Source organism: Halichoerus grypus, chromosome 2 (genome assembly GCF_964656455.1).
Source record: "Halichoerus grypus chromosome 2, mHalGry1.hap1.1, whole genome shotgun sequence".
Taxonomy (NCBI): domain Eukaryota; kingdom Metazoa; phylum Chordata; class Mammalia; order Carnivora; family Phocidae; genus Halichoerus; species Halichoerus grypus.
Window position 1 is genome coordinate 189,299,320 of NC_135713.1, and position 62,094 is coordinate 189,361,413.

The 62,094-nt window shown below is 49.4% G+C and overlaps 3 protein-coding genes across 12 annotated transcripts; 2 read left to right on the plus strand and 1 right to left on the minus strand.

The window, feature by feature from the left end:
• The first annotated feature begins 314 nt into the window (after positions 1–314).
• Positions 315–22,591, plus strand: ODAD4 (outer dynein arm docking complex subunit 4). Of its 5 annotated transcripts, XM_036069149.2 has the most exons (12): positions 315–524; positions 2,544–2,675; positions 2,912–3,062; positions 3,738–3,799; positions 4,101–4,266; positions 5,595–5,819; positions 5,982–6,189; positions 13,172–13,258; positions 14,493–14,689; positions 17,738–17,838; positions 20,404–20,488; positions 21,859–22,591. In XM_036069149.2, exons 1-12 carry the CDS (start codon positions 411–413, stop codon positions 22,419–22,421), a joined length of 2,091 nt encoding a protein of 696 aa, XP_035925042.2. In that variant the 5' UTR covers positions 315–410; the 3' UTR covers positions 22,422–22,591. The 5 variants fall into 5 exon arrangements, with proteins under 5 accessions (XP_035925042.2, XP_077921859.1, XP_077921860.1 ...); XM_078065733.1 differs by having other exon boundaries at positions 5,595–6,189; XM_078065734.1 differs by lacking the exon at positions 2,544–2,675 and having other exon boundaries at positions 5,595–6,189.
• Positions 22,592–23,858: 1,267 nt separating this feature from the next.
• Positions 23,859–30,920, plus strand: CNP (2',3'-cyclic nucleotide 3' phosphodiesterase). Of its 2 annotated transcripts, none has more exons than XM_036069156.2 (4): positions 23,859–24,011; positions 25,199–25,868; positions 28,018–28,157; positions 29,502–30,920. In XM_036069156.2, exons 1-4 carry the CDS (start codon positions 24,009–24,011, stop codon positions 29,949–29,951), a joined length of 1,263 nt encoding a protein of 420 aa, XP_035925049.2. In that variant the 5' UTR covers positions 23,859–24,008; the 3' UTR covers positions 29,952–30,920. The 2 variants fall into 2 exon arrangements, with proteins under 2 accessions (XP_035925049.2, XP_077921863.1); XM_078065737.1 differs by lacking the exon at positions 23,859–24,011 and adding an exon at positions 24,269–24,403.
• On the minus strand, positions 30,331–59,711 carry DNAJC7 (DnaJ heat shock protein family (Hsp40) member C7). 5 transcript variants are annotated; one of them, XM_036069151.2, is made up of 15 exons: positions 59,526–59,645; positions 55,272–55,430; positions 48,169–48,257; positions 47,096–47,220; positions 46,599–46,712; positions 45,849–45,923; positions 41,721–41,839; positions 40,846–40,999; positions 40,141–40,305; positions 39,192–39,283; positions 36,106–36,179; positions 35,340–35,486; positions 34,961–35,113; positions 32,969–33,031; positions 30,331–32,535 (listed from the first exon to the last, which is right to left on the minus strand). In XM_036069151.2, exons 2-15 carry the CDS (start codon positions 55,298–55,300, stop codon positions 32,498–32,500), a joined length of 1,437 nt encoding a protein of 478 aa, XP_035925044.1. In that variant the 5' UTR covers positions 55,301–55,430; positions 59,526–59,645; the 3' UTR covers positions 30,331–32,497. The 5 variants fall into 5 exon arrangements, with proteins under 5 accessions (XP_035925044.1, XP_035925043.1, XP_035925047.1 ...); XM_036069150.2 differs by lacking the exon at positions 55,272–55,430 and having other exon boundaries at positions 59,526–59,708; XM_036069154.2 differs by lacking the exons at positions 55,272–55,430; positions 59,526–59,645 and adding an exon at positions 51,251–51,375.
• Positions 59,712–62,094: the final 2,383 nt, after the last annotated feature.

Here is a 62,094-nt window from a genome sequence, read left to right on the forward strand (position 1 = left end):
GAATGTGGCGGTACACGGTGCACATATCCTTGCCACGTATGCCTTATTCCTATTGGGAATTCTGCCCTCAATCCTCTTCCAACGTTACTGGCTGTAAATTCTGGACACGGGGCACGGCTCTCGGGAGAGAACCGACGGAGCGCGCAACAGCACACACGGCCCAGCGCAGCCTCTCGGCAGGCACCGGCCACGCGCCGATCACGCCCCCGCCCACGCGCCGCTGGGCCGGCGCATGCGCACGCTGGGGGCGGATGTACCGCGGACTCCCGCCCCGAGGGAGCGAGGGGAGGGGCCGGAAGCAACTCTACGCTTCCCGGTTGCTAAGAGACGGGGCTTCCACAAGCCAGACCGAGGTTCTCCGGCTTCTTTTCCTCCCTTTTTCTGCTTCAGCGTCACCGAATCCGGCTACCATGTCGGACCCAGAAGCTGAGAGCTTGCGAAGCACCTTTCCCTCTTACATGGCGGAGGGCGAGCGGCTGTATCTGTGCGGAGAGTTCTCTAAAGCCGCCCATAGCTTCAGCAACGTGAGTTGGGCTCTGAACCTACCAGTCACCCATCACCACTTCTGATTGCTGGTAACACTGAGGTCCCCGTGGTGCCTGGAGGACCCTTTTGTTTCTATTATTCATTTGTTCCTGATTGACGCACTGCTGTCAACTTCTGTCACTGCCTCGCCATTTTCTACCATTTCCCACTTGCCTTCTGCCTGTTAGTAACCGTTCTCTACATTAACAGTGACTTCTTTTTTTACTGAAATGTCGTGTGATTGACTGGCCTCTTCCCACAGAGCAGCCTTAATTTCCCCTCATTGGCTGGGAAATGGGCTTGGAGGCTGCATGCACAAGTGGTGAAATCTCAGGCACACAGTTGCTCACAGAAGATGGCCAGTAAATAACATTATTATATATAATCTTAGTACCAATTGCTCAACCCCACCCTATGGGGATTGGGTGCTGTTTTAGGATATTAGGCACACTGCTGCTAAGTGCAGTACAGCCCTATGAGGGAGGTTCTGTTATTACTCCATTTTATAGATGAGGAAACTGATATAGAAGTTGAGTACATGGCGGAGATCACTGAACTGGCAAGAGAAGGTTTTCAAACCCAGGCACTCAGATTCCAGTGCTGAGGTGCTAACCACCATACTTACTCCCTCACAAGTAAGCTAGTAGAGGTTCTTTTTTTAAAAAGATTTATTTATTTATTTATTTTAGAGAAAGAGAGAGAGAGAGAGTGCACACAGGGGCTGGGGGTGGAGGAGGGGCAGAGGGAGAGACAGTCCCAAGCAGATTCCAGCCTGAGTGTGGAGCCCCACTTGGGGCTCCATCTCAAGACCCTGAGATCACGATCTGAGCTGAAATCAAGAGTCGGTCGCTCAACCAACTACACCAACCCAGGTGCCCCCAGCTGTTAGATGTTCTTACCACAATTTCTTTTACAACGTATAGCCCACTTCTTTTTTTTTTTTTTTTAAGATTTTTTTATTTATTGGACACAGAGAGAGAGACAGTGAGAGAGGGAACACAAGCAGGGGGAGTGGGAGAGGGAGAAGCAGGCTCTCCTCTGAGCAGGGAGCCCGATGCGGGGCTCGATCCCAGGACCCTGGGATCATGACCTCAGCCGAAGGCAGACACTTAAAGACTGAGCCACCCAGGCACCCCTCTTTTCCTATTTTAAAGAGTTATTTATTTACTTATTTTGAGGGAGAGAGAGAGAGTGCACACATGCATGTGGGCGGGAGAGGGGCAGAGGGAGAGGGAGAAGCAGAAGGAGGGAAGCAGACTCCCGCTAAGTGCAGAGCTCTACCTGGGGCTTCATCTCTCAACCCCGAGATCATAACCTGAGCTGAAATCAAGAGGCAGACGCCTAACTGACTGAGCCACCCCGGTGCCCCTCCAATGATGATTTCAAACAGAAGAGAGGACACGGGGAGCAGGAGAAATGTTCCATTCCCACTCTATTGCCCAAATCACAGTTTCAGTTTTGCTAGCATTTTCATCTTGATCTCCTGAAATAGTGATTTGTTCATTTGTTCTCAGTAAGCTATGTAAAAAGAGAGAGCTAGGGGAATGGATGACTCAAGTTGCAGATGTCCTAAAACCTATTTCATTAGCCTTCAGAATGCTTAGCCTCTGAAATGTATTTTGAGTGTTTGTTATACAGCCGTTTGAGGTTTGTGGTTGAATTTGGTATGCACTAAAAATCTTAAGCTTCTATTGCCTGAGAAGACTGGAGGAATCCCAGACATTTGGGGGAAATTCAGTATATTATATCCACAGAGTGGTATATTCACACATTTCCACCAATGGCTTTCACAATAGCTAGTGATTTGACCTTGTTCGAGATGAGCTACATGCAGCCTATTAGTGGACTGAGCAAAGATCGATGTTGTGCTGCTTTTGGTTTGAAAAGATCCAGAGACCTGTTTGCTGGCCTGAGGAGTCCCCTTGAAATGCTGGCAGGACGGTTTGGGATGCTCTTTCTGGTCAGGCTTCTACCTTGTGCTGCCTGGTGCCTGTCAACCTGGGTGGTTCCTTTCTTAGGCTCTTCACCTTCAGAATGGAGATAAGAACTGCCTGGTTGCTCGATCCAAGTGCTTCCTGAAGATGGGAGAGCTGGAGAAGTCCCTGAAGGATGCTGAGGCTTCACTCCAGGGTGACCTGACTTTCTGCAAGGTGACTCAATCTGGCTTTCACCACTGCCATTGCCTGTCGCAGCCTCTGATGAGAAGAAGCTGAAGAAGCAGCCAGACTGCCTAGGGTTTGATGCCTTTTTCTCTCCCTAGGTCACTTACCTAGCTACCTGCCCCTGTGTCCCAACCTTGATCCTCAACCCGGGACCCTCTGCTCCACCACACCTAAGTCCTGTAAGGCCTTGTCTGCCACCTCAATTTGACTTCCTCTCATTTCAGGGGATTTTACAAAAGGCTGAGACCCTGTACACCATGGGAGACTTTGAGTTTGCCCTGGTGTTCTATCATCGAGGCTACAAGCTGCGGCCTGACCGAGAATTCAAAGTTGGAATTCAGAAAGCTCAGGAAGCCATCAACAACTCAGTGGGAAGTGAGTGACCATCAGACCTATGCCCTTATCCTGGGAGGCTCTTGGAATCTTTGGGCTTGGAGGTGCAATGAGTGAGCAGCTACCACCAGGCCTGCAGGGAGTCTCATGCTTGGATTTGGTTGCTGCTGATTTTGTTGAAGATTAGGAACTAATCTGTCTACCCAGAGGACCAGCCCCTGATCCACTGTGCTCAGCTCTGCAACTTCTGGTTCTCCTCTAAGCCAGATGCAAAAGCTATTCACATTAGGCCTGTCTTTGGCCTGGTTTAATAGGATAGAATGAGGTCCTGAGCCTAGCCTTCCCTAGTTCCTGGCTTCCTCTCTTACTATGAATGCACCAAGGACTGGCCTTACCCATTGGCTTAGTGGCAGGGGGATAAGGGAGGAGAGCAAGAGTTTGCCACTGTGGGTGGCAGAGTGATGGAGAGCTCTCCTAGTGCTCAGGGACTGCCTTTGGAAATCTGGCTGCCATGGCCTTGGGATATCAGGGGCTGCCTACCTATAGGAGAGTGTTATTCCAAATATCCTGTACCATCAACCTGCTGGACTGGCTCAGAGACAGCTTTGCCACAACCTCTACCACCCTCTGCCAAAGGCAGAGATTTCTCCATAAAAATATGTGATAGGTCATGCTTGAGGGCCTGGCACACCTGAGCCCCAGGCTCTTTCCTTGCAGGTCCTTCTTCAATTAAGCTAGAGAACAAAGGGGACCTCTCCTTCTTAAGCAAGCAAGCTGAGGTAAGGGCCTTGGTTCTGATATCACATCCCTCCCAAGGAAGTGCCCACATATGCCTGAGGTCTCGGTGGCCCTCTAACCTGGGGACAGTAAGCTCCTGCCCATCATGGGCAGCCGTGGGATTCTGCCCCAGCTCCAGAGGGGTCTTGGGAATCTAGCTGTTCCCAGACCAGACACACTCCATGGTTCTAGACCCACAGAAAGGTCTTGGAGGAGATGTCTGGGATCACAGACTCTGGGACCATGTCTGGGTACTCTGTGCTCCTTGTTGAAGCTCTATTGGGTATTGCTCCATCTTCCCAGAGTATGAAAGCCCAGCAGAAGCCTCATCCTGTGAGACAACTCTTACATCACCCCAAGAGGGAGTCCAAGCGGAAGGGCTCACTCAAGAGTGAGAAGATTGTCCGCCAGCTCCTGGGCGAGCTCTACGTGGATAAGGAGTATCTGGAGAAGCTCCTATTGGATGAAGGTTTCAGATACTTTGTTTGCAACAGGGAACTTGGGGCAAAGGAAATCTGGAACAGGTGCTTAATACATGAGCTGGAGACAGAGCCTGTCATGTAACATTAGCCTATGGACAGGATTTCCTAGTATTCTCATTTACAGATGAGAAAACTCAAGTGCAGAAAGATTAAGTAACTCACCAAAGGTTACACTTCAGTAAACAGTGACATGGCTCTTGGGTTTGAATCTAGGATGTCCAATTTCAGAACCAGTGCCCTTAGCCCTATGGCACCCCTGGGAGGGAACCCTAGAGATTGAGGTTCCTTTATCACCTAGGTCCCTGGAGGGGCATCCCCTGAGCCTTCAATTTGTAGAAAGGGCAAAGGAATCCAGCTGGGACATGCTAGAAGGGGAATCCTATGATACTAGTACTAGAATGTTCTGAAATCTCACCTGGTCTAATCCCTCCTTTTATAGATAAGGAAAGAGAGACTTTGAATGGGCAGCAACTTGTCCAAGATGACAAGCAAGTTCGTGGTGAAGTCGACCCCAGAGGCCGGCCTACTAACCTCCAGGCTAACGCTCTACCTACTATACTGTGCTGGCAGTGGCAAGAAGTAGGGCAGAGCCTTGAAATGAAATGGGAGGGTGGGAGTATTGCCATTAGCTGATAAGCCTAAGCAGGATTCATCCTTGAATCAAATGCCTTTTCTCCAGAACTGCCTTCCTGAGGTTATCTGCAGGACTCCCTGCAGGTCTGTGTCTCAGGAGCATCTTCCCTGCTGGCACTTCTCTGTCTGGGGCCTGAACACTTCCCTCCAGAGGAGCTTCTGTGGAGGAAGGGGTAGCCTGAAAATTACCCCACAAGGCCTTGCAGTTTTGCTACCAGCTCTAACCTGTGGTCAGGCAGGCGGGCAGAGCTTGGGCACACTCTTCCAGCTCCCTGCTGGCCCTGGCCCACTTGGCACCTGAGGAATCCCTTGGCACTGGCAACTGGGGCCAGGCTGTGCATTCACACTCAGTCTTCTCAGCGGACACAACCTGAAATCAGGGGGCCCGAGGGTTGCGGTCCTTTCAGGCAGCTATCTGCCAGCGGCCCCCTCGGCTAGTTCCTTGTATCCTTGCCATAAAAGGCCTGTGCATGAACTTCTACACCATGGCAGCACCTGAAAGAGGGGCTCCGGCCTCACCTGGGTCCACATAGAGCCACCCTGCTACCTATGTGCTCTTGCTTTTCCCAGCTCAAAGCAGAGCTCCCCACAGGGGACCCCACAGCAGGAATCCCCAGCCAAGAGGAGGTGGCTCCCTTAGACGCCGGTTCTAGTCGGTTTCTCCTCACACCATTCTTCCCAGACCTGATCAAAGGCACCATTAAGCATGGCCTGACCGTGGAGGACCTCATCATGACAGGCATCAACTACCTGGACACCCGCAGTAACTTCTGGAGGCAGCAGAAGCCCATCTATGCCAGGGAGCGGGACCGGAAGCTGATGCAAGAGAAATGGCTACGGGACCGCAAGCGCCGTCCCTCACAGACAGCCCATTATATCCTCAAGAGCCTCGAGGACATCGACATGTGTGGGTGGTGTTCTCCGAAGGGCGAGGCCTTGGCCAGGTGGTGGGAGAGCACCAGAGGGGCCCGAGGTTTCGGGCCTGTGGATCATATCTGGGGGGAGGCGGGTTCTCCCATCAGCCTGAGGAGACTGCTCCCACCTCCCTGTCCCCCGTTTCCCTTCCTAGTGCTGAGCAGTGGCAGTGCTGATGGCAGCCTTCAGAAAGCTGAGAAAGTGCTGAAGAAAGTGCTGGAATGGAACAAAGAGGAGGTGCCCAACAAGGACGAGCTGGTTGGAAACTTGTACAGCTGCATAGGGAATGCCCAGATTGAGCTGGGGCAGATGGTCGCAGCCCTGCAGAGCCACAGAAAGGACTTGGAGATCGCCAAGGAATAGTGAGTGCCCAGGGAAGGCTGAGCGGCTGGGGCCTGTGGGCCTATGGATGAGCGGGGCGGGGGCTGCACACCAGCCTTTTTCCGGGGCTGCTGGTGGGTGAGCTCCCAGGACCGAGGCTAAGAGGCAGACCTAGACTGTCAGCTTTTTTGCCCCAAAGAGGAAGGCAGTGGCCCAAAACGCCAAAAAGCTCCCAGACGTTGGATTCTGAGGGGATAGGTCTATACTTAAATCATCTCAACAAGCACAGGTCAACCCCAGACCCACCAGCGGCTGCTAGCCTCGGAGAGCAGATACAAGGGTCCTCTCCCTGCAGATGTAAAACAAAAAGTGACATAGCTAAGAATGGTAATTGTGGGAAGTGTCACGAAGGACATGTACAGGACACAGCGCTATGAGAAGTATACTCCAGGAGGATTTCACTGGGCATTGGGGAACACAGTCTGTGGGAGGGCCCTTAAGCAGGCAGGAGGAAGCTCAAAGCCAGAGAGCACAGAGTATTGCCAGGGGAAGAGTGGCCAAGGGGAAGCCAGACCAAATGGCAGCGGTCAGATCAAGCCCGGCCTCGGATACTATGCTGCTGACCGAGAACATGGGCTCCGGAGTCGGACTGACCTGGCCTTCGGAATTGTACCCCGCAGCTGCTGGACTTTGGGCAAGGCACTTCACCTCTCCCAGCCAGGTCTCTTCCGTCCGGTGTGCATAACAGTAGCCCCTTCCTGAGAGGGCAGAAGGGAGAGGACAGGCCGAAGTCCAGGCAAAGATCTCAGGACAGTGCCGGGTTATCCATAATAATATGAATACCGACTATCCGCTCTTCCCCAGACTCGAAGGTCCCTCTGAAAGGTACCATCACTTTCTGGGCCTCCTGCTTCTAACCTTTGGAGTCCTCCACGACTTTCTCCTGCTCACTTTCCACTTGCCCCACAATCCGAACCTCTCCTTACCTCCCATCATCCTATTTCCACTCACAGGTCAGGTCTTGGCTCTCCCTGCCTCCAGCTGTTCCCACGCACCACCTCCTGAGACCTGCGTTTTATCCAGCAGTTCTTTCCCGGCTGACACACAGGCCTTGGCCCCTCGTTGCCTGCAGGTTAAAATCACATGCCTTCACCTGGCACCTTCACCTTCAAGGCCTCCTCTGAATGCACTTCCACACAGCCCTCCCATGTCACTCCTCCATTTGGGTCAAACTGTATTTCTTTTTCTTTTTTAAGATTTTTTTTTTTTTTATGGGATGCCTGGGTGGCTCAGTCATTAAGTGTCTGCCTTTGGCTCAGGTCATGATCCCAGGGTCCTGGGATCGAGCCCCGCATCGGGCTCCCTGCTCAGCGGGAAGCCTGCTTCTCGCTCTGACCCTCCCCCTGCTTGCATTACCTCTTTTGCTGTCTCTCTCTCAAATAAAAAAATAAATGATCTTTTAAAAAAATAAGATTTTATTTATTTAAGAGAGAGAGAGAAAGCATGAGTTTGGGGGAGGAGAAGGGAAAGGAAAGGGAGGGGGAAAGAATCTCAAGCAGACTCCACACTGAGTGCAGAGCCTGATGTGGGGCTCAGTCTCACGACCCCAAGATCATGACCTAAGCTGAAATCAAGAGTCAGACGCTTAACAGACTGAGCCACCCAGGCGCCCTCAAACCGTGTTTCTTAACCCCCACCCCACTGCCCTGCTCCTGCCCTCTCCTCACTCACCTGAGCCCCACGTGCTATTCATTCCCAGTTCATTTCTCACTGGCCTTTGCCATGCTGAGCAGAAGTATCTCGTATTGGCCGTTCTGGAACTAGAAAACAAGCAAAAGCTTTGGAGACAAAGCTGACTTTGATTCCTGGCTTTGATACTCAGAAGCTGTGTGGATTTTATTAAGTTGCCTGTCTTCTCAGTTTGCTCATCTCTAATGAAGGTATATTAATACTGATTCATAGAGATTATGAGGATTAAATAAGATATGTATGCACAGTACCATGGATCCAACCATCTCCCGTGCCCTAAAGACTCACTTATAATCTTAACTTCTCAGCAGACCTCCCTCATGAGCCCCAGGCCTGCATATCCAACTGATTCCAAGGCATTTCCATTTGGATGTCCCACAGGAACCCCAAATTTAACATGTCCTAAGTGGAATCCCTTATCTTCCTCCCAAACCTCTTGCTCCAGGGTTCCCTATCTGTGAGGATGGCACTATTATTGGCCACTCAGTCCCCAAGAAGGAGCCTGGGCAGCTTCCCAGACCCCTCCCCCCCTGCTCACGCCCAGCCAGCCTACATGTTGTCTGGGCCTCCTCCTTCCTGTCTCCATGGTGCTTTTCTGTTTCCCTCCCACGGCTCAGTCCAGACCCTTCTCACTTCTGCCTAATTCCTCTGACCTGGGTTTCCTGCCGCCCAGCTGGCCCTCCTGTGCAGAAAAGTCCAGTGGTAGGACTGGGATAAAGTTCCAGCTCCCAGTTCTGTTCAGCTCAGGCTGCCCTTCCTGACCTGGCCCCAGTGGACCCAATTCTGTCCAGGCCGTTGGGCATCCTGTGCCCCCGCCAACACCTTGTGGCTCTGCTCCTGCAGGCCCTAAACAGGACTCCCTTCTCTTTCTTCATCAACTCCCCCCTTCCCGTCCTTCACAATTGTAAATATGTCTCTCTTCAGGAAAGTTCCAAGTGTCCCCCGGGTGATTTAGAAATCCCCGCCCCTTGGTGCTCCCTCTCTACACTCTATGTGGATCCTGGCTCCCCTGTTAGACTTCGGATTTTGGAAGGGACTATCTTTTTTTTTTTTTTTTTAAAGATTTTATTTATTTATTTGAGAGAGAGAGAATGAGAGAGAGCACATGAGAGGGGGGAGGGTCAGAGGGAGAAGCAGACTCCCCGCCGAGCAGGGAGCCTGATGCGGGACTCGATCCAGGGACTCCAGGATCATGACCTGAGCCGAAGGCAGTCGCTTAACCAACTGAGCCACCCAGGCGCCCAGGAAGGGACTATCTTATATCACTTTCTCTTCCCAGCACCTTCCGCGTAGTGGGCATATGATAAATGCATGCCAAGTGGCTAAATAAACAGAGGTGTTCCTTAGACAATGTCCCTTTTTACCACCCACAAACGGGCCTCAGGTCTTGTTTGTTCAGGTACTCCCTCATCCTAATCAGCCATGCCCCCCATCAGCCTCCCACCTCCAAAGCCTGCTAGCCCTCAAGGCACAGATCAAACCCCAGCTTGTCTCAGCGGCGTCTCCAGTGGCCCCTGCCCTCATTTTTTCCTCCAGATACTCTAGATGATTTGATTGCATGCTTTCTCATTGCTATTGTTACTTCTTATTACATAGTATTATGAATAAATTAACATATTACAACTTATTCATTCATTCATCACACTATAAGAGAGCGCCCACTCTAGAAGGGGAGGTCCATCAGACATGCTGTCAGAGCAGTGGGTGCACAGTATGGCCGTAGGTCCAAGGAGAGAGGCAGGGGGGAGCACTGCTGGGAGCTGAGGGGGTTTCAGAAATGACAGGTCAGCCAAGTGGACGAGGGGGAGGGAGAAGGGCACCCTAGGCAGAGAGAAGTGGCAGGGATGGGAGATGCAGGGCAAGCGGCAAGACCTGTGGGGAGTGGCAGTCTGGGTCCCATGCTGGGGAGGACTGAGGACAGAGGAGGAGTCTGGTTTTACACAAGTACTAGTGTTAGTGTTGTACTTGGTCTGGAACTCTGGGACACCGAGAGCAGAACTTGGAAGTCTCCCCCGACCCCCACCTCCCAGCACCACACTCCGCTCATTTACCTGGGGCCATGTTGACATGTGTCCTTCTGGCCCCTTTTCAATGTATTTACCTACATATTTATATACATATGCACATACCTAGGATTCTTTTTTTTTAATTTTTTTATTGTTATGTTAATCCCCATACATTACATCATTAGTTTTAGATGTAGTGTTCCATGATTCATTGTTTGTGCATAACACCCAGTGCTCCATGCAGAACGTGCCCTCCTCAATACCCATCACCAGGCTAACCCATCCTCCCACCCCCCTCCCCTGTAGAACCCTCAGTTTGTTTTTCAGAGTCCATCGTCTCTCATGGTTCCTCTACCCCTCCGATTTCCCCCCCTTCATTCTTCCTCTCCCGCTATCTTCTTCTTTTTTTTTTCTTAACATATATTGCATTATTTGTTTCAGAGGTACAGATCTGAGATTCAACAGTCTTGCACAATTCACAGCGCTTACCAGAGCACATACTCTCCCCAGTGTCTATCACCCAGTCACCCCATCCCTCCCACCCCACCCCCCACTCCAGCAACCCTCAGTTTGTTTCCTGAGATTAAGAATTCCTCATATCAGTGAGGTCATATGATACATGTCTTTCTCTGTTTGACTTATTTCGCTCAGCATAATACCCTCCAGTTCCATCCACGTCGTTGCAAATGGCAAGATCTCATTCCTTTTGATGGCTGCATAATATTCCATTCATACCTAGGATTCTTAAAAGCAATTTACTTTTATGATTTTTAAGAAGCATATGTCTTGGAAAGGGTCTCACTCTTTAAATGACTCCAGAGAAAAAGAATTTCAGCGTGCATAGTAATTTCTTTAGCTACATCCCTGTGGGACACTCAGGCTGTTCCCCTTTTACCATCAAGCACAGCAACATTTGCGTGCGTGTTTCTGTGGGAAGAGGACTGGCTTGATGAGATGTGCATGTTTGAAAGGCAGGTTCAGCCACGGTGGGGGGAGAATGAGTCCAAGGAGCAAAGTTTCATGGGACATAGTAGCCCTCTGGATGGCAGGGTCTTGAGGGATGAGGAGGAGGGAGAGAGTGGGAGGAGATGCTGGGGGGGGGGTGGAGCATTGGGGGACAGTTTTCTTCTTTTATTTTTTGGGGAAGAATTTTTTAACAGATCAGTGTTCATGTGGTGGTAATGGTAAAGGACCGACATAAGTGAGCAAATTGTCGTTTTCTTTATGAAAATATCTTAATCTCATGGGCGCGTGGGTGGCTCAGTTGGTTAAGCATCTGTCTTTGGCTCAGGTCATGATCTCAGGGTCCTGGGATTGAGCCCCGCATCAGGCTCCCTGCTCAGCAGGGAGTCTGCTTCTCCCTCTCCCTCTGCCACCCCCCCTGCTCGTGCTCTCTCCTCTCTCTCTCTCTCTCTCAAATAAATAAATAAAATCTTTAAAAGAAAAAAAGAAAATACCTTAATCTCTTTTCTGTTGTTACAGAAATACTGTAAACAATTTAAACAATATGGATAAATGGGTAGTTTCCCTCATGCTCTTGTTTCCCTTGGATAATCATTGTTAATAGCTAGACCTACATCCTCTCTACTTCTAAAAGTGCCCATTTTGGGGGGTGCCTGCCTGGCTCAGTCAGTGGAGCACGCAACTCTTGATCTTAGGGTTGTGAGTTCGAGCCCCACATTGGGGGTAGAGATTGCTTGAAAATAAATTCTATAAAGAAATGCCCCCTTTTTATTCCTTCACTTCTTTTTTGGTGAGTTAAAACAAAACAAGTTCATTTTTTTAAAAAGAGTTTATTTATTCATTTGAGAGAGAGAGAGAGCGAGCAAGAGGGGGTAGGAAGAGGGAGAAGAGAGAGACAGAGAATCCCAGGCAGACTCCGCACTGAGCGCGGAGCTTGATGCGGGGCTCAGTCTCACAACCCTGAGATCATGACCTGAGCCGAAACGAAGAGTCAGACGCTTAACTGCCTGCGCCACCCAGAGGCCCCACATTCATTCTCTTGTAGTTCTGAAGGTTAGACGTCTGAAGGCATTCTCACTGGGCCAGAACCAAGGTGTCGGCAAGGCCGTCTTCCCTCCACAGGCTCCGGGGAGAATCTGTTTCCAGCCTTTTCCACCTTCTAGACTCGTACTCGGTGCACTGCGCGCCTCCTGTGTGGCCCCTTCCTCCATTGTCAGGCCAGGAACACAGCATCGTGCCTCGGGGCTGCATATTTATTTTTAGCACAAACGGGGCAACAGTCATAGTATACACTCCTGGAATCTGACTTTTTAACTTCATGTGTCAGGGACTTTTTTTATACACAAAAATTGTCAGTGCCGGGGCCCCGGTGTAGGTTGTTTCTAATGATTATTATTCTTGTCACATTATCTTCTCCAGATAAATTCCTAGAAGGGGAATTGCTGCATCAAAGGGACATGTGTGTAAACTCTTGAGTGATTGCTCTCTGGAAAGGTTCCCATGGCGTTCATTCATGCCACAGGGCATGAGAGGACCTACGTACCACAGCCATGCCTCCTGGGCATCATCCCTCCAACCGGACTGGACGCCCAGTCCCTGAGCCATGATGCTGTGTTCCTGGCCTGACAATGGGCCTCTGTCTGCTTCTCTTCAATTACCACAGTGCTGAGAATGGCCAATTTCTTTTCCTTTCTTCCTTTCTCTCTTTCTTTGTTTTTTAAAGTAGGCTCCACACCTGACATGGAGCCCAACATGGGGTTTGAACTCATGACCCTGAGATCAAGACCTGAGCTGAGGGACGCCTGGGTGGCTCAGTTGGTTAAGCGTCTGACTCTTGGTTTTGGCTCAGGTCATGATCTCATGTGTTACGGGATTGAGCCCCGTGTCTGGCTCCTCGCTCAGCGGGGAGTCTGCTTGAAAGGTTCTCTGCCTCTGTCCCTCCCCGCCCCAAGTAAATAAATAAATAAATAAATTTATTTATTTGAGAGAGAAAGAGAGAGCACAAGCAGGGGCGCAGGGAGGGGCAGAGGGAGAGGGAGAAGCAGACTCCCCTCTGAGCAGGAAGCTCGATGCGGGGCTTGATCCTAGGAACCTGGGATCATGACCTGAGCAGAAGGTCAGGCTTCTGCTTAACCAACTGAGCCACCCAGGCACCCCAATAAATAAATCTTAAAAAAAAAAAAAAAAAAAACACAAAAAGACCTGAGCTGAGATCAAGACTTGCACGCTTAACCAACTGAGCCACCCAGGTGCCCCTAGGATGGCCAATTTCTAGTGAACAACAAATCCTGCTTCTTCCCCACAGTGACCTTCCTGATGCTAAGTCAAGAGCCCTTGACAACATTGGCAGGGTTTTTGCCAGAGTTGGGAAATTCCAGCAAGCCATTGACACGTGAGTAACCCCAGACTGCCCCTTCCCCACCCTAGGGCCAGGACTTCCCACCCTCACACCAGACTCCCAGCCTGGGGCCCGGATGACAGGCAAAGAGGCATCAGAAGACCTGAGTTTGGCTCAGGTCTTGGCTCTGCCAAGTGACCACGGGCTAGCCACTTTGTCAACTCTGAGGCTCATCTGTTAAGTGGATTGACTAGAACCAGCATCTGCTCACAAGTTCCCAGTGACAGGAATCTCCTGGAGCACAGGTACATGAATTACTGGGGTCTCTGCCCTGAAATTCTGATTCTACAGGTCTGGGTTGGAGCCCAGGAACCTGGGGGTTTTTTGTTGTTGTTTTTTTTGTTTTAAGATTTTATTTATTTATTTGAGAGAGAGGAGCTTGAGCACAAGTGGAGGGAGGAGTAGAGGGAGAGGGAGAAGCAGACTTCCCGCTGAGCAGGGAGCGCAACAACACAGGACTCCATCCCAGGAGTCTGGATCCAATTAGACTCATTTGCTGGGACCCTTCTGCTCCACATCTCTTGGTTTCCTGAATGACCCCTGGTGTCTATGTGCCAAAAGACATACGAGTTTGAGAGTTCACCCACCTGTTTGTATCTTTTTATAAGAAAATGTTTTGTAGGGGCACCTGGGTGGCTCAGGTCATGGTCCCAGCGTTCTGGGATCAAGCCTCCCATCGGGTTCCCTACTCAGTGGGGAGTCTGCTTCTCCCTCTGCCCATCCCTGTGCTCATGCTTTCTCTCTCTCTCTCTCTCTCAAATAAATAAAAAAAAGTCTTTAAAAAAGAATGTTTTGTAGTAAATTTGTGCTTATTGTTAAAATATTAATTTGGGAAATGCAGAACAGTAGCAGGAAAATTGTCTTTTCTCCCGAAGATGATGACTAGGTCTAATCCTAATCTTCCTTTATTGATATCTCGGTTTTTTTTTTTTATTATTCTAATCTTTTCTGTGTGGATTTTGTCTTCTATATACTTAATGATACTCTTCAATGTTATTTTTATGTTATTTGAAATGCAAGTTTACAAACATGATTTTCAATTGTCGTATCAGTTCTATCTGTAAATGTACCAAAATAGCTTTGACCGTTTTAAAATGTCTTCACGCTTACTGGTTACACCCCTGAGTCCGACAGAACTGGTAGTTGGAGAATGAGTTCTGCTCGGCCTCCTATGGCTGAGTATAGGGTTTGAGTGGAAAGAACTGACCTTGGTTCTTCACATTCCCAGGTGGGAGGAGAAGATCCCTCTGGCAAAAACCACCCTGGAGAAGACCTGGTTGTTCCACGAGATCGGCCGCTGCTACTTGGAGCTGGACCAGGCCTGGCAGGCCCAGCATTACGGTGAGAAGTCCCAGCAGTGTGCTGAGGAAGAAGGGGACATCGAGTGGCAGCTGAATGCCAGCGTTCTGGTGGCTCAGGCACAAGGTATGGGCACGGAGAGAGGACCACCCGAGCTGCCAGGCCGGGGCTGGGGACCTTTGGCATCCCAGTGTGTCCCTGGCCAGATGAATGTGGACTCTGAGAGTGGAGGACAAAGCCCTCCATTTTGACCTGCGTGTGGTAAGTGCCTTCTTTAAGCTAAGCTCAGTGAGAGCGTGGGGCACCCCCGAAGCTCCCACTGAGGAGCTCAGCTGCAGATCAGCCCAGCATCATGTCATCATCAAAACAGCGCCACTTCCTCTGGCCTTGGTACCCTTTGAGTGTGCATTCTTGCACTTAATCACCATGTGAGCCACTAACGAATGCATTGTCCTCCTTTCACAGATGGGGAAACTGAGGCACTGCATGGTTCAGCTGACTGCCCCAGGTCCCACGAGAGACGTTTTCAGAGTGATGGAGATGTTCTTTTTTTTTTTTTTTTTAAGATTTTATTTATTTATTTGACAGAGAGAGAGCATAAGCGGGGAGAGCGGGTGAGGGAGAAGCAGGCTCCCTGCAGAGCAGGGAGTCCAATGTGGGGTTCAATCTCAGGAGCCTGGGATGATGACCTGAGCCGGAGGCAGATGCTTAACCAATTGAGCCACCCAGGTGCTTGATGGAGATGTTCTAAAACTGTGTTGTGGAGATCATTGTACAATTCCATAAAGTTACTGAAAGTCATTGAACTGTATACCCACAAATGGTGCATTTTATAATATCTAAATTACACCTCAATAAAGTTGTAAAAAATAACCCAGCAAGGGGCATGGGTGAGCAAGAATAGATGAAAGAGGGTTGGTGGTATTTTGATAATTGTTGAAGCTGGGTGATAGGGGTGAGTCATAGGGGCTCACTGTACTCCATCTACATTTGTATATATTTGAAATATTTCATAATACAAAGTTAGAAAGGAAATGGCTGGAGGTCACAGGTTAGTAAGCAATGAGGCTGGGACTAAGCCTTGTCCCCTGCCCCCTGGGGGTGCAGTGGACCCCCAGTGAGGGAGGCGATGTGGCAGGGGCTGTGGTCAAGGGCATCATCATTTTTTTAAAATATTTTATTTATTTATTTGACACAGAGAGAGAGAGAGAGTACAAGCAGGGAGAGTAGCAGAGGGAGAGGGAGAAGCAGGCTCTCCACTGGAGGAAGGAGCCCGACATGGGACTCAATCCCAGGGCCCTGGGATCATGACCTGAGCTGAAGGCAGACGCTCAACGGACTGAGCCACCCAGTGCCCCAAGGGCATCATCATTCATTATTCTTCACACAAGTACTTTCTGGGCACCTTCGAGGCACCGAGCGGGGTATACAGCAGGGATAACCATTGATAGCCATGTCCTGCTTTCATGTCTGAGGAAGTCACTTTGAAGCAGAAACCTTAAGGATGAGAGGGCACCAACTATTCTGAAAGCTGAGGACAGGACTTTCCAGCCAAAGGAACAGCATGTAGAAGGTGGGGAGGAATTTAGCGGATTTAAGAAGCTGAGGGAGACCAGTGTCAGCTGGGCCCCTGGGGGCCCAGGAAGTCTGGATGGGGGAAGGTGATGAGGGGCCAGATCCGCAGGGCCTCATGGGCTTCATTACAAATCAGAGATTCTTCCTTAAAAGCACAGGTAGAGACAACTACTGGAAGCTTTAAACTGGGGGAAGGCGTGAGTACTGGAGCTTTTCCTAGAACTCTTTCCTGTTCTCAGGAGGGCATAGTATAAGCTGAAGGGAAAATGCGATGTACCCCTCAAGGGTCGATGTCCTCAGTCTACTCCTTTTTTTTTTAAAGATTTATTTATTGGGGCGCCTGGGTGGTGCAGTCAGTTAAGCGTCCGACTCTTGGTTTCAGCTCAGGTCCTGATCTCAAGGGCGTGAGGCGGAGCCCCATGTCCAGCTCTGCACTCAGCATGAAATCTGCTAAAGTTTCTCTCTCCCTCTCCCTCTGCCCCTTCCTGCTGTGCGTGCACACTCGCTATAAAATCAATCAATCAATCAATCTTTAAAAAAGAGAGACATTTATTTATTTATTTTAGAGGGGGCGGGGAGAAACTTAGCAGATTCCATGCTGAGTGCGGAGCCAGACACAGGGCTCGATGTCACGCCCCTGAGGTCAGGAGCTGAGCTGAAACCAAGAGTCAGACGCTTAACCGACTGCACCATCCAGGCGCCCCTCCTCAGTCAACTCTTGAGGACTTACTTGGCCCCGAGGGCCCCTGGAGAGCCAGCCAGTCATGGCTGCTCTCAGTTTCCCCACTCTGGGATGGAAAAATCAAATGCAGCCGCCTGGAGCCACTGGGTTCTAGAGACCGCACAGCCTCGCAGGCAGAGCTTGGGCTCTGGGCCCTCCTGGCTCAGAAACCTTGGGCGGTCAGTCAGTCAGGCAACAGTGAGATCCCAGGTGCAGCACTAACCAGCTGGGTGAGTGAGCTCAGACAGCAGCCGCTTCCTCTTGGGGTTCAGACTGTTCCCGTGTGGGGGCTGGACTCCAGCTGCTGGCCCGTGAGTCACAGCCAACCCTTTGATATCTCTGTTGGTCTTCACAACATGTTAGGGCAATTTGAATGAACAATTTTAAAATATGGGTTTCCAGGGGCGCCTGGGTGGCTCAGTCGGTTAAGAATCCGACTCTTTTTCTTAGCTCAGGCTTGAGCTCAGGGTTGTGAGTTGAAGCCCTGATACTGGGCTCCACACATGTGGGGCCTACTTAAAAAAAAAAAAAAAATGTATATATATGGATTTCCACTTCTGGAACAATCGTACGTTGGGGCAAGATGGAATTGTCCCCCTGCCCTGGAGACACAGGATGTGTGCACAGGCCCTACCCCAGACCCTTCTTTCCTCTCTGACCTCTCTGAATGGCCTGCTATCCAAGACTCAGGTTCCTAGGTGCTGGTCCTTAGTGGTGAGCTGGCCCAGGAATGCGATGGAAAGCGTGGTGATGGGCAGCTCAGTGACGCTGCCTGAGGCCTGGGGCTTCTAACTGACCCTGGGAGGGGCCGGGCAGCCACGTTGTCCAACACGCAGTGTCACGACCTACCTGTGCTATGCCCCCTTTCTGCTCTCCAGTCAAGCTGAGAGACTTCGAATCGGCCGTGAGCAACTTTGAGAAGGCCCTGGAGAGAGCGAAGCTGGTGCACAACAACGAGGCGCAGCAGGCCATCATGAGCGTGAGCTGCCCACCCCCTGGGCCCCGGCTGCGGGGAGGGCGTGGGTGGGTCCTCAGCCTCTCAGCCAGCCAGAGCCCGGGGATTTATTACCCACCCAATGCAGGCCGCATTCTAGGCGGGGTAGTGGCTTTCAAACGCGCGCTGATGCTCTCAGTTTATACAGCAATCCGATACACCTATTTTTATTTGAAATAAACAATAGGAACGAAAGTTTAACAAAGCATATTTACCTTTACTATGTATGCTATTTCCTATTACATTCTCCTTTTTCCTTTTGCTAAAGTTTCCATTTCCTTTTCTTTTGTTTAATGCTGGTTGAAACTTCAACTGATTTTAGGGCTTGCCTTTTGGAAAATGCTGCCTCCTCCAGGAGACAACAAGAAATACGGTGTGACTGCCTCACTCACACGCCTAGAGAGGCGCCACACTGCTCAGCCAGGCAGCCCGCCACATGCCGCCAGTTAGACTCAAATGAATTAAAAGTAAATCAAATTTAAAATTCAGTTTCTCAGTCACACAGCCACATTTCAAGTGCTCAATAGCCGCATGTGGCTTGTGGGTTCCAGAGAGTGTAAGATCGAGAGGATTGTCATGGTGGCAGAAATTTCTGTTGGATAGTGCGGGCGTAGACCATAAGGGTCAGGAGGCAGAGACCAGAGGTGAAGCCAGAGGAGGCCTGCAGGTGCTTCAGACTTGCCACCGCCCCCGGAGCCGCTCCAGGCAGATGTCCCCCCTCAGTAGGGTCAGTGCCCTGACCTCAAAGATGCCCAGGCAGTTTGCAGGAGTCCCCTGGCCTCCCCACCTCCCACTTCCCCCCCAGGCTGCCCCACGTTGAAATTCCAGAGCTTCCTACCCCAGTAAGGACCCCAGTAAGCATCTACTGGCATGAATTAAGCAGGGCCCTTGTCCTTGGGGAGCTGGCCCCTGTGGTTAAGAGAAGCCAGACATAATAACGAGGGGGCAGCACAAGGGGCATGGCCTCGGGGACCAGACTGAAGGTTCAGCAGGTACTCGGGAAAGGGAGCAGGGACCCTGGGAAGTGGCAGCCAAGGATGCTCTGGTTGGAGGTGGGCCTCCTGCTGGGGGCTTCGAAGGACCACAGAAGGGTTCGGCCAGGCTGAGAAGGGGCAAGAGCACTGAAGGAACTGGAGGCCGTGGGCACTGAGGGGTCTGTGGGAGGCAGAAAAGAGCCCCTGGGCCTGGATGCGAGGGCTGGCTCACAATGGCAGAAGGAGTAGGGCCAAAGGACCCCAGACAGTCGGTGGACCAGCTGGGACTTGAAGGGCTGGGAATAGCTGAGGAGCGACCTGATCTACTCAGATTTTTAGGGTGTGAGCTCATGGTTTGTGAGGACCCTGGTGAGGCCACCCCTTTCCTGTCATGGTGGGGAAGTCGCCCCTGAGAGATTCCACTGTTGGCAGTCTGTGCTCTCCCGTCACCCGTCCCAGGGTGGCTTAGGCCTGCCACACTGCTGTCTTCTTCCTCTCTAGAGGGGTTAGCTCCCCAAACGTGCACCTTGCCCTCCAGAGGAAGAGCGCTCCTTCCCTGAAGCCCTGTTGCTGCCCCTCCACTCGCACGCACCATCTCCCACCCTTAATGCCCTTCTGCAGGGTCGCTCTGCAGCCAGAGAGGGACAGCTCCACAGTTCAACCCAGTAAATAGTTGCTGGCCACGGGCTGACTCTGAGCTGCCCAGTCCAAAGGGGACAGCTGTGGTCCTGGCCCGTAGGAAGCTTGCTGTCAGCGGGAAGGTTAAAACAAAAACCCCTTGTTCCTGACCAGGGCGACAGGGATGAGGGGACCCAGGGTGAGAGCGCCCCACTGGACGAGACAGGGCTGGGTATTCCCATCAAGGGGGGTCTGGAGTCGCCTTGAAGCCTGGGCAGGGTTTTGAAAATGAGAGGCAAAGAGAGAAGGCCCCACGGCCTTGGTGACCCCTCGTGAGACCAGGTCCCCGCCACCTCACCCTCCCGGACCGGCAGCTCCGGGCAGGAAGATCAACACTCCATAAGCACGTCCAGGCCCCTTGCTCTCTGTGGATGGTTCCTGAGTGCTTACTGCGGCTCTGCCTGGAACTACATACGCACAGGCTGAGCCCCAGGCCACCAGGGAACCTGTAGACACCCCAGGAGCCCCTCTCAAGACAGGCCAGCACCCCAGTCCCACCCGGCATTGTGCTTCCAAGTCCCCTCCATGGCTTGCTGCCTTGCTGAGTGCTTAGGGGCTTCACTGTCTCTATATTGGCTGGAGCCAAAAGAAGCTTCTGGTAAAGAGGTCAAAATGAGCAGACAAGAGACAACTCTGAAATACATACCGAAGCCCAAGGGAGCTGAGTTAGTCCGAGTTACCTGCAGTCATGTATCACCTCCCACTTAGTGTGGCTAATTCCGGGTCCGTAAGTCTAAATTAACCCCGGGCAGGAGTCTGTGCAGAAGCCCAGGGAAAATGGAGGGCGGCAAGGCTGGTGCAGAGTCCTGCCTTCTGGAGTTGGGGCTCGGGTGATGAAAGGGAAGGTGTGGGTGCCAACAGGGGCTAAGAGAGGTCACCAGCTCCTCTCCACCCACAGGCCTTGGATGATGCCAACAAGGGCATCATCGAAGAGCTGAAGAAAACAGACTACAGGGAGACGCTGAGAGAAAAAAGAGAGAGAGGTGAGTGCCAGGAGGTAGCGCCAGGGTCCCCGTCTGCGCTCTCCAGCAGCTCTTCCAGTCCCGGGGTTGGGTTCCCTGGGGCAGGAGAAGGAGGTCCAGCCCGTGCCCACTGCCCTGAGAGCCCACTCCTGTATTTCTCCATCTCCAGGTATTAGTTAAGCACTTGTCATGCACTGGGAAAGTGTGGGATTTGGGAGAGACAGAGGTTCGGCCCCTGCCCCAGAAGAGCCCACAGCCCAGGGACAAAGCCAGGAGATTTGAGCTGTCAGCAGAGGGGCTCCTGCGTGTGTGCGGGAAGCAGCAGGAGCGAAGACATGGGGGCGGGGGGGGGGGCACAGAATGACAGTTCTACTCAGCTTCTGCCTGCCCCGCTGTGGTCTATCACCCTGGCAGCGCGGCGGTGACCCCTCCGGGCACCCAGGCACAGGGGGAGATCGGGTGTGAGGTTTCTGGGTGCCCCAGCAGCCAGATGACAGCCCTTTATTATGCAGCGCCCGCCATGTGGTGGCTGGGTCTCCTCAGGGAGGGCATCTGCCTCTGCTCCCACAGGCCCTTAGAGCTGCTCTCGGGAGCCACTGGGGCAAGAGAAGCTCCTAGAGGCCTCCCATCCCCTTGGCAGGCCACGTGCCAGGGTGGCCCTGCGGCCCACGGCAGCTGCCGGGCACTTCGCCCCCAGACCGGCAGGCGGCAGCATTGCCCAGGTCTTCACGGCCACGCAGCGGCCTCTTCCCTGCTAGGAACCTCGGGCCCCGGCAGGCATCTTAGAGACCAGGGGCTTCCAGGAAGAGAGTATGGGGGAGACTCAGGAGGGCACTGTGACTTTTCTCTGTAGCTCATAAAAACATGGAGCAAGGGTCCTTTTGATCATAAAAATAGCTCTCCAGCTGAACTTCCTGCTAACAGTCTGCTCATATTTTGATAGGGAACCTCCCAGTAAATGATGAATGTGCTTCCCAGGGACAAAGAATAATGCAGAATGAGGATGCTGGAGAAAAGAACCCCTGTCGTTTCCCAGCACCTGTGTTATTTCTCGTAGGGAAAGGGAGTGTGCTCTGAGAGCAGACCGTTCTGGGTTCAAATTCTGGCCCTGCCATTTATTTACTGGCAGCGCGACCACTGGCTGTGATTTCTCCGTCATCAGTCTCAGGTCCTTTGACAACGAACTCCAATCACTGACACCGTGCCATGAATTCCATGACAACTGCGTGACATCACCTCTGCAGCCTGCTGGATGCCTGGAACAGGGCTGGTGTTTAGGAAACAGTGACCCGCTGTCTCTCAGAAGCACAGGCCCCCAGGGGCTGAGATGCCCCCAGGCCCAGAGATGGACAAACTTTTACTTTTCTTCCCTCCTTTCTCTTATTTTTCAGAAGAGGCCGCTGAATTGGAAACCTTGAGGGCGGCGGCAGCAGGGAAGGAGAAGGAAAGCACGAGAAGAGGGAGAGACGAGCCTGAGAAGGTGATGAAGCACTGGGAGCGAGAGCCAGCTGACAGTGAGAAAGAGACAGAAGATGAGTTGTCTCAGGAAACTCTGAGGGTCGCAGCGAGTGGACAAGAAGAAAACAGGCAGAGAGAAGTAGGGGAAGCCAGCTCCTTCAGAACAAGGCTGGGAGCCACAGGGCAAGACTCAGGAGATGTTGCCAAGAGAGTCTCCAGAGACCTGGGCACAGAAAGCGAAGGAGAGGAGGACGGGAAACCATTAGAAGTGGGCAGAATGGAATCAAGAGAAATTTACAGGAGGCCTTCAGAGCTGGACCAGAAACCCTCGGCAGAATTAAGCAGAAGGGAATCGGAAGGACTGGAGAGTCAAGTTTCAGAAGACAACAGAAGAGAGTCAGAAGAAATAGGGAAAACAGAACTGGGAGAAACAGCAGAAGCGACAAAGGCAGAAAATGGTGAAAACGTGGAAGAAGGTGAAAAAGAAGATGAATGAAGCAGCAGGCATCAGGACCAGGGGCCTCGGGGATCTTATTCAACTGGACTTGAAATTTCAGGCTGAGATTTTTCTTTCATAGGAGAACACGTGGACTGGGCTCCTCCACAGGTTGCCTCTGCCTCTCTGTTACTGTTTTCCTTTCAATAGATACCTTTCACTCTTACAAACCCCGAGTCTGTCATTTTGCCTCCCTGCTCACCCACAAGAGCCTTAGAGAATGAGGACCCGACTCGGGGTACCACTCTCCAAGCAGAACGCTGACCTTACCCTGGCCAGGTGACAAACACAGACTCCAAGCAAGGCCTGATCCAGAGTGTGATCAAGGTGGGAAATGTGCTTCTCTCCCCTGGGCCTATCCAGGGACCTCATGGAAGAAATGATAGGGGTGCTAAGCAGAAAGCATTTCAGGATGGTGAAGAAACAGGTGAGCTCCAGGGGACCAGGCTAGCTTAAAGGGGAAGAAAAGGAAAGGCCTGGGAGTAGAGGTACGTCTGGGCAGCCACTGGCCGTGGGTTCATCTTACTGAGTGCCTGCTATGGTCAGGGCACTGTGGGAGGCTTGATGGGAGAAGTGATGATGGGTCACGCTGAGGACTGGCAGGCACGATTAAGTGAACGCTGGCATTGACAGGGGCACTGTGCTCGAGGAGCCCAGAGGAAGAGAGTTCCTGCCCGAGAACAGGGAGCCGTCCCCAGGAGGAGGGGCGGCTGGACTCTACCTGCCCCACCTCCGGGCGGTACAGTCAAGTAAATCCGTGAGCTGGTTTCCTCCTCCGTAGAACGGGTATCTAACTCCGGGGTTGGCGTCAGGCTTCTATGAGTGCTCAGCACAGCACTTGGTACACGGGAAGCTCTCCAAAATCCGACCCAGCTTTAGGTGGCTTCGCAGAGGAGGTGGCAGCTGAACAGCTGCCTCAGAGGATGAGCTAGGATTTCACTACATTATTCATCTGTCTCCGGGCTATTGCCATCCTGGTTCCATCTCTACAGTCCTTGGAAAGGTTAGGGCTGAAGTTAGGCCAGCTAGGACCAGACCCCGACTACTGTGAGGCGAGTGAGGCATTTCAGATGCAATATTTCACGGGGCGCCATGAAACTCACTAAGCAACATATAGTATGTTAATGTAATGTTGTAAAACACACACACACCGCAAAACCCCCACGAGGAATACAATATCACAATTTTAAATAAAGACGGGATCTGACCTTGCATTTGCATGACCCTGCCTCCCTGGCCTCATCCCAACCCCGGCGCGGGGCCGGGGAAAGGTGACTGCCTCCCTCTGTCTAGAGTTCCTCGGGACCGCTCCAGGGCACACGTGCGCCGCGGCCGGCCGGGGGGGGGGGTGGGGGGACGCGCGACCGCTTCCTCTCCGCGCCGAATCAGTTTCGGGTTTCGATTCGCCGCGCCTGCGCGGAGAGGCCCCGCCCCGCCCCCGGCCCGCGGCGCGCGCTCCGCCCCCGGGCTATGTAAGGCGGCCCGGCGGGGGGTCGCGCTACCGCTGGGCTCCGTGTCCCTCCGCGCAGGCGGGCGGCCCCGGAGAGCTAGTGCCTGCCGAGGCGGCCGCGGCGGCGCCCCCTCATCATGGTGAGCGGGCGCGGACAGGCGGGAGGGGCGGGGGCGGGCCGGAGAAGCACCCTGACGGAAAACGGGAGTTCGGGGGGATTTTCGGGAGGAAGTGGCATGCAAATGAGGACCCGAGGTTCCGGAGTTGAGCTCTGGCTTGCTGGGCCGTGGGGTGCAGCCTGAGGAAGGGGAGCCCCGGGCCGAGTTGGGGAGCGGGCACGGCCGCTGGAGGAGCGCGGAGTCGGGCGCCGCGGGAGCTCGTGCCACCGAGTGTGGCCCGGGGCTAGTGCGGGGCGGGCATTGTCGCCTGCTCCCGCCCGAGGGCCTTCTCTGAGAAAAGCCGGTGCCCGCGCCGCGCTCGGGCTGCCGCCGGGACGTGCAGCCGCCTTAGAGGAGACCGCTCACGGCAACAGGTGCTGTCACTTGTGGCTTTTAGCAGGCGGGAAAACAAGTGGCTCAGAGAGGTGCTGCTGACACACAGCAAAGTGGGGCGCAGAGCTGGACCCCGGACGCAGGTGCCCTGGGCCGCCCAGTCCTGGGGCAGGCACAAAGACCACGACTTTGTGGGGGGCCGAGGGGCAGAGGAGGCGGCGGCAGGCGTGGTGAATGAGGCCCTTTGTCCGGCGCTCTCCTGCCCTGCCCCCACCAGCCCTTCTGTGGGACCATTGTCCCCCCCCATCCCAGACAAGAGAGTATTATCTGTTGCCGCCCTTGTGGGGGCAGGGGAGGCAGTCTTCGGGTAACCCTTCTCCACCCCCAGCCTCCTCTGCGCACCCGGAGCGCGGGCAGCTGTGCCTTCGCCCAGACAGAGCAGCCCCACCTCCAAAGAGGGCATCCTTAGTAGGTGCCGGGAATATAACGTCAGGGTCCGCTGCGGAGGCACGGGCCTGCGCTTCCAGCAGCTTCCCCGCTGAGGGGCGGCAGCAGTGGGGGATCCTTGAAGCCTCAGCTCTGACCAGCGGGAATTAGGGGCTTAGGAACCTCAGACGAGCTCTCCCGTCCCTCCTCCACCACCACCCGCTGGCGGCGCCCCGGGCTGGAGGAGAAGGTCCGGTGCTGGGCTTGGGAAGGTGCCCACCGCACGGGGGGCGCTTATAACTCAGGGCTGGGAGGCCCGCGGAGAACGAGGCCAGAGTCAAGGGGGCGAGGCCGGTGGGGTGGCCTCGAGCGAGCCGGCTGACATCTGCTCTTGCCCTCCTCACACACAGAACAGAAGCTTCTCCCGAAAGAGCCACACGTTCCTGCCCAAGATCTTCTTCCGCAAAATGTCCTCCTCAGGGGCCAAGGACAAGCCTGAGCTGCAGTTTCCTTTCCTGCAGGATGAGGAGACCGTGGCCACGCTGCAGGAGTGCAAGACCCTCTTCATCCTGCGCGGCCTGCCCGGGAGCGGCAAGTCCACCCTGGCGCGGGTCATCGTGGACAGGTACCGGGACGGCACCAAGATGGTGTCCGCCGACGCCTACAAGATTACCCCCGGGGGCCGAGGAGACTTCTCTGAGGAGTACAAGCGGCTGGACGAGGACCTGGCCGCCTACTGCCGCCGGGACGTGCGCGTCCTGGTGCTGGATGACACCAACCACGAGCGGGAGCGGCTGGAGCAGCTCTTTGAATTGGCCGACCAGTACCAGTACCAGGTGGTGTTGGTGGAGCCCAAGACGGCGTGGCGGCTGGACTGCGCCCAGCTCAAGGAGAAGAACCAGTGGCAGCTGTCGGCCGAGGAGCTCAAGAAGCTGAAGCCGGCGCTGGAGAAGGACTTCCTGCCGCTCTACTTCGGCTGGTTCCTGACCAAGAAGAGTTCCGAGAGCCTCCGCAAAGCCGGCCAGGCCTTCCTGGAGGAGCTGAGCAACCACAAGGCCTTCAAGAAGGAGCTGCGACACTGTAGGTGGCGGGCGGGGGCCGGGGTGCGGGCAGGTAGCGGCCTTCCCAAGCCTCCCTCGCTGGGCTCGCGGTGCTGAGCGCCCGGGACCGCCGCTGCCCTCCCAGCTCGGGGCCGAGTGAGGCCGCAGGGGTGGAGGCAGAGGCGCAGGGGGACGGGGGGAGAGCTGCTTCCCAGGGACCCCTCTCCTCTCACGGCGCCCCCTCCTCCCTGCCCCCCTGGATGGAGACCACTGGCCCTGTCTTTGGATGGGGGGAGGGACAAATTCCCCGCACCACGGGAAGCATGTCCACATTTCCTACCACCCCAGAGGGAGAACCTGATTCGATGTTTCTACCTTGTGTTCAGCTGCAGAGCCATCTTTCTGAAGTAGAATATTCCACGGAGGGGCGCCCGGCTGGCTCAGTGGGTAGAGCCTGCGACTCTTGATCTCGGGGTCATGAATCCCAGCCCCATGTTGGGTGGAGAGATCACTAAAAAAGGAAGGGGCGCCTGGGTGGCTCAGTTAAGCGACTGACTCTTGATTTTGGCTCCGGTCATGATCTCAGGGTCATGAGATCGAGCCCTGCGTTGGAGCCTGCTTAAGATTCTTTCTCTCCTCTCCCTCTGCCCGCCTCCCCTCCCTCTCTAAATAAGTAAATAATAAAATAATCTAAAAAAAATATTCCACGGAATCCTAAGCTGCAAAAAAATGACAACTAAGACTATTGTGACTTGACTGGGTATGGTGCCAGGTCTCGGGCTGCCCAGTGCAGCTCCTGTGGCCTCCCGCAGCTCCGGAGAACGGCCACACACCTAGTCCAGACCCCTCGTGCGGAGGGGAAAACGCCCAGGAGGGCTGTGGGATTTGCCCAGAGCCACGGTGAGAGCCCTGGACTCTGTCAGCTCTAGCAGGGGCCTCCCCATGTTGGGTGGGACCTCTCCTGGCAAGGGCTGTTTGCTCTGGGGAAGGGTAGGTTTGGGCTAAAGGAGGCCTTCATTTTCCTGCAGTGGCCTCTTAGGGATATGTCACCCACTAATCTGTCTCTTTAACCCATTTCTGGTGTCCCCAAATTTTAGATTATCTTCCTCCTTGAAATATCCCCACCCATATTTCTGTGTTGTTTCGGGGGGCAAAATCTGTGCCTGGGTATGTGCTCAGAGGTCTCTTCTTGGCTCCTAAAGCTGGAATGCTGGGAAACCAGGGAACCGTGACGCCCGCAGTGACGTTGTCTAGGTGTGAGCCCTGCACCTGGAATTGCTTGGCAGAAAAGCACCCTACAGGCAGGGCCCCTGGTTAGAGCTGCTCTGCCTCTTGAAGCTGCCTTTACGTCTAAAAACTGCCGCCCTTTCCTGCCTAGGACACACGGGCCTGTTCTCAGAACACAGCTGTCCCTCCCCTGTGGAGGGTGAGGGACATCCTCGCAGGGACTCAACTCTGGGAGTAAATACAACAGATCTAGTGACTCTGAAACGAGCCCTAAGGCCTGGAGTCTGGAAATTGAAATCACAGATACCCCAGGTCCCACCATATAATATCTCATTATATCCCAAGACCCTTCCTACTCTAGGCCCTTTATAGGCTCTCATCCAAACAGGCCTGCACGGTCCATGTTATAGTGACCAGGTAACTTCTGGTCCAGTAGGCCCAAGTGAAAGGGGGCTCGGCTAAGAGTTCCCCGGGTGGTCCTGGGAAAATGGGTGTATGGTCACCCTAATGGTACTTGATTGACAGAAAAGGGTCAATCATGTGCCCCAGGCCAAAGGACTTAAGCTCTGACTCCTTCCATCATACGACAGTTCCAACGCTCTTTTGCCTTTCTACCCCATTTCCCATGACTTGCTTCCCTCTTCCAGGTGTGTAGCTGAGAAGGCCGAGAGTCCCTTGGCCTACGCTGCCTGTCCCTGGGTTACGAGTGTGTCACTTTCCAAATCTGAAGAGAGATGTAAAAATCTACATAACGTGAAACCAGGGAATTTAGACACCTTTTGGTAGCTTTGACGTGGCTGTTGGTTTGACCAACTAAGGAAGGAGTGGATTATGGTGGATTGCCGAAGAACTTACACTTGACGTCGTTTTTTTTCCCTCCGAGCCTCCATGGTCTTGGTGATGGGTATTAGGATGGCCCCTGCTCTCCTGTCCTGACCGCCCCCTTCTCTCTCTCCCTGCAGTTGTCTCTGGGGATGAGCCCAGGGAGAAGATCGAACTGGTCACCTACTTCGGGAAGAGACCCCCAGGCGTGCTGCACTGCACAACCAAGTTCTGTGACTACGGGAAGGCTGCGGGGGCAGACGAGTATGCCCAGCAGGATGTGAGTGCTCCCCGGGGACGCCCGGCTGAGGTGGGGAGAGGGCAGGGTCTTCTGGAAATGGGGACCGGCTCGAGGCGGGGACCAGAAGCCAGACAGCCTCTCAGGAAAAATGGCATCCCCTGCTCCAGCTCGCCCCCTCCCCAGGCTCAGTCACACAGAGGCCAGCTGCCCTTTCTACCCGCCCGCCCCCAGCGCTGCCACCAGCCTGCGCGCTCGCCCCCAAGGCCTGGCCGCCAGTGCCTTTTCCTGCTGCAGACTGAGGGCCGGCAGCAGGCTCCCGCGCTGGCCTCTGAGCCTGTGTGGAGTTCCCAAGGTTAGGTGGCCCCAGCCCCCAGCGAGCCTGGTGCTCGGAGCTCCCGGTCCCCAGGCCTGGCCTTGCCCTGGAGGAGGGCGCATTGAGGGGTAGTGGGGCTCTTGGCTTCGGGTGCCACACCTTTCCCTCCTCCCACTCAGCCGCTCTCTTTTCAGCCCGCAGCCTCCGATGCGCGGTCCTTAAGCCACAAGCCCAGCCCCTGGTGGCCTTCTGGGCGAGGCCTTCCTCCACCCCCGACCCGTTCCCCCACGTCCGCCCCAGTTAACCCAGCAGCCGTTTTCCTGATTGTTCGTTGGCCTCCCGCTTGCAGTCTTCCGCTGGGCTTGCGGTCGTACCGCGGCACCTAGCAGAGCTGCGTGGCTGCGTGGGTAACGTCCGGACCGGCTCAGCCACTCGTGCGCTCGGCCGTGTTTGTTAAGCACTGGTTAGGCACCAGGCACGAGGGACTGTGAGCACAGATAAGAGACACTTTGTGGTCGGTTGGGAGAGGTGGTCCGAGAGTCAGCTAGAAGCAGATGTAAACCAAGGCGTACGAGGTGGATTTTGATCCGAGGCATTTATTTCTGACCTCTGGGACATTGCCTGGGGCACTCAGGTGGCTTTTACCCGGATGAGCTGAGTAGCAGTGACAATAGCACTTGTCACGTGCCTGTCACTGTTCTAGAATCTTCACCCAGACTCTCGTTTAATCCGGACCCTGAGGTAGGTTCCAGCATCGTCCCCATAGAACAGGTGAATGAGCCACCGCAGCGAGGTTCCAGGGCCGCCGGGAGGTGGGGCGCCAGGCTGAGTCGGGCACGTCTGGCCTGCAGCACCGCCTGTGCCCTCCGGCCCCGCCGGCACGTCCAGTGTCTCACGTCAGCCTCGCCCGCGTCCGTGGGAAGATGTCCTCCCGTGAGACAAGGGCCATGTGCGCCTTTTACCCGAGGGTTCTGCCCAGTGCTGCTCACCTCTGCTAGGCCCGTCCTTGGTCAACAGTCTGCTCCGGGGGCCACCACGTCCGGCTCAGCGCTGTCGTTCTGTCCCCACAGGTGGTGAAGAAGTCTTACTGCAAGGCCTTCACGCTGACCGTCACCGCCCTCTTCGTGACGCCCAAGACTACGGGAGCCCGGGTGGAGCTGAGCGAGCAGGAGCTGCCGTTGTGGCCAAATGACGTGGACAAGCTGTCCCCCTCTGACAGCCTGCCCCGGGGGAGCCGGGCTCACATCACCCTTGGCTGCGCGGGTGACGTGGAGCCCGTGCAGACGGGCATTGACCTCCTGGAGATTGTGCGGCAGGAGAAGGGGGGCAGCCGAGGCGAGGAGGTGGGTGAGCTCAACCGGGGCAAACTCTACTCCTTGGGCAATGGGCGCTGGCTGCTGAGCCTGACCAAGAAGCTGGAGGTCAGGGCCATCTTCACGGGATACTACGGGAAGGGCAAACCTGTGCCCACACACGGCAGCCGCAAGGGGGGCGCCTTGCAGTCCTGCACCATCATCTGAGCGTTCTTGCCACTGTCAGCCCCCCCGCTCCTAGGAAGGGAAGGGGGGGGAGAGGGAAGCATGCCTTCTGCCTCATCTTTAAGATTTTTTTTTTTTTACTCAGTTAACCTTTCTGTAACTTTCTGTAACTTTTTAAAACCTTGTAAAGTAACTTTTCCTGCCCTCCCTTGTCCCCTCTAACACCCAAGCTTTCACCACAAGACGGGGTGTGGGGAGCGCCGTTCAGGAACCCAGAGCAAAGCCGCAGCCGCAACCCCAAGCCCTGCCGCCTGTCCCGGGTCCCCTGCCCCGAGCCGGCCAGCGGGGGAGACACCCCAGAGCTGCATGTCCCCACAGGGTGGTCACGGCAGCCACAGGAAACTAGCCATGGATTTGAGAGGGTGGGGGGGATCCCTGGGCTTTGACCCCGAGTCTTAATCATTGCAGCCCCATGACGTAGGCTGGGGCTTTTTACCAGGATACAAAAGGGGCTTTAAGTCCCACCTTTGGCCCTAAGTGCCTATCCCCTCCTCCTTTACACTGTGACTAGGGAAACATTGGACAGCCACCTCCCAGCTGGCTGCAGGTCTTGCCCCAGGAAGGGGGTGGGCTGGCCAACCTTTCCGGCGGTGTGGCTCTGCTGCGGGGATGAGGAGACTGAAGCCAGAGCAAGTGCCATCTGCCCAGTCCAGCTTGTCTCCTTGGTGCCTCCCCTCCAGGGGGTCAGTCGGTGGCAACCAAGGGCCAACGGAGCGGACCCCTGGCTGCTCAGGGCCAAGCCCCAGCTGGTGCCTCTGAGAAGGGGTTTTTAACATTGGTACGTGTGCTGTGGTTCCTGGGGTGCCCTCCGCTGCCCCCCTGCTCAGTAACAGGGCCTCGCTAATCGGGTTGTCACTGGATGAAAGTGCTGGAGATTTAAGTTACTATCCTGGCTTTGCCCGACCTCAGTGACTTGTAAGACTGACCGTGAAATAAACCGTGTTAATCCTGGCCGTGTACAGTCTCTCTCACCCTTCTGTGCCCAGCTCAGTCTTCCCTGGGGCCAGGGCTGGTGTTATCAGGACTGGCTTTGTCCCACAGCTTGGGGCCATCGGTCCTGTCTCCCCTCCGCTGGCTGGGCACAGCTGTGGTGAGGTCGGGCAGCTGAACAGTGTTGGCTTTCATGAGGCGGCAGAAAGGAGAGCGGCTGATCTTAGACGCACACAGAAAGTGGGGGGGGTGGCCGGGTCTGAGGGACGTGGAGCAGAGCCTGTCCTCCCCCATTAACTGCGGCAACAGGCCCCCAGGTGTGCCAGCCCCAGGCAATCAGAGGGACTGCTCAGCCAGACCAGCGGTTCCTGGTCTGGGTGTCCGCCAGCTCTCTAGGGAAGGCCACCCTCAGGTCATGGTGTTGCAAACACAAGGGAACACCTGACATTCGGGAGTTCCGTACAGGCCCGCGGGGGAGCTTCTCAGGCCTAACTCAGTCATACTAGCGCCATGGCCTTGGCGCCAGCAGGGGAAGCCTGGAAAGAAAGGGGCCTGGGCTCGGAAGGAGGAGAAGCAGTAAGTTACCTATTTGGGCCATGGTCCTTTCTCAGCCAGCTCTACTACCAAAGCGCCAAAAATCTAAGCGTCAAAGTCTTAAATCCCTCTGCCTGGAGCTCCTAAAAAGATTACCTGCCATGAGCACTATGCTTGACTTGAACAGCAGGACACTGGCCACCACTTCCTCCCCCAGCTTGTCTCCCACACACGGGACAGTCGCGGAGAAGTTGAGCGGTATTTACTAAGAATGCTGTTTCCAGCCATGTGAGCTTATGGTCTGTGACTGGACCCTGGGGCCCAGGAGCTGCGTGTCCCACTTGGAAAGGGTCTGGGGGTCAAGGAGGCAGGATTTTGTCCCTGTCCTCCTGTCCCTTAGCCTGCAGTGGCCGCAGGACTGTGAGGGCCTGTGTAAACCTCCTCTGAGTCAGGCCAGCCTCAGATTTAGGACCCAGCCACGCTCCACATGAGCTTCTAGTGAGTTGTGGTCCTTACCATCAAATCACATGTGACTGGCATCAGGCGGGGCCCAACAGCATACTCAGGCCTGCCCAGCACTCACAGGCTGAACAGGTTTGGGAGAGGTGGACAGCATCCCCCTGCCATCAGGCCCTGGGTGCCCACACCCCTTATGGGCAGGTGCTCGGCCTACAATCCACGTCCGTACCAGCTCCATGCTGGGGACTCCGCTCTGGCCTACCAACTCTGGAGTGACACAAAGCAGCTGCCAGAGCAAAGTGCCAGAAAGGGTCAAAACATTTTATTCTCTTAATTTTTTTTCTTTTTTAATAAAGTTAAACAGTAAAACAAAAATTCACAAGCTGCCTCCCTGTCCACCCCCCGCCTCCCTCCCCTCCCCGCAGTCTCCGGTGCTGGCTCCCTTTCCTTTCCCCCCACTCACACAGACACAGGGTATCCAACTAAGAAAACGAAACTGCTCTAAGGATGGGGAGACGAGATGAAGGGAGGAGGTGAACTGTGCCCACGTTCAAGGTTACACTGAGCAAGTCTGCACTTTCTGGGTTCTGGATGGTTTCCTTTCATTAGCCAAATTGAAAAAAGAAATTCCCTGGACCAGATGCTGTAAGGCAAAAGAAGGGCTTGTTAGTTGGCTCTCGGTGGGAAGATCACTCTGCCGATCACAGGAAAGTCTTCAAGGGCTGCTTCGAACTCAAACAGAAAAACCACCCAGAGCATCAACAGCCTAGGCCCTGGGGCCTCAGGGGAGCATGTGAGCAGCTGTGTGTGTAGCTTCTTAGCCTCACTCTTGCGGAGAAGCCCCAGCACGAGACAGCTTAGAGACACCTCCCCGGCCCTGCAGAGGTGTGGACTAACGGTCCCAAGGCATGGTGCACCCAGGAGCCTCCCTGCAGCACCTGAGTGGATCTGTATCCTGCCAGCCGGGCCTTCTGCCGCCTCCACTCCTGGGCCCCTCTGACAAAGAGCTACCTAAGTGGGGAGTCGCATTATGAGCCTGTGATCTGGGAACTCCCGAGAGCAGGAGGCTCACTCACCTTCAAAGCTGAAGCCCCCAGGACCGCCAAAGAATGCCTTGAAGATATTGTTTGCGTCAAAATCTGTGCAGCAGAACAAGAAACAGGACCGGGACAAAAAGTGGAAAAAGTTAGACATGTCTGAAGAGGAACTTATGACAACGCTGAGAACGGGTCCCCAAAGCTTTCCCAGCTGCATCCCTTACCACCTTCCCAAAACCTCACGGACTCCCCATGCCAATCGCTGTTCATCCCACTCGTAGGACATGCTCCTCCTTCCCAGCCAGGCCCGAAGGAAAGCTGTCTCTGCCTCAGCCCACTTTGCCGGACCTTCTTCTCAACAACTGGGAAGCCACTTGCACTTACAAGACTCGCCCACGCCGTCTCCCTATAATGCTGGGGCTGCTACTGAGAGGGCGAAAATCTAGCACTTCAACGCTAGCAACACTAAATCTAGGAATAAGATCTAAGGTTTACTGTATTAATTTGATTCCGTGCTCTGTCTAGACTGTAGGTGGGGGGGAAAAAAAGTCATGGTTTATTAAGCACCTACTAGGTGCCAATCATTGTGCTGGGTACTCTGCACACCTTACATCACCCCCAATTTATACTCAACACCACCTAAGTAAGGAGCTCAAGTAACCTGCTCAAGATCAAGTGATGGCAGCAGAACCGAACAATCCAGCTTCTGCCTGACTCCAGTGCTGCGGCCTTATCATCAGACCACAGGTCTGCTGCCCGATGCCCACCTGACTTGCTAAGCTCCACAGAGGATTTGTCTCCGCCAGCTGATCCAACAGGCACACTGTGTCCAAAAGCAAATTCTTCCTTGCCTGTGTACCTGCTCATCTTGGGTCCCCTAGTTTAGTGACTGGCTCTGAGTCAGCCATCCAAAGCCACTCAGCTTCGTCCTTCCCTTCTTCCAACACATCAGCAACCACCTCCTGCTACATCTCCCACCGTGCCCTCTGATCCTTTCCTACCCATCATGCCTTCCGCCATCTCTCACCCCCACTTCACTGCACCAAACCACATCCTCATTGCCATCGCACATATACTTCTGGAGCTCAACTCTGGTTGGGAGCTCCTCTACTTAGAACCCTCCAATAGCTTTTGACTGCTCGTTGCTCCTCCCAACAGCTGGGCAGAGCAACGTTTACTATTAGTAAACCTAAGTTTTTAAAGCGTGCGCACACACACACACAAACCCCGAACCAGAGATAAGGATTATCTAGGTAACATCATCAATTCTATTTTAAATTCCAAGATTTTCTTAATGGAGGAGAGAGGGCTGGTATTAGAGACAATGGTCTGAGAAGTGTGCAGAGTTCTTGGCCTTTCTCATCTCCAACCGAGCTCATGGCGAGCAGCGACACTGACAGCTACGCTTTAAGTCTTTCGGGGAAACTGAACTTCGTGAAGCCTGCGGGGAATGGGTGACACACGTAAATATCAGTCAGCATACACTCTGCAGGCGGAGAAAACTTCCAGCCAATAGGAAAAAGCCCGTATTCTCTACTCCGGCCGCCAAGGCCTTCTGAGGGGGGACCCAGCTACTTTGGGGCTTCATGTCTCACCCTCCCCTGCCTCAAGCACCCTCTATCCTCCCCCACTCAGCCCCTCGCAGCTCCCCGAAGGTATTATTTCTGCATTTCCAAGCCTTCCCTTGCTATTGCTCACTGTCTAAGTACCCACTCTGCATCCTGAGCACCTGCGACCCTGACTGTCCTTGTTGGGACTCCACATCCAAGGGTCAGGGGTCAGATGTGGCCTGTGGGTCAGTTTGCAAAGCCCAAGACTGGGTTCTCAGAGCTCAGGGAACCTGTTTGATTTATCTGTTATTTCCAGTGCCCATCACAGTGCCTCACACATTACAGGTATTTATCCAGGGTGGGCCTTACACATCACTATGCTTCACTGGCTGTTACGCAGACTCCCCTTTGGAGTGTCTTCAGAAAAATTCTAACAATCCACAGCTGTCAGGTTCATCCCAAGCTGCCCCAACCAACTCACCACCCATATTCATGCCCTCCTCATCCAGGTCCTGTCCGCTGTCGTAGCGAGTCTTTTTCTTGGGATCAGAGAGGATGGTAAAAGCTTCTCCAACTTCCTTGAACTTTTTCTCCTCCTCCTTCTGAACTTCGGCACTGGCTCCACTGTGCCGATCTGAAGGGAGAAGTAGGGGAAAAACTCAGAATCACAAGAAAACAAAGTTTAAGACAGAGACCACTTTATGTCTGATTTTAGAATCTGGTACTTCCAAAGTTTGGAGGGTAAGGAACTTAGCAACAGCTCATTCCCAGCTAAAGAGCCAGAAACTTTCATTCTGGCCCAGTTTGGCATGGCCGGCCTGGTTCATTCTTCCCAAGTCCCCTCCCTGTACCCACTCTACCTGGATGATGCATCAAGGCCCGTTTCCGGTAAGCTTTCTTGATCTCGTCCTCAGAGGCATTCTTGTCCACTCCCAGAATTTTGTAGTAATCTTTCCTCTTACTCTTCTTCAGTTCCAGCTGTGCATTTTTTAGGAGCTGTTTGTGTTCTAGAAGGAGACAGCTAAAGTCAATGGACAAATCTGACTCTGGTTTCCTTTACTGGGTCCTAACCCAGATAGATGCCTTACAGTCAGAAGCCTTGTTAACCATACCAGGCGCGTTTATGGTGTTTTCTTCTTCTTCTTCTTCTTCTTTTTTTTTTTTAAGATTTTATTTATTTATTTGAGAGAGAATGAGAGAGAGAGCACATGAGAGGGGGGAGGGTCAGAGGGAGAAGCAGACTCCCCGCCGAGCAGGGAGCCTGATGCAGGACTCGATCCAGGGACTCCAGGAATCATGACCTGAGCCGAAGGCAGTCGCTTAACCAACTGAGCCACCCAGGCACCCTATGGTGTTTTCTTCTGAAGATTAAAAAAAAATCTACTCATACTTTGGTTCCTCACATCAGCCTAATTACACAGAAAAGGAAGTGAAAGTGACAGGATTTAGGGGCAGAAAAGAAGTGCCTTATCCTGCACTTGGCATCTCTGTTCACTTCTTCCTGGCTGGCAAATAGGCTCCAGGTATATCCCTGATCCCTGAATCAAACAATCCCATGTCCAGTTTTAAGGGCCTAAGAGTAAGACCTCACAGTTCCCTGAGAAACATGTTCTCAGACCCCTTTACCTTTTGTTTTCTCCGTCTGATATACTTTTTCATAGTCCCGCACTGCTTCTTCATACTGTTCTGTGTCCATGTAACTGAGAAGGAAATACAGGGTGGTACAGCAACATAAGTAGAAATGGCCTCCGGTATCACTGCTGCAGAAGGGGCACAGCTCAAGCAAGAGACACACACTTTTGGTCGAAATGCTTCATGAAACAGGAGTCCTTAAGCTAGCCGTGAAAAATTAAAACTACCAGTTCCTCAAGTAAAAAGAGAGAGATCTCATGCCACTTGCACCCAACCAGCAAAGTGAGACTCTGCTCTGAGCAGAAAGCAACCAACGGGAGAAGGTTCCTTCTGATGTCACAGAGCCCCCGAGAGGCATCTGGATTGCCTTAGGAAAGGCAATGTGAGCGCACCTACTTGAACGCTTACTTGGGATTGAAATGCAAAAGAAAAATTATCAAGTGAGAGCCATGGATATGGAAAAGCTTGGAAACCTGTAGTGCCATAAACATGCAGGGCCAGCTCCAATCCAGAGTAGAAGTGGGATTAGTGAGCCACTAGAAGGATCAAGTTCAAGGTGGTGGCTGCTGGCAAATGCTTCCAGTAAGACTAATCAATCTGAGAGATGTGGGTAAGCGAGAGAAAAGGAGACTCTAAACACAGACTTGCTTCTGTTTCAGTAATGCAGGAGAAAAGGGCAGGGGGCTGGCCCAGATGGGGAGAAACAAGCTTGCCAGGCTGAGTGCCGGACCTTTTAAGACCTTCTCTTCCACAGAAGCAAAGTGGTAATTTCCATGTCCTGATAAGATCACTGGCGCCAAGATGGCCTACCACGTAAACGGACTGTGGTAGAAGCTCCAGAGACAGACCGCCTCAGCGGGGTGCACCACAGCCAGCCACTGCACAACAGAGACCAAATTTACTACCCTGCCCCCACACCAACCCGTGTCTGCAAACATCAGAGCTCTGCCGGGCCGAGAGGCCACAGCTACTGATGTGGCTGGCAAGACGGAAGCCCAACTTCTGAAGCATCTTTGATTTTCCAGCAACATCTTAATTTACAACTTTAATAAAAAAATGGTGAGAAAAGCCAGTACCCTGCACACACAGGGCACAAATGCTACCAGGAGCTCAGAGAACCCATTTACAGGATGAAGAACAATAATAAGGGGACAGCCCAGGTGCAGAATGATGGGACAGATAAGCAACCTTAATGAACTTTCCATGCCCTTTTGGAACGTATTAAACAAACTTATTATAGTGATTTGCATTTTTACTTAACGTGTTTTTAAAATTCAGGGATATCTTCACATTTAAATTTTTTTCTGTGTTGTACACCTGAAACAATATAACACTGTACGCCAACTATATGTCTATTAAGAAGGTATTTTTTTAAAGTTGAAGAAAAAGTAGAGTAGTAGAGCCTCAGGGAAAATGGGAAACTCCAGCCCATGACAGGAGATGTAGCAAAGATCTGGCCGTCTCCCCAACTTCAAGGGTAAGTTGAGACCGATTGGGGCAGCAAAGCCCCTCGTTAGGCTTTGGCCTGAACTACTCTCCACTACTTCATGTCAATCCCGGCTACCTGAGGGGATCATTGGCCAAATTTTGGCCAACTGTACCCAAAAGTGCATGCTGTCCCCTGTGGTGGGATCTCAAAGGCAGAGCCACTCAGAGGACAGTTCTGTTTCTACCACAAAAATAAGGAGTTGTCTGATTAAAGCCATTTGATTTTTCCTTATTGAATACTTACAAAGATTTAATTATCCCCCTAACAAGCCAAGAATTTTCTCTTCTCTCCCCATTCCTGTTCAAACACTGCAGAGTGTCCACTGAGTTGACATGTCATGTACCTAGCCACCTCGGCTCCACTAGACACTTAGGGGATTCTCTTTGCTGGCTATTACAGATAACACCACAGTAAACTTGCATATAGCATTCTGTATCTGTTAAAATGAGTCATTAGCTGGGTCAGAGGATATGTGTTGTCTTCCAAAGCTTCCATGTTTGCCAGTGGTTTGCAAACAAGAGATGATTGACACCTGGTCTCACAGAGTCTATAATACAATTCTGTGCATGTTTCTGTTTGACAGACTTACTCATCCACTTAGAAATCCACTTAAAAAAAACACACAGTAGCAATTTTCCTATTTTTAAAAATGCGGATAATTTGGGGAAAACTAAACGGGAGGCAGGCCACGCCCCGCACCACTGATGACACTGAGGAGCTTAAAGAATGACGGGCTCCTCAGACGTCAGTAACATCACCAGTCCTCTGGGTCCGACATTTCGTGACAAGAAATGGCATGAATGTTAGAGGATTAGTACACAACAAACAGGTGTTCCTTTGGAACTTTAAAGGTAGGATGTGTTTTTCTGTCGGGGAAATAATCTGAAATACGAAGAGATGGATTTGTGGGAGTCTCTTAGCCCTTGCTGCGGTTCCTGCCTGCAGCACAGAGTCTGCATGGACAAGCAAGCCGGGGAGTGCCCGGACTCTGACGGCAAGTCTGGGCACTAGATCTAGGTAGGCATCTCCTGGCTCATAAATCACAGAGTCCCATGGAGTATTTCAAAAGGGGCTTCCTTATACTGCTGGGAGGCTGAGCCAGATTAAATCCCTTCCAACCGAGACTGTCTTCCCTAACCCAGAACAAACAGGACTCAACCGTCTCCAAGAGATACTTTATTTCTTCCTCTTCCAAGCACCATACATTCATTCCACAAAACATTTATTGAGTGAGCACCTACTGTGTGCCAAGCACTGTGCCAAGTTAGAGCAAAAGTGTACAACACAAAATACAATCTCCAAAGGAAATGGATTTAAACTTTAACAAAAGGAATTTGGGTCAGGCATCAGAGGAAACTTACTGACCGTGAGGGGCGTAAGACACAGGCATGGGAGACTGAGGGAGCTTGTGCAATCTCCTCCGCTGGAGGTCTATAAAGATAGTCTAGGGCTGGAACAATCCCACCTAGAGGCAGGGGGAAGGACCAAATGACCTCACAACATCCCTGGGTCTGCTTCAGCATCCACAATGCAATTCCCCTGGCAGGCCAGCAGCAACCCTCGCTTCCCCTCGCCCGCCGGAGGCACTCACCACTGAGCTCTTCTCAAGTAGGCTTTTATATAAGTGGCATCGAGCTTCACTGCACTCGTGCAGTCTTCTATTGCATCATCTAGTTTCCTAAGCTTCAGGAGAGAGAGAGCAGTCATACTTCACATCTCTGCAGACCGAGGGAACCCAGAGGCTGTGAGCATGGCTTCAAAATTCTAAGAGGATCAGTCATGCTATGCTGGCCCCCCGAACTGTCACACTCACTCTCGGTCACTGAGAAAGCCAGTGTCTCAGAGAGCTAAGGACACCAGATTTGAAACTGGTTTCTCTTCTACGGGATGGAAGCCAGGCACACTTACGTGCAGGGATAAACCACCTCTGCTGTTCCCGGGGTAGTGCCCAAACAGGATATGGGAATAGGAAGGGTGGTTCCTGCCCTCCATTCTCCCAAAGGCCAATGAGAGGGTTAAGAACTGCTCTGATTTCTGATCACTGGAACACTGTAAGAGCAAGGACTCTGCTGCTGTTTCTTACGGTACACGCAGGACTACAGTGGGCCCGCAGGCCGTTTCCAGCCAAGCGCGGTGACCATCACTTATGCTGGACAAAAAAACTAAGCCTGCCTCATACTCTACTTTCCTCCAAATCACTCCTAAGAAAGAAAGAATCACTTGCTTAGGCCAAAAGCAGCAATAATATTTGCTTAAAAAATTATCCCAGAGCCTCTAGGTATTCTTTTAGTGGAGGAAAGGGAACGTGAGGAAGAACAGGTAGGAACAGCCTTCCAAACTGTCCCTCAAGTGCCCTTCAATTCCACAGAAAAGGTAAAAGCCTGCCTCTCAGAAGGAAGTTCCTAACAAGCTGAGCCTTCCACCAAAATCACCTTTTCTCCTTTCATCTGGCCTGCCCTCATTAGGCAGAATCCCCAAGACCTCTTTGATGTCCCTTAAACATATCTCCACAGGCCCCGAGACCCAGACCGAGTGCTTACCTTGGAATTAACCGTGCCCCGATTACAGTAGAGTTTAGCATTTGTTTTTATATTGTTAGGATCTATCCCCAGGGCTTCTGTGTACAGTTCATAGGCTAGCTTGTAATTTCCTTCTTTAAATGCTTTATTCCCATCTTCTTTCTTTGCTTTCAGTGCTTTGGCATTCTACAGGAAAAAGGAAGGGGAGGTTAGTTAACATCCAGGAAACCTCAGACCACTGTACAGAGAGGCCCAAGTCTATTTTCAATTTCTCAGATCCCAGGTGTTTAGCATCACACTGCCCCTGACCACCACCACCCACCCTCTCCCCTGCCCCCGCCACCTGGGCTATTTGTTGCTCACTGATGCTTCCTACAGAGTGGACAGGGGAACCAAGATTTACAACAGAATACCAATGAGACTTGTTTACCCAGGGTTTACCTCCACTCCCTAGGATAAGCATTACTATTTTTTCTTCACTGAAGGAAGAAAAAAAGAAAAAAACACTTAGGTATTAGAAAGATCTGACCCTGTATGATCACATTTACCTTTAGACAAATAAAAATACTTCTGAAATAATTTCTAATGAAAGGACCAAGCATCCTGGCAAGGTGGGAAAAGGAGCTATCACATTTCATGTGAACCTTGAACCTTCCACTCTTGACTCTCTTAAAGGCTCAAAAAGGTAGCTTTTGTTCCTCCTCAGATCTGGGGCCTAGAACTTACTCTGCAAGCAATGCAGGCCTTCTCATGGTCAGGAGCCATCCTGAGAGCCTGTACAAAAAACTGAACCGCCTTCTCAATACAATCTTCATAATAAAGGCAAAGACCTCGTACATACAGAGCATCCGCATTGGTAGAATCCATTCGTAAAATGTCACTGCAATAGCCGGAAAGGGGCACATTCAGCCGTGGTTTGGATCTCCCCACCATTACTATCATTTGTGATTACTATCACCAGTTTTTCTCTTGACCGTGTGTCTAGTATAGAAAGTATCCAAAGGTAGATAGATCCCAATGAGCTCTTCCCATACCTTCCCCAAATAAACCACCTGTATTTACCTTTAATACACTTCATGTGTCTCAGTCTTTATTTGAACAGAGATTGACAAACTACAGCCCACAGGGCCAAATCCTGCCTGTCACTGTTTATAGAAATTAAATTGTACTGAAATCTAGCCACATCATCCGCTTATCTATTATCGATGGCTGCTTCTGCACTACAGTGCCAGAAGTGAATAATTACGACAGAGATTCTATGACCTACAAAGCCTAAAATATTTACTACCTGGCCCTTTACAGGGCTCACAAACCTGTGGTGTAGGAAGAAAATGACATTAAAATAAAAAACAAAAAAACAAAAACAAAAAAACCACCTCACACATCTGTTCTTCGACATACAGCTGAAGTACCTACCATACTTCTATATATCTGGTAGGTTTTCAAATCCGGTCTAATTTTGGCTTTAAGTCCCAGGAAGGTCTGATCAGCTCTACCTGGTCTACCTACAGGACATATGGGAGCGCCTGCTAGAGACAGCTGCCAGGCGGCACCTGTCCAGTGGTGGGACATTTCAGTGCAGAACTGGCCTGACTTCATACCTGGCCACAGACTGTGCTTCCGGGTAACGACCTAGCATTGCTAAACATTCTGCTTTGAGGATTTTGAAGCGATGGCAGGCAGGGGCAAATTCTAGGGCACGGTCCATGCAGAAAACCACCTATGGGGAGAAGAAAGCAAATAAGGCTCTTCATTCTGGACTCTAGAAATATCTTCATTTATAAATGTCTGGCCACAGGCAACAGATTAAAAGGAAAGTAATATCAGAGCTTAGGAACATACCTGGTTCATTTGATTAAACCACTGAATCAAGGAGAGCAATTGATCCAGATGATGATGACATGACAACAGCAAACATTTAAGTACTTTATATACTGACCCATTTAATGCTCATAATTTTATAAAATAATTTTATGAAGTACCTTATTTTATTAATGAGAAGCTAAACTAAAGCACAGAGATTAAGGAATGTGTTCAAGGTCACCAAAGCTAGTAAGTGACAGAAATGGGATTCAGTCTCAGACACTACAGCTCCAGAGCCTGTTACTTTAATCACCATGCTAAGCTGCCTTCACAGTGACTGGGATCAAAATTCACATCCTTCTACTGCAGAAATACAGTTATTTGCTACTCTGTATAACTCACCATGCTTAGCCTATTACGTAAGACAAGGATACCGAAAATAACCTGACACAGAATCGTCGCTCCCTGTATCATTAAAATTGCTTACAGTTCCCTCCTTCCTGTGCCATGAGCCTCACATCTCACTAAGTACCCTAGTGGCCACCCTTCCACTTCTATTTTATTTTTATTTATTTTTTAAAAGATTTATTTATTATTTATTTTGGGGAGTGCAAGCAGGGAGAGGAACAGAGGCAGAAAGAATCCTCAAACAGACTCCCCGCTGAGCATGGAGCCCGACACTGGGCTCAATCCCAGGACACTGAGATCATGACCTGAGCCGAAATCAAGTGTTGGCTGCCTGACTGAGCCAACCAGGCGCCCCTCCGCTTCTATTTTAGTAGCAATATATCAGTAAAATGGTTGGTTTAAATGGTCCTAAATAGACTATATCAGATTACTATACTTAACATGTTAATATATAAACCAAAAGGCAAGTTTCTCTCTCTCTCTCTCACACACACATATACACACACGCTGAGATTGTCTTTCAGTTTGATAAAGCCTCTCCATATATTCCTATTTTCTCTTTTCAGAAGTTTGTTCTCTGAGGCCTTCATTTTTGGTTTAGCTGCTATTCCTGGGAGATCCTTGCTGAATCATATCCTTGTCAAGGATAAATGACCCAAAGGAGCAATGTGGAATTAAGAGACACCCATTCGGTCTAAGAATCTGGCCATGGGGATCAGGAAGAAATGAAGTCTGAAAACTCAAAAGCAATAATAGGTCAAATTTCAGCAAAAGGCAACTGGTTGGACATTCATGTAACGGAATACCGTGTGGCTCTAAAACAGAATGAAGCAACTTTCCATGTATTAGTACAGAAAGACTTCCAAGGTCCACTAAGTGAAAAAAAGCAAGGCACAGAATAGTGAAAAGCATACGACCTTTCATGTAAAAAAAAGAAAATCAGGACTCTATATTTCTATTTGCTTATATACGTACAACCAGACTGGAAGGGAACAGAAGAAACACGACTAGAGATTACTTCAGGGGGTGAGAACTAGGTAGACAGAAGTTTGGGGGAATACCTATCACTGAGTATCTGTTTATATTTTTAGCTTCCCCCCCCCCCACCAACCAATACTTCTAACTTTTGAACAATGAATAGCACCTATTCAAAAATTTAAATTTGAAAATATGCAGAAGTAGGGAAACACCAAGAGCTGCTCCACTGGAAGACTGCAGTGTTCACAGAGCAGTGGTGGGAAGGACTCTCTTTCAGGGCACAGGTTACTATCCTAGAAGTTCTAAGAATTCTATGAAAATTCAGGTATCATGTAAGATAGAGTCATGGTGCTAATTTTTCCCCCTTAAATAGAAAGAGAATGGCGGGGGGGGGGGGGAGCAGTCAGATGTAAGCAGCCACACCCTGTTGCCTTCGCAACGTTCTGTATGGAGATGGTTCTGCTCATCGGGTCAGTGGCGTGTCAGCTGAAGGCTTAGTGCTTCACTTCCCACCCCCCACTCCCCATGACTAGGGACAGCTGCAGGCAAAGAAGATCTTTGTTTCTTCCAAGTTCATCTGTTTCCCCTGCCAGGATCATAATTCTTCATTTGTGACATCACCATGAGCTACAGTGGGGGGGGCTGGGATGTCACAAACAGAGGATTCTGTCACAAACTGGGGATTCTGGCTCCAGAGTGGGCAAGAGAGAAAAGAAACTCAAAAGATTGCCTTTTGAGACAAAGCTTTTGCCTATGTAAACCTCAGAAAACATGACAGAAGGAAAACACACACACACACACACACACACACACACACACACACCCCCCCCAAAAAACTTATGAATCACAGTACAAAGACACTATGGTTATTAAAACCAATAGACAGAAGAGGGATGCTAATAAGTTAATGCTGAGACTCTGCATAAGCTAATCAGAAATATTTATTACCAAATAAAAGACCTGCACAGTTTGCGACTTAAGAATAATTAAGAATAATTCTTAGTTGTACCCTTTTATCAAACGTTTACTGAGTACATTCTATAGAAAGCACTGAGCAAATTCCCACATATGAAGTAACAACTCTATTCCTTGGATGATACAAACCTCTTTTAAGTGATCCTGAAAATTGACCCTAATCCGTGGTTTTTACCTTTTTAGGAGGCTAATCACCTCCCTTTTGAAACTCTAATGAAAGCTACTTCCAAATATCATCTAAACCAGGGAATTAGGAATTATACAGATGAGACATAACCACTATAAACAAAATCTAGAAAGGTATCTAGAACTTTTACACCTTTCTCATGTTTTCAGATAGGTCAACCCCTCTGTTGCATTTTCATGGACTATCACACAGCTCCATCAAGGAGAGTAGTGTGCTTTCACAGCAAGGCCTAACATCAAAACTGTAGTGATGACAGGTTACATACACTGGCCAAAAACCTAAAAGGAGCCTCTATTTTTTATTTAGACCCGCATCTGGTTCACATAAAGCAGGGTCAAAGCTAGCTCTCATTATTCAAATTAAACCAATATCCAAACCTAATATTTAATTCCAACTAGTATTCCCTCTATTAGCCAGCACACTCGTAGGATACTATCTTGTATCAAAAGCAGGAACAAATTCAAGTAAAGTCACATTGCTTTTTATCATAAAGCCAAATAGAATTAAGAAAGTAAATACCTTGGCAAAAAAATTTTTTAGATGCTGATGATGATGTGGAGTAACAGGAACTCTCATTCATTGCTGGTGGGAATGCAAAAATGGTATGGCCATTTTGGTAGTTTCTTGCAAAACTTAACATACTTTTACCACACAATCCAGGAACTGCACTTCTTGGTATTTACCCAAAAGAGGTGAAAACTTATGTCCACACAAAAACCTGCACACAGATGTTTATAGCAGCTCTATTCATAACTGTCAAAAACATGACTGTCAAAAACTAACAATGTAAGGTATAGTGATTAACATAATAAAATAAAATTAAAAAAAAAAAAGTGACTGTAACATATGTGCCTCTGGGGATGCCCGGGTGGCTCAGTCAGTTAAGCATCTGCCTTCAGCTCAGGTCATGATCCCAGGGTCCTGGGTTCAAATTCCACATCGGGCTCCCTGCTCAGAGGTCTGCTTCTCCCTCTCCCTCTGCCCTTTCCTCCTGCTCATGCTCTCTCTCTCAAATAAATAAATAAAATCTGAAAAAAAAAAAATGTGCCTCCGGTGGGGAATGTTGATAATGGGGGAGGCTATGCGTGTGTCGGGGCAGGGGAATATGAGAACTCTCTGTACCTTCCTCTCAATTTTGCTGTGAACCTATTCTTAAAAAAAATAGTCTTTAAAAAAAAAAGAAAGAAAAGAAAAAGGCAAAGTCAAACTGAAGTGGTAATTTATTATTCTGGATCTTCTGTACCATACTACACACACACACACACACACACACACACACACACACACACACACACACCCCTTCTGTATCATATTACACGTGCGCGCGCGTGGCCTTGTGATAAAGGGTAGATGAGATTTCCCCATAGTTGTACTTTACCTTCCGAAAATCCCGCTTCTCAAAATCCGTTTCTGCTATTTTCTCATATTCTATGACTGCATTAGCATTCTTGAACTACGCCAGAAAATCAGATAGGGAAAGTTTTAATGAAGTTGTAGATTCAACAACCACAAAAATCAAGGCTTTGATGAATTATGAGTTCAAGAAAATCAGAACCACAGACTTCTCACAAATCAAGTTGGTGAAGATGCAGCCAAGACTCCTAAAAGGCAGGCTAAAGCCCTACCTGCAACCTGAGTTTGAACTTCAAGTCAGGAACACCAGAGTCGTGCCTTGATAGACATAAATTAAAGGCACAGCATCATCAGAGGTTGAGCAGAAGCTTCCAGATTCTCACTAAAACGCATCCAGGAGTAAACTGGGTATAAATGGAGATGGAACTAAAACACATTTTAGCTGCTACTGATTTAATCAGGACTTGAATTTACTCAAATTCTTTAACCTCACTCAAATCAGTTCCTTGCAGCATCTGCCGGCTCCTCAGCCATCTCAGAAACCCTCCATTTCACAGATTTCTAAAGCTATAAATCATATTCAAAACTGTCTACATATAAGAAACTGAGGCTCGGACAGACTATGAGACTTGCCTACAGTTACCCAGATGTGGCGATGGCAGAAGTGAGACTAGCTCTCAGTTCTTTTTATTTTTTTTTTGGTAGCTCTCAGTTCTGACTTTCAGGTCACTATACCACAGTGTCTCTTTCCATATGGACAAGATCAGAACCATACCTCCTGTTGTGCCTGAGCATTTTTGTGATCCAGTTCTAGGGCTCTCTGGAAACTACGACATGCTGCCATGGCATTCCCTAGAGATAGGTGGCATTTTCCCTCTCGTAGATGTCCCTAGAAGAAATGCAAAGAGCGAAGAAAAGGAGCATGATTGGCCAAGCAGAGAGCAATCAACAGCAGGAACAAATACCCACACAAAACCCAACATGGGATGAAAGCAGCCAGAGCAGTGGTTCTCACCCAGGGGAGATTCCGCCCTCCATGGGGCGGTTAGCAATGTTGGAGACCTGTGTGGTTGTCACAGCCGGGGAGGTAGGGGTGCTACTTATACCTAGTGGTTAAAGAGATGCTGCTAAACATCATACAATGAACAAGACAGCCCTCCACAACAAAGAATTATCTGGTCCCAAATGTCTACAGTGTCAAGACTGAGAAGCCCTGGGCTAAAGGAAAGCAACTGCAGCAACTGGTCCTCCCCAGATGGTCGCATTACGTACCCGGACGAAACTGTCATCCAACCTCACTGACTGTTGTGCATCTCCAAGAGCTTCCCGGAACTTTCCGAGCATCATCAAAGTAGCTGCTCGATTCCCATAATAGCTAGCATTTTTAGGACACATATCTACAGGAAGGGCAGAAGAAAATAAAATAAAGCTTAGCACGGGTCACTGCTTCAAAAACTCAGGGGCCCTCTCCCCTCAGAACTACATCAAGGCAATCAAACTATAATAGGAATGCTGACATACTCTCTTTAAAAGGCCATGGCCAAATTTTTGACTACCGACAGCAGCAATGGTATGACCTATTAAAAAAATAAAAGTTACTTAAAAATAATTTATAATAGCTTTAAAGTGCACTGATTATTCTTTAAAGGGGAGGGGTCAGCATATTCATCTTCTTAATGAATTGTATTATATATAATAAGAAATGAAAATGAATTTGCATTTGTTGAATTAGGGGTCGAGAGCCTGTAAGCAAGTTAAGTGAGAAATATGCTGACATGGGATTAAAATATGCTGGCAGATGGAGCATGGAAGTTGTTAAGACTTGATAATTAATATCTATAAGAGCCATTTTCTTTTCTTTTTTTTAAGATTTTATTTATTTATTTATTTGACAGAGAGAGACACAGTGAGAACGGGAACACACGCAGGGGGAGTGGGAGAGGGAGAAGCAGGCTTCCGGCAGAGCAGGGAGCCCGAGGCGGGGCTCGATCCCAGGACCCTGAGGATCATGACCTGAGCCGAAGGCAGACGCTTAACAACTGAGCCACCCAGGTGCCCCATACAAGGGCCATTTTCTAACATGGTTAAGTGAACTGGAAATGGCTGAGATGCATTTAGGTGGGTTATCTTTTTGCCATATCTAGAATTTCTGGAATTGCCTTTGTCAAATGAAGAACTACCCATTTATAAGTCATCCCTCATAAGCCAATTAAGTCCGAAAGAGTTCGCATAGTAAGTTATGAACCCACTAAGCCAAAGGCTACTTTTTCAAGAGCCGCTACATATAACAGTACTTATATTGAGCAAATTTATCTTCCAACATAAGCAGTTAAGGTCCTTCTCACCTATGGCTTTTGTATAATAGTTATAAGCTTCATTGTAATCTTTCTTGGCATAGTATGCGTTTCCTTGTTCCTTGAAAGACTCTGCTTCCCTGAAAAGGAAAGAGAAAGAGGAGCATATTATACACAGGGAATAACCTCTGTAATCTCATGGGAGCAATCTTTGGTCTAGAGCCCCGGGTATATTGAGCTGAAAGTTAGTGCAATACTTGAAGGAATTTATAGATTTGTTCGATGCTATTTTTGTCACTTAGATACATTCAAACTAAATCAAGAAAACCTCTCTCATGTGGCCTGCCTTTCCTCGTTATTCCTGCCAATAGTCATATCCCATACAACAAGCAAATTTAGACATCCTCTCACAGAGACTGAAATTTTTTAAGTTTATTTATTTATTAAGTAATCTCTACACGCAACATGGGACTCAAACTCATGACCCCAAGATCAAGAGCTGCATGTTCCTCCAACTGAGCCAGCCAAGTGCCCCTGAATTTTCATGTTTATTTCCTTTCCCCTGTGTCACAACTGCTGCCTCTTCAGCAAACATAAAAAATCAGTTACAGGGGAGCCTGGGTGGCTCAGTCGTTAAGCGTCTGCCTTCGGCTCAGGTCATGATCCCAGGGCCCTGGGATCGAGCCCCGCATCGGGCTCCCTGCTCAGCGGGGAGTCTGCTTCTCCCTCTCCCTCTGCTGTTCCCCCTGCTTGTGCTCTCCCTCTAACAAATAAAATCTTAAAAAAAAAAAAAATCAGTTACAGATCACTCCATTCAGGGGCAACGATTTCTTAATATGAAAGGGGTCACATCCCTAGAGTTCTAATGATTTATTCTCTTGAAAAGTGGCTCATGCATTTGTCACTGAAAGGACAAGCAGAGCAAAAGCAGGTGGCAAAGGAGTTAAACACATAGCATATTGGTGTTTTAAGATGGAGGACGGAGTTGAGTGTCAGCAGAGACCAAGAACTTGGGTAACAGGAACATATGAGGTACAGCCTGCCAGTGCCATGTTCTCAGAAGTACCCACCTACTGATGTACTCTGCCTATCACATCTATGCGGGTACTTATGCTACCATTTCTATAGTATCTTGTATAACCACCAAGTGGATAATATCAGAATTTCTGCCCTACTCCAAGATCCATTTTTGAAGCTGTGCCATTAGACAAATTGTACTTTCCGAAAGGAACAATGTTATGTAAGGAGAATTATATTCCAGATCAAGGAACTAGAATCGAATAAGACATGACCAACAATGTTGTAAAAAACTAGTAACCTCTACCAAAGATACCCCAAATCATTCTAATGACCAACTTGAGTGACAAAGATAATTCTTTACCCAAATGATTCCTGCAACATAACGAAATATCTGAGCACTTTTGTTATAAGAATCTTTGTTTCTTTTTCTGTCCTCTACACAACCAAAAAAGGATCCAGTTCAAGGGAAGTAGGGACAAAAGTACCTAATTCTTAACATAGTGATGGTATGGGAGTTTACAGCTTGAGTCTATGGACATCGGCATTGGGAAGATTTGATTTATTTACTTATGTATTTTAAACTACAAAGTGGCAAAGCCGCCCTCCTTTTATTGAGGCGATCTCCCTTTCCATTCTTCTCCAGCACTGTCCTGGCAAGCCCTACTAACATGAAAAGGCTGCTAGAAGAAAGGAGAAGGAAAATGGGAATGATCTATAAATGCTGACAGATTTGAACTGTGATGGACATAAATCTGTTTGAATAATTTACACCAACTGGTACGATGCTATAAAGAGGCCATCTGCTATTAAAAGTCCTCAAGAAGGATCCCCCAACTGCAAGATTTATAAGACCAACTGCAATCTTTCTACATGATGTACACCATCCTATAAATGTGAATTAAGCAAGGCACTATAAAAACTATGAGGAGCCTATCCTTTAAGAGCAGACATGCCAAGAGATCTGAAGAAAGGGCGTCCCCAACACTGGATGTCAGAAGCTGAGTCAAACGGCTGTGAAGAAATGGAGTGGTAAATTCAAAGGAAACATTGGGCCCACAATGCAACTGTGATCTAGTCTTCTCTTCAGTTGGCTAGTGGCTAAAAATACACAAATCCTTGAGGAAAACCAAAGGTTGTCCAGGCACTTGGACAGACACCATATTAGCAGTAGAAAGCTTGTTAGTCAAAGGTGAAGCAACCTGTAGAGCTACAGAATGGTGCCCTTTCTTTCCTGAAACACTAACTTCCATGGATGCAAGGGACTTCAGCACTGGCTTCTATAAAAACACAAAGGATGATTTCTGTGGAAAGTCAGAAATAATTACTGAAGCCTGGTACTTTCCATACATTATCTTTCTACCAGGTGTTTCATTATTCCCATTTCTCAGAGGAGTAAAATAAGGGATAGAGATTAAAAAGTGGCCCAAGGTCAGGATGTGAAGCCACACCTGTCAGATTCCAAAGCTTATGCACTGTCTACTATGCTAAGCTTTCTCTCCAATGCTCATCTCTATCTATTGCTTAAGACTTTAAAAATTAATCTGTCCTGCAGGAACAAGACATGGGCAATGAATGTGAATTTCTTCAAACTAAGACATAAAATAGCCCCCGAGTATAAAATCCAACTCCAGAACTACAATCTGGATTTAAACAAGCTAATGACATTTCCTAACAATTAGTCACAGAGAGAGCAGGGCTCCTTTCTCTTTAAGATGCAAGACCTAGTGAACTGGACTTTGCCTCCCCCAAGAAATGCATTTCATTTTAGTAAATGGTGAGTAGATTCCATTCTAGAGCAAACAAAGCGAGTAATGTAGAGGCAGCCCACAGCAGAAAGAACAAGAAGAATTGTGTTGTGACAAGTTACCATGTTTTTAACCTCACACTGCACAGCATCAGGCCAGAATTAGCTATTCCCACACAATTGCCTCATGAAAAGGACTTATTTTCATAGAAACATGGTTGATTAACAGCTGCCTAAACAATGGGCACTTAGTGCTTTTAGGCTGAATGCTTATTTTTTGCCTCCAGGTCCAACTCCCAAAGTGGAGTCCCTCCTTCATTTTGAACCTCCCCACCAAATACGCGACAAGCTTTAACCAATGGGCCTGACCCTGTGAGACCAGCCGAGGAAAAAGTGGATCTTTGGAATCCAGCATGGCAGCAGCAAGAACTGAACAAGGCTGCATCAGGAACAATTCCAGGGTCAAATCCATTCAAGTCCTGCCCTGGGAGTCTGAGAAAGGGCTGAAGCTTGTTCAAGTTGCCCTTACAGCAAAGGGACTGAAGGATGAGATGTCAAAGGCGTGGGACTGGAAAAGAAGGAGAAGAGCTGGTTAACACGGGAATTGAGGGCAGTGTGGTGCTGGTATCTGTCACCACTCATCGCCAGGGTCAACAGATTTGATAACCAAGTGAGGTTACAACATGTACCTACCAAAACACATCAGCACTGAGAAAGGAAGGATTGGAATTAATTAGGTCCACCTAGACGAACCAAAAGGAGGAAAGGAGTCCAAAGTGGACTAAATTACACTACAGGTTATTTTCTATGGCCACAAAATAAAATTCAGACTAAACCCTGAAATATAATACCACATCAAAATAGAGACTTGGCCATAACTGACCTGCTGGAGCTATTAATAGCTACACTACATCTCTAGTGCTTTTTCAGATTTGCCAAGGCATTCCGAGGGAAGATCTGGGCCTCCTGAGGTGGTTATGGCGATACTCTCACAAGTCCTTCAACAAGGAAGAGCCAGTGAGGTACCCAAGGCAGCCGCACAGGCTGCCTAACTCTAACAGTCCCAGATTTTTTCCCCACTAGATCCTGTTAACCAACGTTAAGGTTTTTAGATTAAAACTAATTTATCTAGTTTCCCACCCAATCTCTAAGCAGAATAAGCTTCACCTCTGATTCGCCAGGAGATGCTGGGAAAGACTCTACCCTCCACCAAACCAGTCCTTTCACTTTAATAGCCAGCAACAAATTCCTGTGAAAGAGCTACTGAAATATTTTCAAAAATTTCTATCCTCTTTGGAGGTATAGGGGGAGGGCCCACCACAACAGGATGAGTGCTGGAGGGCCTAGACGGCCTTCTCTCTGACAGACACAGGTAAGGAGACTACATTTCACTCTTGGTCCGCTTTGATATTTTAAAATTATTTTTTGGAAATAACTTCATCAATCAGAAAACTGCAGCCTGACACCTGCTATTCTACACTACATGTGTTAAAAATCTGTATATCCTCTGATCATGCAGTTATATTCTCTCTCCCCCAATGTAGCACTCATTCATCACAGATGCTAATTACTCCAATGAAAAGTGCCAAGGGAATCATTTGGTATCACATAGGTCTTAGCAGGGCTCAGCATCATGTGATCAATTCAGACAACTTGGGCTTATGATCACCAGTCAACTCTGCACATTTACAGCTCAGCTAAATTAAACATTCATTAAAACACAGCAATTCACATTGCAACGTGACCCAAATTAGATGCCCTATAAAAATCTCCATTTTCTCTCTAAATACTTCCAAGCTGAATGGTAAAGCAGTATCTTCGCCTTAGGCCAACTAGTCTATCTTTTAGCAATGAAAGAGAGAATTTTACTCATCAGCTTTCATTAATGCAGGATTCACTGGGTGGCAGTTTTTAAAACGCCCTCAATATGACTGAGTTCACTTTGGAAATGCTTCGCATTTCATGTATTTGTGAATTATTAAAATAAGGATGAGATGCTTCAGTATTAGTACAATATCACTTCAAGGTTTAGTTACCTCTGTGCATAAAAACAAAGACTAGCGGGGTGCCTGGGTGGCTCAGTCAGTTAAGCGTCTGCCTTCGGCTCGGGTCATGATTCCAGGGTCCTTGGATCAAGCCCCTGGCATTGTGTTCCCTCTCAGCAGGGAGCCTGCTTCTCCCTCCCTCTGCCTGCTGCTCCCCCTGCTTGTGCTCTCTATCAAATAAATAAATAAAATCTTAAAAAAAAAAAAAGACTAGCACAGTTCACTATTCCATAACATTTGCAACCTAGGAAATGTGGATTAGATTTTTGTATGACAAAAACATACCTGACTGCTCTTACTTATTTCAAGTATTTGGCTAGAATAATCTATTTTTAATAAAGTTCAGCTCTTCTAATAGCCATTAATAATAGTTTAAATCAAAAGAGATGCAGAAGCTTGAATGAGATCTCCTTTTTTTCTCTTTTTTTGCATTTTCTTGATGTATTCGGCTACTCCTGATATGGAAGAAAAATCTAACTGCTAAAAACGTAACTCAGGACAAGATGATTTCTTTTGTTAGAGCAGAAGAGTATTTCAAGGCCTTTGCTTTTGGAGACTATTTTATTGGCAGGAAGACTCTTAGAAAATACCTATTAACAATAATACTTTATACTGCCCGAGTCAAATATCCCTTATGCATTCTTACTATATTTACTACTTCCAAAATGTCACCTTCACTCTGTGATTGTTGCACTCATTTCTTTTATTCAGTCAAGTTTACTAGTTGCCCGTTGATCTAGAAACATCCTCCACCCTTTAGAATTTACGGGATCTTGGCCAGTCTCAGAGTAGAAATTCCTTCTTCCTTCCCACAGTCCGAGACCTCTTGTCCCCAAAGGCATGTCACAGGGCCTGTTTCATGTTGCACTCTCCCTGACCTCCATAACAGAATAAAGTAAAAGGAGCCCGGGAGCCTTTTATTCCATCTTACTAAACGCATACTATTCTTTCTTTTCTAACTAGTCTAGGGATGAAATGACAAATTTTATATAGGTAAGTGGAGCAATTCCACGAATTCAGTGCTTGCTGAAAGCAAGGTGCTCTATGCTGGGTGTGAATAAAGGCTTCGTAACGGTCCAGAGAAAACAGGGTGGGCTCTGCAACTGCTACCAGGTGGTAAAAATGGGCTACCCAGCTTCCTTTACCCAATTTGCTTTAGAATAAACAGCTTCTGCTTTCACTTTGAAGCACAATTAAAATATCCACTCTTCTCCCAAAAAGAGGGGAGGAGATGAAGATGAAGAAAACTCATTAACATACCAGTTCAAATAGTTCTCTTTCTGGACATTCAGGGGGAAGCCTCAACAGAGGCAGAGCCAGGAAGGACCAAGTGGAGTCACAGATACAGTCTACACAAGGCAGCAGCACTCTCTACTGCTTGAGCAGGGAAGGACACCAGGCAACACACTGGAATTGGCAATCTCTTATTCAGTGAGGGGAAAAAGCAACCAACTAATCAATCGACCCAGACGGAAATCCTATTATTGCACACAGAAAGATATACACATGAAATAGCTGACTCAACCACAATAAATTTATGCTAGTTCCTTAAATGAGAGGTGTCACAATCTGTGGCATCTACCTAACTAACCTTTACTCCAGGGGACAGGAGACCCAACCATAAAGCTGCTAGCCAGAGGCTTGTTTTCATAACATACCCCAAAACCCACCATTTTCTACCCCTTGGTTCCCCATTCTGTGAGATCTCCTACTACCCTCATCGGGACTTTAGCACCCAACAAAAATCTAGAACTAGGGAACTATAATTAAGAAAAAGGCTGCTTTCTGAGTTTTTTGGGGAGGTCGGGGGGGAGGTGGGAACCAGAGTGAGAGTCTAAATTGTCAACTGGTATGTGGCTTCTAAAGTTCTCACAAAAAATAATAAAGTTCTCTTGGTTCCTTACTTTAACAGGTAGTTGACTATCTCAGAGCAAACTGACAGAGGAAGAACTCTCAGGACAGAAACTCCCCGAGAATAAGAGAAAATGTTGCCTGCCTCACACACCCTCTCCAAAAGCTTAATAATAGAATCAGAAGAGATGGCTAACACTTTGCTTATCTGACAATCTGGTCTCCGCACAAAAACTTCAAGTCATATGACAACAGAATATTAGGGGTCAGAATTGGACTCTGAAAGTCAAATATTCATATTTTCATTCTCAAAAGTCTCAACCACTCATACCCCTGCCAATGGTGGGATAAAAAAGGAACTGCTATTTTGATTTATACGGGGAAGAAAAAAAATTGTCAATCCAATAAAATGAATAGACATTGGGATAACTTGTATGATGTTCTGCTCTTACTGCTGCTCTTACTGCTGAAATTCAGACAGTTTAAAAGAATACCTGGAACGACCTCTAAGTAACTTCCACATCACTCAGCACTGGAGAAAAGGGACCAAACATTAGTGGAATAAGGGTGAAATGGGCTCTCAGAGGGACTGTGCATCAGACCACAAGGCACCTAGGCAGCCGCTGACCATTGTTCTCCAATCTTCTAAAGTCCTAGAGAAAAAAAGCAAAGGCAAGTGCCCAGTACTCAGCTTTTAAAAACTTTTAAAATACTAGCTTCAATGACTACACTCATCCCTGATTGGCTAGAATGTTCAATGAGCCTGGGTTTTAAGCCAATCAGATTTCTGGTCGTTGGGAATGGACTAAACACTAGAGCAACTGCCATTCAACTTGGCTCAATTTGGTTGGTTTCTGGTTCTGGTTAGTATATGGACCTGAATTAAAGCAGCAAGGACAGAGACACCCTTCCTCTGTACTCTACCTTAACTCCAGTTATGATTTAACAATTTTTTTTAACAGATTTTATTTTTAAGTAATCTCTACACCCAACCTGGGGCTCGAACTCACAACCCCAAGATCAAGAGTTGTATGCTCTATCAACTGAGCCAGCCAGGCTCCCCTGATTTAACAATTTTGCCACTTATTAATATTAGGTTCAATTAACCAGTTAATCAAGTTCAATACTGGTATTCAGGATTCTGTATTCCCAGCTTCATCCTTTCCTTAACCGTGACTTATTTGTCCCACCTCCCATTCCTTCACCTCTGATCCCACACTTAAAAGTATACCAAAATGGGTGGCGCCTGGGTGGCTCAGTCGTTAAGCGTCTGCCTTCGGCTCAGGTCATGATCCCAGAGTCCTGGGATCGAGCCCCGCATCGGGCTCCCTGCTCTGCGGGAAGCCTGCTTTCTCCCTCTCCCACTCCCCCTGCTTGTATTCTCTCTCTCGCTGTGTATCTCTCTCTGTCAAATAAATAAACAAAATCTTTAAAAAAAAAAAAAAAAAAAAAAAGTATACCAAAATGAAAATGAAGGCTGAAAGCAGTGTTTTCATTGATTTGAATTTAAGGTCAAAGATAATATCCCATTCAGCTTGTGGGCTTACTGAAATGTCTAGCTGCCTACCATGGAACTTCAAGAGAAAGTTTAGAGAGACAAATGCCTAAGAATTTAAAACAGAGGAAGAAGAGCTGGGGAAGGCATCCCCACAAGCTCTTCAGTTATGGCCATGAACTCCAAAATGTCCCAGGAAGATGTAGTAAATAAATAAATAGCAACTGCAGCAGACCATGAGATATGGATTCAGGGTTCAGTGCTTCCCACCAACAACATGAATAGAGAAATAAAAAGCAAACTCTACAGAGTTTATGATACCTGGGTACTGAGAAAGGACCTAATGTCCTTGCTTGAGTCCACCATGAAAACAGATACACAGATTATCAGATCAAGGAATCAGATAAGGATGTTCTATTTCCTAAATCTACGGCTTCCATTGGTTCCTTTAGACCCTATTGTCCAGTCACGCTGGATACATGCTGAGAAGAAGTTTTTCCTCTATTGATGAGAAACTTGAAATCCTTCGATTTTACCATAATAAAGACTGCCTACAGACATCTCCCCAGCCCAGGAAATGTGACCAGAGAGCCTTCACTTGAGACAGGTATTCATATATCAGATAAAGCAATCAGCAACTTCCCAGGCAACTGTAAGGCTTGAAATTAAATTAGCTGAATGGTAAAACCTCTGAAATTTAGCTCTCTGGCTCCCCAAGTAGCTTTCTCTGTTCTGGTGGGCAAAGAGAAATTCAGAACCCTGATCTATTTTGGAGTGCCAACTAATACATCTTTTATTTTAGCCTCTCAGCTGCTATGGGGGAAAAAGAACTTTGTCAGAGTGACAGACAAAAAAGAAACTGAAGTCCATTTCTTTTCTCTCTAAAGACACGAAAGCTAATGAAATAAAACATGCAGCCATTTAAAATGCTGCAACCATGAGGCCCCACTCTTGAAAGCTCTTCTCACTTTGCCCCCTGTGGGACTGTAACAATTTAGCAGCAGCAGCATGCCCTTGAGCCAAGAAGCAAGGAAGGAAGGACTCCTTGCTGGACTTCACAAAAACTACCCAAGAGACCCATCAACTCCAGTGTCCCCAAGTGAACTGGTAGTAGGACTGTAACAAGAGACACAAACTTGGCCAAATGACTAAAGGGCATCTGTAAGGGACGTCCCTATCCCTGCCCTCTGCTATGGCTACACAGGATTACAGGATACATGAAAAATGTAAAATTACCTTCCTCCAAAACCTCTACATCATCACTCCATTTTCAGCAATGGAAAACCATACATAAACAAGGCTTTTTCTTACTAACAGAGCCCAGTGTTTACTCTCCTAAGGATGCCTTACATGGCAGAAAGTCAAACTGTGATTTTATTTCACTATATTTTCCTTTTGATTGCTCACATAAATGGTATATACTAAGTATCTATGTTTTATTATAACTAAATATCTATATAAGTATGTATTACATATAAGTCTAGCAAGGATGTATTTTTTTCAGTTACATTTACAGTATTTTTTTTCAGTGGTAGATAAAACCGTGCATTTTACAATCAATGACATCTTAAATTCCATGAAATAAGGCAGTTAACCTAAGTCAACACCCCTCCCTATTCTGCTGTACTGCTACCAAATATGATGTTTTTGTGTGATGTGGTCATGTTACAGCATCACCTATTTTGCATTTCTTAATATACCTTCAGGTTCATTTACTATAATTTTATGAGGCCGTGTTTGTTTGTTTAAAGAAGGACCTGCTTTAGAGAGAGGGCTTTGAAGTAAAACCCCAATTAGGGACAAAGATCTATACTAAGTAGGAGAAGGTTTTTTCAAATTACTACATATAGCCCAAGTTCCTATTTAGAGCACACAACCCCCCCCCCCCCAACTCTTTACAATACCAAGTAAATCCTAGCAATTAATGTAAGCTCTGTCTGTGCCGGGCTGGGGGGAGGGGTGGGAGAGGGGAGTTTCGTTTCCCACTTTGCAGTTCCTTAATGATGCTTAATCCTAACCACCTGAGAACTAGGTATGATGTGAAAACTCAAAACTAAGAAGAGAGACTAGACTCTGGTATCCTGCCTTCTCTGATTATCCCGGGGACTTACTACACACTTTGTCAAGCCTCTCAGTTCTCAACAGATCTTGGGACACAGGCTGCAGTAAATTACCCTGAAGCTTGATTAACTATTCATTCCGCCACAGTGAGTACCTCCTGTATTTCTAATTTGGATAGTAAAAAACTCTCAGAATCCTGGTTTCAGATCTCATGAAGCCAGACTGAAGCCATACAGGGATTAGTACAAAGATATGGAAGATGAGGGAAGGAAACTAAGGGAATTGTAGCCAATTAATCTGCAGTTGATAAGGAACGGAAGCCGGGCTTCCGAAACCTTTTCGATAATTCTCCTTCAGGATTAGGACAAGTATGACTACCCACAACTGCGTTCCAACCCACTTCCAATAACCTGCCTTAGCTGTAGCCAGAATCCAGAGTGTTCTCGAAAACCACTCACTCAGCAGCTCCCTTGGCTAGCCCAGACTGGCAATCTCGAGCCACTGCGGCTGCCCAGCAGTGCCAACAGCGCCCAAGCAGTTGCCTTCCTCTCTGCTGTTTAACTTAAGAACAGTCCTGGGAAGAATGAGGATCTTCCTCCGGAAGGACGGAGGGGCAGGAGTTTGACGTGTAGAGCATGAGACAGGGCCCTCACTCTTCCTTCTTCCCCTCTCATCTCCGACTTCTGGGGTACGGGGAGGGGGCACCAGGTCAATAATGGAGACACACTCGGACCCAGGCTAGTGGTCGCCGGAGTACATTACTGAGGAACGAGGGTGAGAAGAACAAGGGCTCTGGAGACGCAAAGTGCTGATAGCCAACAATGCAGAGAAGTTAACAAGAGAAGGGGGGTCGGGGGCGATGTAAGGAAGTCGTCATCGTCGCCGCGCAGCCTCCCCCACCCCATAACAGACCTCTGAGATCCCCTCAGAGACCCGGCTTCTACAATAAGGGCGACGTTTCTCCTGTCCGGAGAACAAGGCTGTGCCTCCGCTCCCCAGCCAGGCGGAAGCAGGAGGGGAGGGCCGACCTCCGGGAGCGCCCCTTCAGGGGGTCTGTTGGGACTTATCTCAGATGGGGGGGGTCGCGGAGGGCGGGGCATCGCCTCAACAGGGGCTGCACCATGGCAGGGACGGGTTTCCCGGGGTCACGGAGCTGAAGCTCACCCCTTCCACTCCCCCGCTACCCGGTTACCTCTTCGCTTCCTCGTCGTCGTGCAGCTCTGGCTCGGTCGCCGCCATTACCACATCGCACTCCGCGGCAGCCGCCATCTTACCGCCGGGACCAGAGAGGCGGGTGGGAGGCAGGCGGTGAAGAGCACTTCCGGCTGGAGCATCGAGCAGCTCAGCGGCGCTGCGCCCAGAGAGGCTCCCTCGGGCCCGTCTACCAGCGAGAGGCTCCGCTTGGGGCCAGAGCGGCCTCCCGCCCCCGGAGGTCCACGGTGGTCTCCGCGCCGGGGCGGGGGCCCAGGGACGGTTCCTGTGCGTAGGGGGCGCCACTTTATCCGTGGGTCGGAAGTGGGGGGTACAAGAGGGTGACTCCTCTCTAGGCCTGAGTTCTCCTCAGTATTGTGAGAGCTTCGTTGCCATAGCAACTTCCAATCCTAGAGAGTCTCCGGTAAGGTTCAGGAGAGTCTGAATTGGGTTGAGGACTCGATGACCCAGGACTCCAGAGGGAAAGATCCCCCACTACTACCTTCTCGACCTTGGAGTGTGTCCACAGCTTCCTCCCGGGAAAGGCAAGAAGACACACTTTGAGCCCAGTTCCTCCAGCTTTCATCGGCCCTTGGAAGCCCTGCCCAACCAAGCTAGGGGAACGCAGGGCGTCTTCACCCCGCGCCTTTCATCCCCTCTGGATCTCCAAGCAACAACTGGTTCATCACCCTAATGACGCTGACCCTTTTATGAGGCTGCTTTCATGTCAGCTGCCTGGGAGTGCCATCTCAGCATTAAGCCTAGGGAGGGTGGCACGGCGCCCCAGACCCTGCCCTGGAGTTTATAAGGCAGCTCGCAGGGTGAGGTCCCTGCTCCATAGTGTCCCCAGTACTCTCACCCTTTATAGAAACACCCTGCTCAGCACGCTTGTCTTGCCGAATGCAGTCTGGACAGGGCAAGGACACAGCCTAATCATCTTTGTAGTACCTCCCTCACCCAAACCAATAGTATTTGTGGGTATGAATTAAACTGGAGTTTTCTGAGGTTAAATTGGGGGAGTTTGAGGTTAAAATTTTAGAGTTAAGAGGAACTAAAATAAGGGGGCAAGTGAATTTAAAAAGGATGGACTCCTTTCCTCCATTTCTCCCTAGTATGTGCTATTCCCAGTAGGCTTCTTGCAAGGTCCTGCCTATCACAGTGCTAAGAGAGCAGAAACCACACCCACCACTGGGTAGGGAAGGATGGGAGAGGCTCAGTGGGTGGGAAGAGAGAAGTCATTCATCCAGCCAATCATTCACTAGCCTCTCCAAAGTGCCTACTTTGTGCTAGGTTGGGAGGGCACAGACTCAGAGACCACTTACCCTGTCTGCCAATGGTTCACAGTCTACCATCTACTGCAGGTAGCCAACCTTTCTTTAGTCTTTAGACCATCATCTCACTGTGTTCTTTGCATCTAAGCCATCTCATTTCCTCTCATAGCTTTTTTTTTTTTTTAAAGATTTTATTTATTTATTTGACAGAGAGAGACACAGTGAGAGAGGGAACGCAAGCAGGGGGAGTGGGAGAGGGAGAAGCAGGCTCCCACTGAGCAGGGAGCCCGACGCGGGGCTCGATCCCAGGCCCCTGAGATCATGACCTGAGCCGAAGGCAGACGCTTAACGACTGAGCCACCCAGGCGCCCCTACTCTCATAGCTTTAATTTTAGCTGTAGATGACGCTGAATTCTGTTGATATCTCCAATCTAGAATTCTCAGTTGTGAGTTCTAGATGTCTATATCCAACTATCTACTGGATCTCTTGGGTGTTTCACAAAACCTGGAGACATAACATATTTAAGATGAACTTGTCATTCTCTCCCCACTTTTCAACAAAAGAAAAAACAAATGCAGTACTTGATTCTTTTCCTGAATTCCTTATCTTGTCAAATCGATTCACCATGCAACTGATCACCAAATTAGAAAGATAGGAGACATCATAAACTCCCTCTTTCTTACTCCTGACTCCCAACTTATCACCAAGTCTTGTTGATTCTCCTACCAAATGTCTTCTAAATCTATCTCTCTCTGTTCCACCCCAATTCAGGCTCTCATCATTTTTATTTTAAAACTTGGAATACTACCATTGTCTCCTAACTGGCCCCCAGTCTCATCTCGCTCCATTCTTTAATCTTCTACCAATGACTTTCTACACTTGATCTTAGCCAAAAGGCCGAGAAGCAATTGCCAATGACTTTCTTAAAAGCAAAAACTGATCACGTCACTTCATTGGCATAAAATCTATCAATGGCTTTCCACTGCTGTTAGGATACAGTTTGAACTCTTTGACCTACCACACAAAGTCTTTGATTATTTGCCTCCTTTTGACCATCAATATCGACCCCAAATACTTGTAGTTCCAGAAAAATGCCATGACTTTTGCCAGTTTCCTCCACCCGTTCCTTCCACACCCTTCAAATCTCAAAACAGACATAACCTCCTCCAGGAAGTTTTCCATGATGCCCACTGTCCCTGAAGTTAAATACCGTTTGCTGTGCTCCCATAGCACCTCCGTAATAGTTCTCACCGTGCTATACTGTAATTGTTGGTTTAGATGTCTAGCTCCTCCGGACG

Coding starts and splice junctions, on each gene's coding strand:
- ODAD4 (XM_078065733.1), top strand. CDS start 411: ATGTCGGACCCAGAAGCTGAGAGCTTGCGAAGCACCTTTCCCTCTTAC. Junction 4,267..5,594: donor GAAGCTCCTATTGGATGAAG/GTTTCAGATACT, acceptor CATTCTTCCCAG/ACCTGATCAAAGGCACCATT. Junction 17,839..20,403: donor CGCAGCAGGCCATCATGAGC/GTGAGCTGCCCA, acceptor CTCCACCCACAG/GCCTTGGATGATGCCAACAA.
- CNP (XM_036069156.2), top strand. Junction 25,869..28,017: donor CAAGAAGGAGCTGCGACACT/GTAGGTGGCGGG, acceptor CTCTCCCTGCAG/TTGTCTCTGGGGATGAGCCC. Junction 28,158..29,501: donor ACGAGTATGCCCAGCAGGAT/GTGAGTGCTCCC, acceptor CTGTCCCCACAG/GTGGTGAAGAAGTCTTACTG.
- DNAJC7 (XM_036069150.2), bottom strand. CDS start 59,602: ATGGCGGCTGCCGCGGAGTGCGATGTGGTAATGGCGGCGACCGAGCCA. Junction 45,924..46,598: donor ATGCTCAGGCACAACAGGAG/GTATGGTTCTGA, acceptor TTTCTGGCGTAG/TTCAAGAATGCTAATGCAGT. Junction 32,536..32,968: donor TGGGGGCTTCAGCTTTGAAG/GTGAGTGAGCCT, acceptor TTTGCCTTACAG/CATCTGGTCCAGGGAATTTC.